General features: G+C 38.7%; 1 long non-coding RNA gene across 2 annotated transcripts; it reads right to left on the reverse strand.

The window, feature by feature from the left end:
• Positions 1 to 25,558: 25,558 nt before the first annotated feature.
• Positions 25,559 to 56,665, reverse strand: LOC117072611. Of its 2 annotated transcripts, XR_004432881.1 has the most exons (6): positions 56,549 to 56,665; positions 47,125 to 47,201; positions 45,917 to 46,003; positions 33,487 to 33,660; positions 32,318 to 32,389; positions 25,559 to 26,243 (listed from the first exon to the last, which is right to left on the reverse strand). It is a non-coding gene; the product is annotated as an uncharacterized LOC117072611 (long non-coding RNA). The 2 variants fall into 2 exon arrangements; XR_004432880.1 differs by lacking the exon at positions 45,917 to 46,003.
• Positions 56,666 to 72,089: the final 15,424 nt, after the last annotated feature.

Genomic DNA, 72,089 nt, shown 5'->3' on the forward strand with positions numbered 1-72,089 from the left:
TTACAATCCCACCAACAGTGTAAAAGTGTTCCTATTTCTCCACATCCTCTCCAACACCTGTTGTTTCCTGACTTCTTAATGATTGCCATTCTAACTGGTGTGAGATGGTATCTCATTGTGGTTTTGATTTGCATTTCTCTGATGGCGAGTGATGATGAGCATTTTCTCATGTGTCTGTTGGCTGTATGGATGTCTTCTTTTGAGAAATGTCTGTTCATATCCTTTCCCCACTTTTTGATGGGGTTGTTTGTTTTTTTCTTGTATATTTGTTTGAGTTCTTTGTAGATTCTGGATATTAGCCCTTTGTCAGATGAGTAGGTTGCAAAAATTTTCTCCCATTCTGTAGGTTGCCTGTTTACTCTGATGGTAGTTTCTTTTGCTGTGCAAAAGCTCTTTAGTTTAATTAGATCCCATGTGTCAATTTTGGCTTTTGCTGCCGTTGCTTTTGGTGTTTTAGACATGAAGTCCTTGCCCATGCCTATGTCCTGAATGGTACTACCTAGATTTTCTTCTAGGGTTTTTATGGTATTAGGTCTAACATTTAAGTCTCTGATCCATCTTGAATTAATTTTCGTATAAGGGTAAGGAAAGGATCCAGTTTCAGCTTTCTACTTATGGCTAGCCAATTTTCCCAGCACCATTTATTAAATAGGGAATCCTTTCCCCATTTCTTGTTTCTCTCAGGTTTGTCAAAGATCAGATGGCTGTAGTTGTGTGGTATTATTTCTGAGGACTCTGTTCTGTTCCATTGGTCTATATCTCTGTTGTGGTACCAGTACCATGCTGTTTTGGTTACTGTAGCCTTGTAGTATAGTTTGAAGTCAGGTAGCGTGACGCCTCCAGCTTTGTCCTTTTGACTTAGGATTGTCTTGGCAATGCGGGCTCTTTTTTGGTTCCATATGAACTTTAAAGCCGTTTTTTCCAATTCTGTGAAGAAAGTCATTGGTAGCTTGATGGGGATGGCATTGAATCTATAAATAACCTTGGGCAGTATGGCCATTTTCACGATATTGATTCTTCCTATCCATGAGCATGGTATGTTCTTCCATTTGTTTGTGTCCTCTTTGATTTCACTGAGCAGTGGTTTGTAGTTCTCCTTGAAGAGGTCCTTTACATCCCTTGTAAGCTGGATTCCTAGGTATTTTATTCTCTTTGAAGCAATTGTGAATGGAAGTTCATTCCTGATTTGGCTCTCTGCTTGTCTGTTACTGGTGTATAAGAATGCTTGTGATTTTTGCACATTAATTTTGTATCCTGAGACTTTGCTGAAGTTGCTTATCAGCTTAAGGAGATTTTGGGCTGAGACAATGGGGTTTTCTAAATATACAATCATGTCATCTGCAAACAGGGACAATTTGACTTCTTTTCCTAACTGGATACCCTTGATTTCTTTCTCTTGCCTGATTGCCCTAGCCAGAACTTCCAACACTATGTTGAATAGGAGTGGTGAGAGAGGGCATCCCTGTCTTGTGCCAGTTTTCAAAGGGAATTTTTCCAGTTTTTGCCCATTCAGTATGATATTAGCTGTGGTTTGTCATAAATAGCTCTTATTATTTTGAGGTACGTTCCATCAATACCGAATTTATTGAGCGTTTTTAGCATAAAGGGCTGTTGAATTTTGTCAAAAGCCTTTTCTGCATCTATTGAGATAATCATGTGGTTCTTGTCTTTGGTTCTGTTTATATGCTGGATTACGTTTATTGATTTGCGAATGTTGAACCAGCCTTGCATCCCAGGGATGAAGCCCACTTGATCATGGTGGATAAGCTTTTTGATGTGCTGCTGAATCCGGTTTGCCAGTATTTTATTGAGGATTTTTGCATCGATGTTCATCAGGGATATTGTTCTAAAATTCTCTTTTTTTGTTGTGTCTCTGCCGGGCTTTGGTATCAGGATGATGTTGGCCTCATAAAAAGAGTTAGGGAGGATTCCCTCTTTTTCTATTGATTGGAATAGTTTCAGAAGGAATGGTACCAGCTCCTCCTTGTACCTCTGGTAGAATTCAGCTGTGAATCCATCTGGTCCTGGACTTTTTTTGGTGGGTAGGCTATTAATTGTTGCCTCAATTTCAGAGCCTGCTATTGGTCTATTCAGGGATTCAACTTCTTCCTGGTTTAGTCTTGGGAGAGTGGAAGTGTCCAGGAAATTATCCATTTCTTCTAGATTTTCTAGTTGATTTGCGTAGAGGCATTATAGTATTCTCTGATGGTTGTTTGTATTTCTGTGGGGTCGGTGGTGATATCCCCTTTATCATTTTTTATTGCGACTATTTGATTCCTCTCTCTTTTCTTCTTTATTAGTCTTGCTAGCGGTCTGTCAATTTTGTTGATCTTTTCAAAAACCAACTCCTGGATTCACTGATTTTTTGGAGGGTTTTTTGTGTCTCTATCTCCTTCAGTTCTGCTCTGATCTTAGTTATTTCTTGCCTTCTGCTAGCTTTTGAATGTGTTTGCTCTTGCCTCTCTAGTTCTTTTAATTGTGATGTTAGAGTGTCAATTTTAGATCTCTCCTGCTTTCTCTTGTGGGCATTTAGTGCTATAAATTTCCCTCTACACACTGCTTTAAATGTGTCCCAGAGATTCTGGTATGTTGTATCTTTGTTCTCATTGGTTTCAAAGAACATCTTTATTTCTGCTTTCATTTCGTTATGTACCCAGTAGTCATTCAGGAGCAGGTTGTTCAGTTTCCATGTAGTTGAGCGGTTTTGATTGAGTTTCTTAGTCCTGAGTTCTAGTTTGATTGCACTGTGGTCTGAGAGACAGTTTGTTATAATTTCTGTTCTTGTACATTTGCTGAGGAGTGCTTTACTTCCAATTATGTGGTCAATTTTGGAATAAGTGCGATGTGGTGCTGAGAAGAATGTATATTCTGTTGATTTGGGGTGGAGAGTTCTATAGATGTCTATTAGGTCCGCTTGGTGCAGAGATGAGTTCAATTCCTGGATATCCTTGTTAACTTTCTGTCTCGTTGATCTGTCTAATGTTGACAGTGGAGTGTTGAAGTCTCCCATTATTATTGTATGGGAGTCTAAGTCTCTTTGGAAGTCTCTAAGGACTTGCTTTATGAATCTGGGTGCTCCTGTATTGGGTGCATATATATTTAGGAGAGTTAGCTCTTCCTGTTGAATTGATCCCTTTACCATTATGTAATGGCCTTCTTTGTCTCTTTTGATCTTTGATGGTTTAAAGTCTGTTTTATCAGAGACTAGGATTGCAACCCCTGCTTTTTTTTGTTCTCCATTTGCTTGGTAGATCTTCCTCCATCCCTTTATTTGGAGCCTATGTATGTCTCTGCATGTGAGATGGGTCTCCTGAATACAGCAGACTGATGGGTCTTGACTCTTTATCCAGTTTGCCAGTCTGTGTCTTTTAATTGGAGCATTTAGTCCATTTACATTTAAGGTTAATATTGTTATGTGTGAACTTGATCCTGTCATTATGATATTAACTGGTTATTTTGCTCGTTAGTTGATGCAATTTCTTCCTAGCCTCGATGTTCTTTACATTTTGGCATGTTTTTGCAATGGCTGGTACCGTTGTTCCTTTCCATGTTTAGGGCTTCCTTCAGGGTCTCTTGTAAGGCAGGCCTGGTGGTGACAAAATCTCTAAGCATTTGCTTATCTGTAAAGGATTTTATTTCTCCTTCACTGATGAAGCTTAGTTTGGCTGGATATGAAATTCTGGGTTGAAAATTCTTTTCTTTAAGAACGTTGAATATTGGCCCCCACTCTCTTCTGGCTTGTAGAGTTTCTGCCGAGAGGTCTGCTGTTAGTCTGATGGGCTTCCCTTTGTGGGTAACCCGACCTTTTTCTCTGGCTGCCCTTAAGATTTTTTCCTTCATTTCAACTTTGGTGAATCTGGCAATTATGTGTCTTGGAGTTGCTCTTCTGGAGGAGTATCTTTGTGGCGTTCTCTGTATTTCCTGAATTTGAATGTTGGCCTGCCCTACTAGGTTGGGGAAGTTCTCCTGGATGATATCCTGGAGAGTGTTTTCCAAGTTGGTTCCATTTTCCCCCTCACTTTCAGGCACCCCAATCAGACGTAGATTTGGTCTTTTTACATAATCCCATACTTCTTGCAGGCTTTGTTCATTTCTTTTTCTTCTTTTTTCTTTTGGTTTCTCTTCTCGCTTCATTTCATTCATTTGATCCTCAATCGCTGATACTCTTTCTTCCAGTTGATGGAGTCGGTTACTGAAGCTTGTGCATTTGTCACGTATTTCTCGTGTCATGGTTTTCATCTCTGTCATTTCGTTTATGATCTTCTCTCCATTAATTAGTCTAGCTGTCAATTCTTCCACTTTTTTTTCAAGATTTTTAGTTTCTTTGCGCTGGGTACGTAATTCCTCCTTTAGCTCTGAGAGGTTTGATGGACTGAAGCCTTCTTCTCTCATCTCGTCAAAGTCATTCTCTGACCAGCTTTGATCTGTTGCTGGCGATGGGCTGCGCTCCTTTTCAGGGGGAGATGTGCTCTTATTTTTTGAATTTCCAGCTTTTCTGCCCTGCTTCTTCCCCATCTTTGTGGTTTTATCTGTCTCTGGTCTTTGATGATGGTGACGTACTGATGGGGTTTTGGTATAGGTGTCCTTCCTGTTTGATAGTTTTCCGTCTGACAGTCAGAAGGACTGTCTGTTGGTCTGTTGGAGATTGCTTGAGGTCCACTCCAGACCCTGTTTTCCTGGGTGTCAGCAGCAGAGGTTGCCGAAGATAGAATATTGCTGAACAGCGAGTGTACCTGTCTGATTCCTTCTTTGGAAGTTTCCTCTCAGGGGTGACTCCACCCTGTGAGGTGTGGGGTGTCAGACTGCCCCTAGTGGGGGATGTCTCCCAGCTAGGCTACTCAGGGGTCAGGGACCCACCTGAGCAGGCAGTCTGTCCGTTCTCAGATCTCAACCTCCGCGTTAGGAGATCCACGGCTCTCCCCAAAGCTGTCAGACAGAGTCATTCGCGTCTGCAACGGCCCCGCTCTTTCCCCTATTGCACTGCAGCTGTGCGCTGTCTGCAGAGGTAGAGTCTACAGAGACAGGCAGGCTTCCTTGAGCTGCTGTGAGCTCCACCCAGTTCGAGCTTCCCAGCGGCTTTGTTTACCTACTTAAGCCTCAGCAATGGCGGGCGCCCCTCCCCCAGCCTCGCTGCTGCCTTGTGTATAGATCGCGGCAGATGGCTGTGTTTGCAGTGAGGGAGGCTCCGTGGGCGTGGGACCCTCCCGGCCAGGTATGGGATATATTCTCCTGGTGTGCCTGTTTCCTTAAAGCGCAGTATTGGGGTGGGAGTTACCCGATTTTCCAGGTGTTGTGTGTCTCAGTTCCCCTGGCTAGGAAAAGGGATTCCCTCCCCCTTGCGCTTCCAGGTGAGGCGATGCCTCGCCCTGCTTCAGCTCACGCTGGTCAGGCTGCAGCAGCTGACCAGCACCGATTGTCCGGCACTCCCTAGAGAGATGACCCCAGTACCTCAGTTGAAAATGCAGAAATCACTGGTCTTCTGTGTCGCTCGCGCTGGGAGTTGGAGACTGGAGCTGTTCCTATTCGGCCATCTTGCTCCGCCCCCTCTCTGATTTCTTTGAGCAGTGTTTTGTAATTCTCATTGTAGAGATCTTTCACCTGCCTGGTTAGCTGTAATCCTAGGTATTTTATTCTTTTTGTGGCAATTGTGATTAGGATTGTGTTCCTGATTTGGCTCTCAGCTTGGGTGTTGTTGGTGTATAGGAGTGCAAGTGATTGTTGTACATTGATTTTTGTGTCCTGAAACTTTGCCGAAGTTGTTTATCAGCTGAAGGAGCATTTGGGCCACCACTACGGGGTTTTCTAGATATAGAATCATGTCATCTGCAAACACGGATAGTTTGACTTCTTATCTTCCTATTTGGATTCACTTTATTTCTTTCTCCTGCCTGATTGCTCTGGCCAGGACTTCCAATACTAGAGCATTATTCTTAGTGAATAATAGAACATTATTCTTGGTTAAATTTTAAAAGCATTCTTTGAAGACCAGGAAAAGGTAAAAACGTCCACCATTGTCAGTTTTCATCAACATTTTATTGGATTTTCAGTAAGGCAAGAAATAAATGAGTCACAAAATGGTCATTGCAGATAACATGACTGTCTACCAAGAAAGTTCAAAGAATCTATAGGCTTCTTATGGAATTAATGAGAGGATGGTTGGATATCATATTGTTGTATAAACTTTTTTGCCATCAACAAATAGAAAGTGCAACAGAAGAAAGAAAATCTCATTTACAATAGCAACAAAAATATGGTACTTAGGAATAAATCTACCAGAAATTGTATATGACCCCTTTGAAATAAATTATAAAACTTTGTAGAAAGACATTAAAGAAGTTCTAAATGAGTGGAGAGATATACTATGTTGATGTATTAGAAGACTCACTATCATGAGACCTTGATTCCTTCCACAGTGATTTATAAGTTCGCTGGAATTTTAGTAAAAATTTTCAACACGGGTTTTTTTTTTTTTGTTTCATTTCTGGTGGAACTTAAAAAACTGATCATAGACTGGGCACAGTGGCTCACACTTGTAATTCCAGCACTCTGAGAGGCCAAGGCGGGAGGATTACTTGAGTCCAGGAGTTAGAGACCAGCCTGGGCAACATGGTGAAACCCTATTTCTACAAAATTAAAAAAATAGCTGGGCTTGGTGGCATGCATGGTGGTGTATGGTGGTGGCACACACTTGTGGCTTCAGCTACTTGGGAGGCTGAAGCAGGAGGATTACTTGAAATCAGGAGGTTGAGGCTGCAGTGAGCCATGTCCATGCCATTACACTCCAGTCTAAGCAACAGAGTGAGATTCTGTCTAAAAAAAAGAGAGAAAAAGAAAAAGGAAAACTGAATGCAAAGTTTATATGAAAGAGCCACAAACCAAAAGCAGCCATGATACTACTGAAGAACAGCAAGATGAGGGACTTGTCCTATCAGATATCAGGACCATTTATAATGGTATAGTACAATTACAATTATTTAGAACAGCAGCTGATCCAGATTCAGTGCTCAATAAATGTTAGTTATTATTATTATGTTGTTCACATATTTTCAATATTTATTTCCTTTGCAACATTCTAAGGATTGCTTATTTTCCCAGTGCTAGAATTTCAAAACGCATCCCCTAGAAATTTTTAGATTATTTATAAGGCCTGGAGTATATATAGCTACTGTCCAAATTACATGGCTCCTATCAGTTATGGAACTAAGTTTCCTATTTCCTTTGCCTTTCCTGCCTGCTTCTTCCTCTTTTTTGAGTCTGAATGAAGAGGGAGTGTATTGGGATGATGTCTATCTGCAAAGGAATAAGGAGGTAAGAAGTAGTATCCAGAGAACTGTTATCAAAAAGGGAAGGAATAAACTTGGATTCCTTGGGTGGTGGAAGAGGCATACATAGTGGACCAAACAAGACTGGTCAAAAGTGATAAACTGCTGAAAAAAGTCACACCATTTATTCAACAAAACTCTACTTATCTCCAATGTTTCAAACACTGGCTGGCACAAGAGATACAGATGTAAGAGATGCATCAGACAGATTCCTAACTATGAGACACTCATAAACTAGAGAGCAGGACATACCTGAAAATTATTAAGATATAGTATGTCAACTACTAGAATACAGTAGGTACCAAGCCTAGCGTGGCTAGAACAAGAAGAGCTGAAGCACACACTCTGTAAGAGGAAGTGGAGGTCGTTTTTTCAAAGGAGGCATCATTTATGCTTGGTCTTGGTCATCTGTGGTGTTGATGGAGGAGATGGCAGAGGTATATGCCATAGAGATGGAGACACAATTTTCCAAGTGTGCTTTAGTAATTAGACTCAACCTCCATCCTCTAAGCACGGTTAAAAGTTTATAATGATTGTTTACACCAAAAAGTACACTGATTATGAGTTTTTAAATCCTGACTTTCTTTCCTCCTACTTGTTTCAATAATTTGTAGCCAAATGACTAAAACTTGGGCCATAATGGTGAAGAGGGGGAGGACCAGGGCCCCTGGTGATAGGCTGGCTCCTGGATGTGGAGTAAAGAAGAATTCAGTATTACAGCTTCATTGATTTGTACCATGTAAATGTTTAGGGAATGACATAATTTTGTAATTCTGTGATTCTGTGACTTAGGGTGAGTTTATTTATTTATTTATTTATTTTTATTGTTGTTGTTAAACTATATACATCAGAGTATAGCAGCCTGAAAATTAGTACAAATTTTATAAGTGACCTTTTGTGAATTCTACTCTGGTTGGCATAGTTTTTCCTCGTCTGATCATACACTCAACAGAGTGGAACTGAGACAGAGCAAGTGAATTATGTGGATGCAAATAGCACTGCTATGAAAGAAACTTAATGATGAAAGGTAGAATCCTGAGATTTGAGTAAGCTCCATTTCTGGAAGGGGCTGCTTTTACAGGGAGTGTTCTAGGACATCGTAAGTGTGGGAAATAGGCTTTGGGGCAGGAAAAATTGGGGGAAGGAGAGTCTAGGGGCACATGTACAAAGTAAGCATAGTGCTTAAAGCCAAATGTTGAGAACTTAATGAAAGAGATTTCTCTCTTAGCTGTCTAATTCCATAAAGTCAAGAGTATCTCTCTAAGACAAACACCTTCCACCTGGAATTTAGGATGCTCATACATTTTGATGATATGGACAGAGTGCTAAAACTTTAGATGCTCAGGGGTTCACCTGAGTTTCCCCACAGGTATGTTCGACAAAGTGCACTTATTCTCTCTATAGCTCGAGTTCCTGCCTGGAGAATACAACATGTGTGATGTTTCATTGTATTTGAGATCTCTAGACTTTGGAAGCAGTTGGCTTGGTGAGCTATGGCTCAGTTCAGGTTGTGATGTTTGCTTCAAAACTTGTGATAGCTTTTAATGATAACTGAGTCTCCTAGAGTTAAATGAAGAAACAGAAACCATATGGGAATAAGTAGAAAAATTTAACAGAAAGAGCTGTAAGTATGCAAATACATTTTTATGAAAGTTGTTGAAGTATTTTAAAATTTCCTCTTATATCCCTCTATGAAATCCTTCAGTCTCACTCCCACATTATTGATCTACAAGCCCCCCAATGTGTGTGATAGTGGTCACATGAATCACTGTTGGTTTACGATCACCTTCACTGTCTTGGGGAATTCATCCACTCATTGGTTTATGTACTAGCTTACATAAATAAATTGTATTTCTACATCTCTTGCCCCAATATCTCATATTCTCTGCCGACCAAGGATTCTGGATCTCTAAAGGACATTTCTACATGATTAAAATTCTGTTAAGTAAAATAAAAAAGTTATGTTGCCTTTTCCTATCAAAGAAATTGTACCAACAGGTCCCCAGTGCTGTAGAACCATCCCACTGTGGAATTTTTAATTGACTTTATGTCTTCCTGATAATTCTTCATCTAGAACTGTACTGCCTACTATTATAGCCACTAAATAGCCACATGTGACTATTTCAATTTAAATTGAAATCAATGCAATTAAAATTTAAGTTTCTCTGTCATACTAGCCACATTTCAAATGTTCAATAGCCTCATGTGTCTAGTGGCTACTGAATTGGATAGGGCAGATATAGAACACTTTCATCATTGGAGGGAGTTCACTTGGATAGTGCTGATTTAAAACATTTCTCATATTTATCTTGAGCTTTTAATTTTCTCCACCAACTAACCTAGGCAATACTCACATTACATCTAGACTTTGCAACAAACACTTTATGGTTTCTCTCTGATTCCTCAGTCCTTGCATCTACTTCCATGAATCATCCAGAATCTGTGCCTCTCATACCTGAGCTTGTCATCATCCAGAATCACTGCCTCTGACACTTTAAATCTAAGAACTAGTTCTCAGCTCTTTTTTTCCTTCTAATACCTGCTACACCTATTCTTCAGTTACACTGAGACCTGCAGTTCCTGGGCCTCTCCCTTTGTTCTCATTTGACTTCTTTCTTATTCAGCCAGTGTCCATCTTTGTACATTTCTTTTGCCATTATCCTAGAATATATAAACCTTTGTCCTTCTAATACATCCTTCTTTAGATCTCTGGTCCCATGTCAGGTAAGTGGATCAGGAAAACTGAGAAAATTATATGCAACTGAAATTAGGTGCTCTATACTAGTGTTTTTTGAACGTTGGATCGCAGCCCATTGATGGATCATGAACTAAATTTAGTGAATTTTCAAGAATTAACATTATTTTGAATTGACAAATCATACTTGTATACATTTATGGGGTACAATATAATGCTTTGATATATGTGTATAATATGAAATAATTAAGTCAAACTAATTAACATATCCATCACCTTGCATACCTATTCTTTTTTATGGTGAGGCATTTGAAATTTACTCTCTTTGTTATTTTGAAATATACAATGCACTATTATTGACTGTAGTCATCCTGCTGTGCAATAGATCTAAAAAATTATTCCTTGTATCTTTCTGAAACTTTATATCCTTTGATAAAAATTCCCCATGCCTTCCCTCTCCAATCCCTTAGCCTCTGGTAACCATTTTTCTACTCTCTACTTCTGTGAGTTCAGCTTTTTTAGATTTCATATAAAAGTGGCATTTGTCTTTCCATGCCTGGCTTATTTCATTTAGAATAATGTCCTCCAGGTTCATCTATGTTGTCACAAATGACAGAATTTCTTTTGTTTTTAAAGTGGAATAGCATTCCATTGTGTATATATACCACATTTTCTTTTTTTTTTTTTTTTTTTTTTTTGAGACGGAGTCTCGCTCTGCCGCCCAGCTGGAGTGCAGTGGCCGGATCTCGGCTCACTGCAAGCTCCGCCTCCCGGGTTCACGCCATTCTCCTGCCTCAGCCTCCCGAGTAGCTGGGACTACAGGCGCCCGCCACGTCGCCCGGCTAGTTTTTTGTATTTTTAGTAGAGACGGGGTTTCACCATGTTCGCCAGGATGGTCTCGATCTCCTGACCTCGTGATCCGCCCGTCTCGGCCTCCCAAAGTGCTGGGATTATATACCACATTTTCTTTATCCATTCATCCACTAATGGACACTTAGGTTGATACCATATCTTGGCTATTGTAAACAGTGCTGCAGTAAATATGGGAGGGCAGATATCCGTTTGAGATACAGATTTCAATTCCTTGGGATATATATGCAGAAGTAGGATTAGTGGATCATATGGTAGATCTATTTTTAGTTGTCTGAGAAACCTTTATACCGTTTTTCATAATGGCTGTGCTAATTCACATTCCCACCGATAATGTACAAGAGTTCCCTTTTCTTCACATCCTTGCCAATACTTGTTATCTTTCATCATTTTGATGAAAGCTACTCTCACAGGTGAGAGGTGATATCTCATTGTGGTCTTAGTTTGCATTTCCCTAATGATTAGTGATACTGAACAATTGGCTCTTTGCATGTATTCTTTTGTTTTCTTTTTTTTAGTAGGAGTTTCACTCTTGTTGCCCAGGCTGGAGAGCAATGGTGCGATTTCGGCTCACTGCAACCTCTGCCTCCTGGGTTCAAGCGATTCTGCTGCCTCGGCTTCCCAAGTAGCTGGGATTACAGGAGTGTATCACCACACCTAGCTAATTTTATTTTATTTTATTTTTGTATTTTTAGTAGAGGTGGAGTTTCACCATATTGGTCAGGCTGGTCTCAAATTCCTGACCTCAAGTGATCCACCTGCCTTGGCCTCTTAAAGTGTTGGGATTACAGGTGTGAGCCACCGTGCCTGGCCTATATGTATTCTTTTGAGAAATATCTATTCAGGCCTTTTGCCCATTTTTAATTGGGCTTTTTGTTTTCTTGCTAATGAGTTGTTTTAGTTCTTTATATGTTTTGGATATTAACCCCTTACTAGATATATGATTTACACATATTTTCTCTCATTATGTTGGTTGTCTCTTCACTCTGTTAATAGTTTCTCTTGTTGTGCAGAAGCTTTTTAGTTTGATTCCATCCCATTTGGCTACTTTTGGTTTTGTTTCCTGTGCTTTTAGGGTCATATACAAAAAATCATTGCCCAGGCCAATGTTATGGAACGTTTTTGCCTATGTTGTCTTCTGCTAGTTTTACAGCTCAGGTCTTATATTTAAGTATAATTCATTTTGAGTTGATTTTTATATATGGTGTGAAATATAATCTAATTTTATTCTTTTGCATGTGGATAGCCAGTTTTCCCAACACCATTTATTGACGAGAGTGTCCTTTCCTCATTGTGTGTTCTTGGCACCTTTGTTGAAACTCAATTGATCATAACTATGTGGATTTATTTCTGGACTTTCTTTCCTGTTCCATTGGTCGATGTGTCTGTTTTTATGCCAGTACCATGCTGTTTTGATTACAATTGCTTTATAGTAGGTTTTGATATCAGAGAGTGTGATGCCTCAATCTTAGTTCTTTATGCTCAAGATTATTTGGATATTAGGAGTCTTTTGTACAAATTTAAGGACTGTTTTTTCCTACTTCTATAAATTTCCTACTTCTATTGAAATTTTGATAGAGATTGCATTGAATCTGTAGAAAGCTTTGGTAGTATGTATATTTTCACAATGTTAATTCTTTCAATCCATAAACATGGGATATTTTTCTATTTAGTTGTGTTTTACAAATTTTCTTTCATTAGTGTCTTATAGTTTTCAATATACAAGACTTTTACCTCCTTGATTAAATTTATACTTAACTATTTTTGTTGTTGTTTTTGATATTGTAAATTGTTGCTATTGTAAATTGTTTTCTTAATTTCATTTTTAGATAGTTTATTATTAGTATATAGAAATGCTACTGATTTTTGTGTACAGATTTTGTATTGTGCAACTTTACTGAATTCATTTTTCCATTCTAATGGTTTTTGTGGTGGAGTCTTAGGGTTTTGTACATATAACATCATATCATCAGCAAATAGAGACGATTTCACTTTTTTCCTTTCCTATTAGGATGCCTTTGTTTCCTTCTCTTGACTAATTGATCTGGCTAAAACTTCTAGTACTATGTTGAAAGGAAGTGGCAAGAGTGGGCTTCCTTATCTTTTTGCTGATCTTACAGGAAAAACTTCCAACGTTTGACTTTTGAAAATGTTAGCTATGGTTTTGTCATATGTGATCTTTATTGTGTTGAGATACATTCCCTCTATCCCTAATCTGTTGAGGGTTTTTATCCTGAATAGTGAATTTTTAAAAAAGTAAATAGAATAGAGTAGAAAATATTCATTTCAGAAATTAAGTGTAAGTATTGTTTCATAATTTAAAAAATTAGTTATATACATACATATGTATGTATGTGCTGGGCCATAACATAAAATGTATTTCTTAATGCAGAATAAAAATGTTTGACAACTAATGCTCTATATTGTCTAGCAGTTCTTCAGTGTGCCCAATGCCTTCCACAGCTATTTAAAAATTTCCCTTCAGTCTTCGACTCTGTTCTCTATTGCCTCCTTCATGACTTTTGGAGGGTTTGCCTTCATCTTGCATTGCAAATAGAGGCTATCAGGTGAAAACTCCCTGGAAAAATTCTTCGCCTTCACCAAGAAATACACATCAATCTGCCCTTGTTTTTTCTTCTCTTCTGTCTTAATGGGAGAGATGGTACCATTCTCCTATTGACTTGGAGCTCACCTTTTCCTTTTCCTTGGTGATTACTATGGTTTCAATATTTATGTCCCCTTGAAATTGATGTGTTGAAATCCTAACCCTAAAGGTGATGGTGTTAGGAGGCGCGGCCTTTGGGGAGTGATTAGATGACAATGGTGGAGACCTCATACATGGCATTAGTGCCTTTATAAAAGAAGCTTGAGAGAGAGACCCCTTGCTCTTTCCACCATGTAAGGACACAGCCAGAAGATGGCCATCTGTGAACCACAGAGTGGGTCATCATCAGATACTGAGTATCCTGATACTTTGATCTTGGACTTCCCAGCCTGCAGAACCGTGAGCAATACATGCATGTTGTTTATAAGCTACCTATTTTATTATAGCAGCCATGACAAACTAAGGCAGGAATCCTGTTGTTGCCCTCTTCACAGCCATCCCCTTGAAAGCCTCTGTGGTCTGGTGTCAGCTCCTCCCTTTCACTGAAGCTGATCCTGTCCCTTACTAGGGACTTCTACGTTTTCTGGTTCTTGCTCTTCCTCTTGGTGATTAAGTCCTGTTGACCATTTCTCCCTTGTTCAAATTCTCCCCTCAATTAACTTCTGTGACACTATTTTTCCTCAATTTTTCTTCATCCTCCACGGTCATGCCATCTCAGTGTTCCTCATGATTTCCTCTTCCTTTGGTTACCCCTTAAAGGTTAGTGTTTTCTCGGGCATTCTGCTTGGATTTCTTCTCATTCTGTGAAGTTTGTGGGACATGTCATTTAGACCCGTAGCTTCAGGCACCATTTGCACACTAATTATTTGTGTCTATACCTCCAACCTAATGTTTGAGAAGCATCTCCACTTGAGTTCTCCACAGCATCCCAAAATATGACTAAAACTGAACTCATTATATTTTTCTCTAAACCTGCTTCTCTTCCAAGGCTTTCCTTTTCAGTATATGGTACCCTCCACCAATTAAGTCACTTACATATCTTTTAGCATTCCTCCCTCTTCATGCCCACACCTGAATAGTCACCATTTCCACTTTCTTGTCTCTCTTGAATCCATGTCCTCTTTATCCCAGTGCCACTCCCACCCTGGGCTCCCATCTTTTCCTGTTTGCATAATGACAGCATCCTTCTCATTGGTCTCCCTGTTTTTAATCTTGCTCCTCTTTAGTTTTTCCTACTCTGCCATTGGAATAATTTTTATTCTTTGAAATTTATAATAGGATCATACAAATAGACACTAGCATATTTTTGTGTAAAAATGTTAAACAAAACAGTTGAGTAAGAAATTAAAGTCTCTTTTCCCCAATCCTGCTCTTCTCCAGAGGCAATCAGCATGAACAATTTGGTGTGCATCTTTCCAGCCCTTTTTGTATGCATTTACATACACTTATTTCATAAACAAAAATACAGGATTAGATTTTACATAAATGGGATTATACTGTTCACTCAAGTTCACTTTTTCTCTTAATATATCATAGTACACTTTCCATATCAGTATAAACATATCCACATAATTCTTTCAAATGGCTGCATTTTACATAGCATAGGCTTAATTTTCTTTCTCCTATGAATGGACATTTATTTTCTTTTTTTGGACATTACAGACAGTGCTGATATAAAAATATTTGTACATATATTGTATCAAAATTGAGAATGTATTTCTGTTGGGTAGATACTTAGAAATGGAATTGCTAGGTCAAAGAGCATATGCATTTAAAATTTCAGTAGATACTGCCAAATTGACTGCCAAAAAGCTGTAGTCATTTTGTATTTCCATAAAGACTATTTTGTGAAATTTTATACCAACACCAGATATTTAACATTTGCAAATCCAATTGTAAAAATATTAAATTGTTGCTTTTATTTGCATTCTTTTGATCAACAGTAATATTAAACATCTTTTCACATGTGTAGTGTGAAACATTTTGGTAAAATTCTTGTTTTATCCTTTGCCTATTTTAAAATTGGTTTGTCTTTTTCTTACTGATTTTTAGGAACTCTTACAGATACTTTCTGACAGTCTGTTGCCCCTTTCCCCGCTTTTTAAAAGTGCCTTTTATTATATAAAAGCTTAAAATTTTAATATAGTCAGATGGTCAATATATGGCCTCTGGGTTTGATAAAAACTTTCCACTTCAAGATTATATTAAAATTATCTTGTATAGTTTTTATTTTACATTTAGCTCTTTAATCTATGTATATTTATTTTCCTGGAACATAGGTTCTAGGGATCTAATTTTGTTTCCAAATGGTCAGCCAATTTTACCAACGCCATTTGATTCACAATGGAAATTATGAATATGTGACTATTTCTAGAATCTCTCTTGTCCTCTGTTGTCTATACTACATATTTTAAATATTAAAGCTTTAGCTTTGAAGCCTGGTATGGAAAATGCTGCATGAATGTTCTTTTTCAAATGTATTCTTGTGTGTTTTCTCTTCCAGATGAACTTTGTAAAAAGCTTATAAGTTTCATAAAATAATTATGCTTGCATCTTCATTGAGATTTATTGGATTTATAGATTTATAGGGTAGCTTTACAGTGTTGAGTTTTCCCATTCAGAAACATGGTATATTTCATTTACTTAGGCCTTCTTCAGAGTGTCCTTCAGCAAATTTTAATATTTTCATTTAGATGAGTTGTATGCATTTCTTGTTAAGATTGTTTCTGAGGGGCGTGCCCAAGATGGCCGAATAAGAACAGCTCCAGCCTCCAGCTCCCAGCTTGAGTGACACAGAAGGCAGGTGATTTCTGCATTTTCAACTGAGCCTCTGCTGCTGATACCCAGGCAAACAGGGTCTGGAGTGGACCTCAAGCAAACTCCAACAGACCTGCAGCTGAAGGTCCTGACTGTTAGAAGGAAAACTAACAAACAGAAAGGACACCCACACCAAAACCCCATCAGTACATCACCATCATCAAAGACCAAAGGCAGATAAAACCACAAAGATGGGGAAAAAGCAGTGCAGAAAAGCTGGAAATTCAAAAAATCAGAGCACAACTCTCCCTTCAAAGGAACGCAACTCATTGCCATCAACGGAACAAAGCTGGACGGAGAATGACTTTGACAACTCGAGAGAAGAAGGCTTCAGTTGATTAAACTTCTCAGAGCTAAAGGAGGAACTATGTAACCAGCGCAAAGAAACTAAAAACCTTGAAAAAAGATTTAACGAATGGCTAACTAGAATAACCAATGTAGAGAAGTCCTTAAAAGAACTGATAGAGATGAAAACCATAACACGAGAACTACGTGACAAATGCACAAGCTTCAGTAATCAACTCATCTGGAGGAAAGAGTATCAGCGATTGAAGATCAAATGAATGAACTGAAGTGAGAAGAGAAGTGTAGAGAAGAAAGAGTAAAAAGAAATGAACAAGCCTCCAAGAAATATGGGATTATGTGAAAAGACCAAATCTATGTCTGATTGGTGTGCCTGAAAGTGATGGGGAAAATGGAACCAAGTTGGAAAACACTCTGCAATATATCATCCAGGAGAACTTCCCCAACCTAGTAAGGCAGGCCAACATTCAAATTCAGGAAATACAGAGAATGCCACAAAGATACTCCTCGAGAAGAGCAACTCCAAGACACATAATTGTCAGATTCACCAAAGTTGAAATGAAGGAAAAAATGTTAAGGGCAGCCAGAGAGAAAGGTCGGGTTGCACACAAAGGGAAGCCCATCAGACTAACAGCCGATCTCTTGGCAGAAACTCTCCAAGCCAGAAGAGAGTGGGAACCAATATTCAACATTCTTAAAGAAAAGATTTTCAACCCAGAATTTCATATCTAGCCAAACTAAGTTTCATCAGTGAAGGAGAAATAAAATCCTTTACAGATAAGCAAATGCTTAGAGATTTTGTCACCACCAGGCCTGCCCTGCAAGAGATCCTGAAGGAAGCAGTAAACATGGAAAGGAACAACAGGTACCAGCCATTGCAAAAACATATCAAAATGTAAAGTCTATCGATGCTAGAAAGAAACTGCATCAACTAGCGAGCGAAATAACCAGCTAATATCATAATGACAGGATCAAATTCACACATAACAATATTAACCTTAAATGTAAATGGACTAAATGGTCCAATTAAAAGACACAGACTGGCAAATTGGATAAAGAGTCAAGACCCATCAGTTTGCTGTATTCAGGAGACCCATCTCACATGCAGAGACACACATAGGCTCAAAATAAAGGGATGGAGGAAGATCTACCAAGCAAATGGAAAACAAAAAAAAAAAGCAGGGATTGCAATCCTAGTCTCTGATAAAACAGATTTTAAACCATCAAAGGTCAAAAGAGACACAGAAGGCCATTACATAATGATAAAGGGATCAATTCATCAGGAAGAGCTAACTATCCTAAATATATATGCACCCAATACAGGAGCACCCAGATTCATGAAGCAAGTCCTTAAGAGACTTACAAAGAGACTTAGACTCTCATACAATAATAATGGGAGACTTCAACACCCCACTGTCAACATTAGACAGATCAATGAGAGAGAAAGTCAGCAAGGATATCCAGGAATTGAACTCATCTCTGCACCAAGTGGACCTAATAGGCATCTACAGAGCTTTCCACCCCAAATCAACAGAATATACATTCTTCTCAGCACCACGTCACACTTATTCCAAAATTGACCACATAGTTGGAAGTAAAGCACTCCTCAGCAAATGTCAAAGAACAGAAATTATAACAAACTGTCTCTCAGACCCCAGTGTAATCAAACTAGAACTCAGGATTAAGAAACTCAATCAAAACCGCTCAACTACATGGAAACTGAACAATCTGCCCCTGAATGACTACTGGGTACATAATGAAATGAAGGCAGAAATAAAGATGTTCTTTGAAATCAGTGAGAACAAAGATACAATATACCAGAATCTCTGGGACACATTTAAAGCAGTGTGTAGAGGGAAATTTATAGCACTAAATGCCACACTCTAACATCACAATTAAAAGAACTAGAGAGGCAAGAGCAAACACATTCAAAAGCTAGCAGAAGGCAAGAAATAACTAAGATCAGAGCAGAACTGAAGGAGATAGAGACACAAAAAACCCTTCAAAAAATCCGTGAATCCAGGAGCTGGTATTTTGAAAAGATCAACAAAATTGATAGACCGCTGGCAAGACTAATAAAGAAGAAAAGAGAGAAGAATCAAATAGATGCAATAAAAAATGATAAAGGGGATATCACCACCAACCCCACAGAAATACAACCTACCATCAGAGAATACTATAAACACCTCTATGCAAATCAACTAGAAAATCTAGAAGAAATGGATAATTTCCTGGACACTTCCACTCTCCCAAGACTAAACCAGGAAGAAGTTGAATCCCTGAATAGACCAATAGCAGGCTCTGAAATTGAGGCAATAATTAATAGCCTACCAACCCAAAAAGTTCAGGACCAGATGGATTCATAGCCGAATTCTACCAGAGGTACAAGGAGGAGTTGGTACCATTCCTTCTGACACTATTCCAATCAATAGAAATAGAGGGAATCCTCCCTAACTCATTTTACGAGGCCAACATCATCCTGATACCAAAGCCTGACAGGGATGCAACAAAAAAAGAGAATTTTAGACCAATATCCCTGATGAACATCGATGCAAAAATCCTCAATAAAATACTGGCAAACCAAATCCAGCAGCACATCAAAAAGCTTATCCACCATGATCAAGTGGGCTTCATCCCTGGGATGCAAGGCTGGTTCAACATATGCAAATCAATAAATGTAATCCAGCATATAAACATAACCAAAGACAAAAGTCACATGATTATCTCAATAGACGCAGAAAAGGCCTTTGACAAAATTCAGCAGCTCTTCATGCTAAAAACTCTCAATAAATTCAGTATTGATGGAACATATCTCAAAATAATAAGAGCTATTTATGACAAACCCATAGCCTATATCATACTGAATGAGCAAAACCTGGAAGCATTCCCTTTGAAAACTGGCACAAGACAGGGATGCCCTCTCTCACCACTCCTATTCAACATAGTGTTGGAAGTTCTAGCTAGGCAATCAGGCAAGAGAAAGAAATCAAGGGTATTCAGTTAGGAAAAGAAGAAGTCAAATTGTCCCTGTTTGCAGATGACATGATTGTGTATTTAGAAAACCCCATTGTCTCAGCCCAAAATCTCCTTAAGCTGATAAGCAACTTCAGCAAAGTCTCAGGATACAAAATTAATGTGCAAAAATCACAAGCATTCTTATACACCAGTAACAGACAAACAGAGAGCCAACTCATGAATGAACTCCCATTCACAATAGCTTCAAAGAGAATCAAATACCTAGGAATCCAACTTACAAGGGATGTAAAGGACCTCTTCAAGGAGAACTACAAAACACTGCTGAGTGAAATAAAAGAGGACACAAACAAATGGAAGAACATACCATGCTCATGGATAGGAAGAATCAATATTGTGAAAATGGCGACACTGCCCAAGGTAATTTATAGATTCAATGCCATCCCCATCAAGCTACCAATGAGTTTCTTCACAGAATTGGAAAAAACTGCTTTAAAGTTCATATGGAACCAAAAAAGACCCTGCATTGCCAAGACAATCCTAAGCCAAAAGGACAAAGCTGGAGGCATCACGCTACCTGACTTCAAACTATACTACAAGGCTACAGTAACCAAAACAGCATGGTACTGGTACCAAAACAGAGATATAGACCAATGGAATGGAACAGAGCCCTCAGAAATAATACCACACATCTACAGCCATCTGATCTTTGACAAACCTGACAAAAACAAGAAATGGGGAAGGGATTCCCTATTTAATAAATGGTGCTGGGAAAATTGGCTAGCCATAAGTAGAAAGCTGAAACTGGATCCTTTCCTTACTCCTTATACGAAAATTAATTCAAGATGGATTAGAGACTTAAATGTTAGACCTAAAACTATAAAACCCTAGAAGAAAACCTAGGTAATACCATTCAGGACATAGGCACGGGCAAGGACTTCGTGTCTAAAACACCAAAAGCAATGGCAACAAAAGCCAAAATTGACAAATGGGATCTAATTAAACTAAAGAGCTTCTGCACAGCAAAAGAAACTACCATCAAAGTGAACTGGCAACCTACAGAATGGGAGAAAATGTTTGCAATCTACCTCATCTGACAAAGGGCTAATATCCAGAACCTATAAAGAACTCAATCAAATTTACAAGAAAAAAACAACCCCATCAAAAAGTGGGCAAAGGATATGTCTTCTCAAAAGAAGATATTCATACAGCCAACAGACACATGAAAAAATGCTTATCATCACTCGGCACCAGAGAAATGCAAATCAAAACCACAATGAGATACCATCTCACACCAGTTAGAATGGCAATCATTAAAAAATCAGGAAACAACCAGTGCTGGAGAGGAGTTGGAGAAATGGGAAGACTTTTACACTGTTGGTGGGACTGTAAACTAGTTCAACCATTGTGGAAAACAGTGTGGCGATTCCTCAAGGATCTAGAACTAGAAATACCATTTGACCCAGCCATCCTATTACTGAGGATATATCCAAAGGATTATAAGTCATGCTGCTGTAAAGACACATGCACACATATGTTTATTGCAGCACTATTCACAATAGCAAAGACTTGGAATCAACTCAAATGTCCATCAGTAACAGAGTGGATTAAGAAAATGTGGCACATATACACCATGGAATACTATGCAGCCATAAAAAAGGATGAGTTCATGTCCTTTGTAGGGACATGGATGCAGCTGGAAACCATCATTCTCAGCAAACTATCACAAGAACAGAAAACCAAACACCGCATGTTCTCACTCATAGGTGGGAATTGAACAATGAGATCACCTGGACACAGGAAGGGGAACATCACACACTGGGTCCTATTGTGGGGAGGGCGGAGGGGGAAGGGATAGCATTAGGAAATATACCTAATGTAAATGACGTGTTAATGGGTGCAGCACACCAACATGGCAGATGTATACATTTGTAACAAATCTGCACGTTGTGCACATGTACCCTAGAACTTAAAGTATAATAAAAAAAAAAAAGAAAGAAAAAAGATTGTTTCTGAGTATTGCCTAGGTTTTGCTGTTTCTGTAAATGGGTTTTTTTCCCATTACATTTTCTACTTGGTAATTGCTGGTATATAAGAAATTTATTGATTTTTTTGGTTTGATTTTGGATTCAGCCACTTTAGTGTGCTTGTGTTAATTATGAATATGTTAATAATTTTCAGTGTATTCTATTAGAATTTCCAACTTGACTATTATCTTCAAATAATGAATGTTTAATTTATTCTGTTGAGATATTTGCCACTTATTTCCTTTTTCTTTCTCTCTCTCCCCTTCCCCACCCCCCCTTTTTTTTGCCTTATGAGACAGGCTAGGAAGTTGTGCAAGAATTTTTGTTTGTTTGTTTGTATCCCAGCATCCTACAGTGCCTCGACCAATTGATTGATTATTTTTTTGAAATTATCTCTCCTCTATTGTAGGCAGTCATTGAAGAAAGGTAGATCCAGGGGACCCTGTTTTCCTATCATGGAAGGAAGGGATCTTGGACTTTTCTTTCATAAAACCTTTTCCATCAGTGGTTCTGCACATCCAAAGGGAAGGCCCATGATCTAAGCTTAGTCAGTTGGAGTTACTGTCCTAGGACTTTGAGTTTTGAAGAAAGTAACTCATGTGTAAGCAAGCAAGAAAAACTAGAATTTATTATTTCCAGAAACCAAGTAATTCCGTGTCTGTTTTTGAACCTTTTCTCCAGCCTTCTGGTTGATTTTGTGAGCTTTCTAAAAGCTTTCCAATAAGTCCTCCTTTTTGGGGGATTAAATTAGAATTGATTTCTGTTGCTTGCAACCCAAGAACTCTTATTTGATATGTTTTCTTTGTCCTGTTCAATTAGAATGCCTCCAATATTTCACCATCTGAAGTGATTTGTGTGTTTCTGATAGTTATTTAGCTTCTATCCAGAAACAAAATTTTCTTTCCATTCCTACCTTATAAAAAGTTTTTTTAAATGTAGAATGTGATTTTTAGGTCAAAAAGGTTGCTATATTCACAATGCATTTTGAATGTTAATTATTATTAAAATGGGGAAATCCTGATATTTTCTCCTTTGTTAATGAGATTTCTTAATGTCGAATCATCTTTGCATTCCTGCAATAAGCCTTTTTTGGTTATGATATATTTTCCCTCCTTCCCTCCCTCCCATCTTCCTTTCTCTCTCTCTCTCTCTGGATTGCACTCTGTTGCCCAGGCTGGAATGCAGTGGTGTGATCCTGGCTTATTGCAGCCTGACCTCCAGGGCTCAAGTGATACTCCCACCTCAGCTTCTGGAGTAGGTGGGACAACAGGCATGTGCTACCATGCCCAGCTAATTTTTTGTATTTTTTGTAGAGATGGAGTTTCACCATGTTTCCCAGGCTGATCTCAAACACCTGGTCTGAAGCAGTCCACCCACCTTAGCCCCCCAAAGTGCTGGGATTGTAGATATCTTTATTTTCTTAATCACTATCTTTAAAATTTTTTTATTTTTTATTTTTATTTTATTTTTATTTTTTATTTTTTATTTTTTTGAGACGGAGTCTCGCTCTGTCGCCCAGGCTGGAGTGCAGTGGCCGGATCTTAGCTCACTGCAAGCTCCGCCTCCCGGGTTCACGCCATTCTCCTGCCTCAGCCTCCCGAGCAGCTGGGACTACAGGCGCCCACCACCATGCCCGGCTAGTTTTTTGTATTTTTTAGTAGAGACGGGGTCTCACTGTGTTAGCCAGGATGGTCTCGATCTCCTGACCTCGTGATCCGCCCATCTCATCTTTAAAATTTTTATCCCATATATTTAAACAAAAATTGCCTTCAACCTGCCTCTAGAGGAGCAACATTGTCCAATAGAAATTTCTGCAATGATGAAAATGTTCTATATCTCTGACATTGTCTTATACGGTAACCACTAGCTACATGTGGCTATTAAGTACTTGATGTGTGGCTAATATGAGGGAGAAACTGAAGTTTTACCTTTATTTAATTTTAATTAATGTAAATTAAATAGCCACATGTAGCCACTGACTACTATTGTATTAATTTTCTTGGGCTGCCATAACAAAATACTATAGACTGGATGGCTTAAACACCAGAAATTAGTTTTCTCACGGTTCTGGAGACTGGAAGTCCAAGATCAAGGTGTCAGCAGGTCTGGTTTCTTCTGAAGCCTCTCTACCTGCCTTGCAGATGCCTCCTTCTCGCACGTCCTCACATGGTCTTTCCTCTGTGTGCTTGCATCCCTGATATCTCCTTGTGAGTCTTAATCTCTTCTTCTGAGGACATCAGTCAGATTAGATCAGGGCTTATCCTAAGGGCCTCGTTTTAACATAATCAGCCTTTTAAAGGTCCTGTCTCCAAATCGCTCACATTCTGAGATGTAGAGAGTTAGGACTTCAACATAGGAATTTTGTGGGGACACAGTTCATGCCATAACAACCATATTGGACAGCACCACAACATATTAGTCCAGAATTAATCTGTATTTATTGCTTTCTCACCAGATACACTGCTACTAATGTTAGGACACTTTGATTTTTCTCTTTCCCGTCTTTGACCACCATCTGCCATATTGTAATCATCTGGGATTTTAGTTCCCCAATTTTTCTTGCATTCTGCATTCTGCATTATTGGACTTCACTAGAAATTTTTCACATTTCTTTTTCATCATTTTTTCTTTTACGCCATACAGTCCTCTTTCTCACATTCATGTATCTTGTTGCCACAGTAGTGTCCTCCAGTAGTTCTTTCAGAGATGGGCTTGAGGGCTAGGTATAGGATTCTGAGTTCAAAGTAACCTGTCTTAATAATTTGAAGACATTTTATACACTGCTGGTGCCCCAGTCAGATCCCCTTTACCACCCTAGGTCATCCATCCTTCAACTGTTGTGAGCATTGACTCACTCTTGCCCCTCTAAAGAATCGCAGTGAGAGCTAACTCATTTGGTAAATTAGTCACCTATTTCCCCTAGGGGCAGGCTCCAGCCAGTTGCTGGCTGATAGAAGAGTTCAAAAGGCTTTTCCCTTTGCTTCAACGTGGGAACTAACTGGGAGAATGTTCATGCTCTAGGGCTCTCTGTGGGATACAGTGAAGCCAGACACCTGCAGATACCACTTACTTACTTCCCCTGCCGTATTCCATTTTCCTTATTCTCTCTCTCTTAGAGTACTGCCTTAATAGCCATGTATACCCAAATTCCTGTCTCAGGCTCTGCTTCTAGGGAAGATGACTCAAGACAACATTATTTCATTGTCAATTCTATTATTTCATTATTTGATTGACAGTTTCTATTGTCCCATGCCCTCATGCTTAGCCCAGGACACAAAGCCTACTGTGCCTTCAGAAAATGTTCACCAAATGAACAAATGAAGTCATCTTTCTTGGGCAGCATGCTGATCATGTTACACTTTCTATCCAATCCTAACTTCTAGTTATGAAATTAAAATTCCTGATTTTGGCTTTAAATCTTATTCCAGTGGTTGTTCATATCAAGCCCATCTGTTTTTGTTTGTATACTTTGATTTTTTTTTTACTGCTTTTATGATCTCAAACACAAATTTTTACACCCAAATTACATATGAACAGTAACATACTGCTTGTACATTGTGTCATGTGTCTTATTTCCTTAGCTAAAATACAATTTCATAGTCTTTATCTTCTCTGTTTTGATTAGGACCTAGCACCTTTCTAGTTGCACTGTGCTCAACCAATAATTGTATAATTTTATATGACAGCTTAACTAAAAGGGATTATATTTGGAAACAAATTTTCTCTTAGAGAATACCTTTTTTCTTTCTTTATTATGCCTGGATCATTAATCCCTATTTCCATAGCAACAGATTATAAAAGAAAGAGGATGATATAGTCTTTACTTTTAACAATGGGAAAGAGAAGGATTCTGAGAAGAAAACTTGTAATTGCAAAATTATAAATAAAATGAATGAATCAAGCAGAGGGTAACAGCACAGAGAAAAATAAATCATTTCTAACAATGTTAATAGTATTATCTTACTTCAAGATGATTAAACTAGCCAGCTGGATTAGAGACTCAAACATTAGTAATGTGATAAGCTTCAGAAGCTGAAGGCAAAAAGCATTAGGTCAGTCCCATGGGTCCTTGCTGGCTTCAAAGCAGTGGCCTCTATTTGATCAGTGAGGGCAGGGGTACAGAACCTAAGTTCTTTAATGATTTGCAGTATCATCAAGTCCCCAATAAGCCTCTATTTGAAAGTTGCCTGAGGTGACTTTCTCTTTAATTTGCAAGAAGTGTTCAATATCCAAGTAGTGACAAATTGAATCTGGCCCATAAAAAGGGGAGATTTTTGTGACATAAAACAAGCTTGTCTTTGGAGACCATAAGGAAAGGGCAGGACAACCTTTAGCAGTTGGAATTCAGTGGGTGTTCCTTTAAGCTTTATGTGGTAAGGTTTATGCTTTATCTGGCAAATTTACAGATTACCATCAAACAGACTTTCTCATCATTGAACATGCTCATCTTCTTTTTGAAGCTGAGAACTTTTGGTTGGAATAAAGAAGGGCCAAAGGGATGAGACCACGCCTGAAACTCAAAACTGAACCAGACTTGGGGGTGCAGAGATTCAGAAGAGGAAGCAGTGCGGTTGGGGCACAGGGCATGCTGTGCAGTCTGCTCTGGGCTCCTTGGGTCTTGGCGTGCTCAGCTGTGAAATAAAGAGATTGGGTAGTTAGCATGATGATCTCTAAAGAGCACTGAGTTCAGCAATTCCACAGTTCTAATAAAATCAAAAGCTATTATTCTTCATATTGCTAGTTGGAATTTTGCTTAATTTCATTATTCTTCCTGTCAACTATAGTGCTTTGTATATTCTGGATACTAGTCCTTCGCTGATGATGCAAATATCTTTTCCTGCTCTGTGGCTGCTTTTCTTTTTTATGGTGTCTTTCATGAACAGGAGTTCTTATTTAATGTAGTATGATTTATTAGTCTCTATTGTTACAGTTTCTGCTTTTTATGTCTTGTTTAAGAAATACTTCTTTATCCTGAGATCATAAATATATTCTCCTTTGTTACTTGTATGATGTTATGGGTTTTTTCCTTACCACATTCAGATCTTTAATCCATCTGGAATTGATTCTTATATATCATGTGATATAGAGGTGCAATTTAATATTTTTCATTTGAATAACTTACTGTCCCATTTATTGAAGACCTACTTGTCTTTTCCTAATTAAACTGCCATACTACCTCTCTTCATTATAAATTGTCTATATATTAGTGTATCTTTTTCTAGACTCTCTCATTTTTTCTATTTGGCTATTTCTGTGCAAATACTACATCATTTTTGTATTAGTCCATTTTTACACTGCTGATAAAGACGTACCTGAGACTGGATCATTTATAAAGAAAAAGAGGTTTAATGGACTCACAGTTGCATGTGACTGGGGAGGCCTTACACTCACGACGGAAGGCACATCTTATGTAGTGGCAGACAAGAGAGAATGAGAATCAACAGAAAGTGGTTTCCTCTTATAAAACCATCAGATCTTGTGAGACTTATTCATTACCACCAGAACAGTATGGGGAAAACCGCCCCCATGATTCAATTATCTCCCACCAGATCCCTCCCACAACACGTGGGAATTATGGGAGCTACAATTCAAGATGAAATTTGGCTGTGTGGGAACACAGCCAAACCATATCAATCTGATTTGCTATAGTTTCATAATAGGTACACATCTGTTGGAGCAAGCTCTGCTAGTCCTAATTTTTTTAACCATCACAAATGAATGTTAAATGTTATCAAATGATATTTTTTGGTACCTACTGAGATGTTCACATTGTTTCTTTTACTCTAATCATATAGTAAATTATACCAATAGATTTTTTTTTTTTGGTGGAGTCTTGCTATGTCACCCAGGCTGGAGTGCAGTGGTGCAATCTTGGCTCACTGCAACCTCCAGGTTCAAGTAATTCTTGTGCCTTGGCCTCCTGAGTAACTGGGACTACAGGTGTGTGCCACCATGCCTGGCTAATTTTTCATTGTTGTTTTTTTTTAAGTAGAGACAGGGTTTTGCCATGTTGCCCAGGCTGGTCTCGAACTCCTGAGCTCAGGCAATCTGCCCGCCTCTGCCTCCCAAAGTGCTAGGATTACAGGCCTGAGCCACCACAATCGGACCAATTGATTTTTCTAAGGTTAAAATAAATTTTCTTCCTGCAATAATCTAACTTTGTCATTGTATCAGTTACTTATTGCAGCAAAATAGACAACCCCGAATCTCAATGTCATGTGCATCTGTATTTATTCACAGGAATCTTGAGTCATCTAGGTGCTGACTGATCTAAGCTAGGTGGTTTTGTTTCAGGCTGTGGCAGCAGGGGCAGCTCAGCCTCTCACTGTATATATGTGGCTGTACTGGGGCCACTGTACTCTGCATGTCCCTCACCCTTCTTGGATCAGGAGACTAGAAAGGGTACATGCTTCTCATGGCATGGTGAGGCACTATCAGGAAATAAACACTGATCTAGTACTATTACCTAATATTCAAACTTTGTCTAAATATCACCACTGGCTCTCTAGTAGCCTGTATTTCAAAGGAAAAATATTTTTCTGGTCTAGGATCCAATTTAGGACTCGGTATTACATTTACTTGTCATATTTCTTTAGTCTCTTTGACCAGGAACATTTGCTCAGTCTTTCTTTCATGTTCTTAATATTTATGAAGGGTACATGCTATTCCTTTTGTGGATATCTTGTAGATATCCATTTATTTTGTAAATATGTAAAGAAATCCTTTAAATTTTTTTTTTTTTTTTTTTTTTGAGACGGAGTCTTGCTCTGTCGCCCAGGCTGGAGTGCAGTGGCCGGATCTCAGCTCACTGCAAGCTCCGCCTCCCGGGTTTTACGCCATTCTCCTGCCTCAGCCTCCAGAGTAGCTGGGACTACAGGTGCCCGCCACCTCACCCGGCTAGTTTTTTGTATTTTTTAGTAGAGGTGGGGTTTCACCGTGTTAGCCAGGATGGTCTCGATCTCCTGACCTCGTGATCCGCCCGTCTCGGCCTCCCAAAGTGCTGGGATTACAGGCTTGAGCCACCGTGCCCGGCTAAAAAATCCTTTAAATTTTTTAAACAATCTAGGCAGGTTTTTAAAATACAGTTGAAAAAATATGTTTCTTCCACTTACATATCTCATCCATTTACATTTGTTTTTGTAGTTATAAATATGTTTGGATTTATTTCTACCATTTTATCATGGGCTTTTTATTTGTCTACCTTTTCTGTTTCTTTTTCATTTTTTTCCTTGGATTCTCTTGGATTGAGTATTTGTTTTTCTCATTCTATGTTCCTCTTTTACTAATTTAGGAGTTATATACTTTGTTTCTATTCTTTTAATTGTCATGCTAGACATTTTAGCATATATATTTGGCTTCTCAAGTGCTAAAGTCAGTCATATTGTCACCCTCTTTTCTAGCAATACAATTATCTTAAAATGCGTGAACTCTATTCCATTCCTGAAATGTATATTTTTGTCATGCATTTTAGGTTTATTTTATCTTTATTTTAATCCCACCAGATAATAATATTGTTATTTTATCTCTATATTTATTTTAGCTATATATTTATCTCAATGTTTATTTAGTTTTATCTATATACTTACTGTTTTCTTTATTGATCATTTCTTTTTGCATCTTAGTTCTTTCATCTGGGATCAATTTCCTTCTGCATAAAATATATTCGTTAGAATTTCCCTTACTGAGTATCTATTTATAGCAGTCTATTAGGATATTTTTGTTTAAATATAGCTTTCCTTGTCCTACTTTTTAAAAGGTGTTTAAAATAATTTTAAAATTATTTTTTTTCCCTCAGCCCTTTGAATATACTGCTTTGCTTTCTTCTGGCTTTCATTGTGTCTGTCTTTGTCCTTCAGCTGAAGTTTAGTTGTCTTTTCTCTCTGGCTGTTTTTCAGATATTTCTTTTGTCTTTTTTATTTACAGATTCCCTGTGATGTGTTTAGCCATGAGTTTCTTTTTATTATTAAACTTAGAATTCATTGGGCTTCTTCAATCTGTGGAGAAGTGTTCTATTATTTCTGAAAAATTTGCAGTAACCATCAATCCAAATATTATTTCACTTATCCTTTTTCTCTGTTGTCCTTTTAGAGCTCTGGTTTGACGTTTCTTTCGATCTCTGTTTTATCATTTCTATCATGATCATTCTATGCTGCATTCTGGATAATTTATTTGGATCTATCTTTCGAATTCACATGTCAGCTTTTCTAATCTGTCTATTGAGTTTTAAGCTTTCTTTATTGTATTTTTAAATTTTTAGAATTATATTTGTTTTTTTTAAATCTGCTTCATTTCTATGGTGTCTTTCCCTTTCCTTATATTTTAAATCACTTTTAAATTTATTTAGACATAAAGCCTTTTAGAAATTTTAAAAAGATCTGTTCTATTGGCTTTTGCTCTTCACATTGTTCTCTCTCTCTCTCTCTCTCTCTCTCTCTGTGTGTGTGTGTACAGATATGGTTTGGCTGTGTCCCCACCCAAATCTGATCTTGAATTGTAGCTCTCACAATTCCCAGGTATTGTGGGAGGGACCTGAGGGGAGGTAGTTAAATCATGGGAGTGGGTCTTTGCCATGCTGCTCATGATAGTGAATAAGTCTCATGAGATCTGATGGTTTTATAAAGAGGAGTTCCCCTGCACATGCTCTCATCTTGCCTGCTGCCATGTAGACATCCTTGCTCTTCTGCCATGATTGTGAGGCTTCCCCAGCAATATGGAACTATGAGTCCATTAAGCCTCTTTTCTTTATAAATTACCCAGTATCAGGTATGTCTTTATTAGCAGCATAAGAACAAATACAGTGTTTACTGTGGCCTCATATTTTTGTGAACTTATTTTTGCATGAATTCTTTCAGACTGTGATAAAACTAATACTCCAAAGAGGATTGAATTTGTTTCTGCCAGGAACCTGGAAAACTACCAGCCCAGGACAACTTTAACTGACTTCTTGGCTTGAGATTTCTTGGCCAAGAAGTGTGAATTTGGCATGCAAAACTGCATGAAGACTGACTTACAGTTAGTATTTTTAGGGATGAGTCCTGCTCTTTCCAGTGCTAAATTTTTAATTAGGCAATCTTGCTTTTGGTGTGTTGGGTGGCAGAATGTTTTTCTACTTCACTGTTATGATGGAAGTGTGACCGTTTGCAGTCTTAGTTTTATAAAGGGGGACCTTGAGTGAATGTTGGGTTTTGTTTTCTCCATTCTATAGCTTTATAGAGATGGAAAACACAAAGGTGAAGTACAGTCAGTTTGAAAAATGGTCCACAAGGCACAAGATGGCTTTATTTCTCTGATTACCTCTTCGGGTCTACTTTCATCAAGTTCCCTTTACTAATTAGCCAGGTAACTAATGTATTAAAGTCTTTTTATTGTATTGTACCCAGTATTTTGATTTGTTTTCTGCAGGAGGACCAAGCAGGTACTTAATTCATCACACTGATGGAAATAGAAGTCCAGGCACCAATTTGAAATTATACTGGGGAAAACTTTACTAATTACTAGTTAGCAATTGACAACCAGAATGTGAAATGTCTGATAATACTTTTGATGGGGTTAGGGCTAGGGTTAGTAATAACTGTAGGATTAATAATAACTATAGCAAACATAAATATTATAAATATGTAAGAAAAAGAGCAAAGCAGTACCCAGTCATTTTTTTTTTTTGAAATGGAGTCTCACTCTGTTGCCCAGGCTGGAGTACAGTGGCGTGATCTCAGCTCACTGCAACCTCCGCCTCCCAGGTTCAAGCAATTCTCTGCCTCAGCCTCCCAAGTAGCTGGGAAAAATGTGTGGCTTATATGTAAACAGGATTTAGAAGCTTTGTACTATGCAGAAGAAAGAGAGTCATTATTCAGAAAGTGGATGAAAAAAATCATTGATTCGTTATTGTTAACCTTGTGCCTAAGTCTTTGTAAATGGAGTTAAATTAAATTTTGCAAGATTATTGTCATGAAAGAGAGTTCAAGGAATTCTTCTAGGACAGAGTTACTCATGGGCTACGTGCAAATTTCATAGTTTGAAGTCACCCAAGAGCAGCTTAAATTTAACATGGCAATTTCTCAAAATATTATTTTCTTATGTGAAGACCCCAGACTAAACACAATCATTTTTGCAAACAGCATGTCTTTTCATTTCTGCTCTCTGTTAAGTCTTTGTGTTTTAAAATGCCTTTGCTTTCATGTGAGACATCACCAGCAGCCTTGTGGCTGGGTGGTAGAATTGCTGCTGCTACATCACAGATTCTGCCTTTTTATACTCCTCTTCAAGTATAAAGTACCTTGTATTTACACAGCTGTTTTAACTTTTTCAAAGTCTGTTTACATCTTTTATGCTTACACCTCTGTGAAGTAGGAAGCACGGGTTTTTCTACCCACCTTGTAGAGATAAGAACAGTGAGCCACACAGAGGTCAAGTGATGGGTTAAAGGCTGCAGCATCCTCCCACTATCCCATGCTGTTTTCCTTCCTAGCGTGAAATTACGTGGGCACACAAGTTCTCCTGAAACAAACACTGAGCAAGGCTATGCATGGCTGCTTGATTCACTTATGTGATTGCTCTCTTTGGCATGGATGGAGGGCTGCAGGAAAGCCAATTAATTTGTTCAGAGAAAGCTTGTGTATGAGTTCATGTGTTTTATCTATTCTGTCATTCAAACTCTGTGGACAAGTCAGTTTTCATAATGACTTTAGATCACTGCACTAAGACTTACTTGTTTTCTAAATGATTTGGTGATCTGTTCACTTAATTTATGCCAGATGCTTTCTTACTGTTTAACTGCCACCTGCAAAATAACATTTAATATGAAGATTTTAGTTTTAAAATTGTTTTGGGCTCTCAAATCAAAAACTTGCAAGACTGGTTAAGTTGCTTTTTGTTCATAGCAAACATACCTCTAGCTGAGAAGCAGGGACTTTCACAAGTCATTTGCTTCATTTAGAATAAACTCTGTGAATTATCTCAATGGTTATGATGATGTGATTAAAAAATTGGGGGAAGAAATAAAGGATAACCTGTTCGCATCTTCTTTCTCTTTTGATAATTCCTATACAAATATCTTAAAAGATGAGATTTTTCATTGTACATTTGGCAGAGCCTTATTCCTTCTATTTTATCTGAGATTTCCATTTAAATTTTTTATCCAGTTTTCTAGCATGTGTTCACAATTTTGTCATTTGAATCAATTTCATTCCTCAGGAATTAACATAAACCATAACATTTTCTATGACTAAGAACTTCAATTCTAAAATCTATTTTTGACTAATGATTAACTTCTCTTAATCCTTTGATAATTCTTATTGTTTTCCTCCAGACCATGTAAGTTTGTTCCCATTTTTCTCCATTATGATGTTCTAAATCAAGATGCAAACCAGAATATTAATTTTTCATATAAAATAGGTCTTTTTATGTTTCTACTAGCTGTATTCAATTGATTCACTGAAAATGATTCCTGGCTTTAGTTTTTGCAGAAAGAAAGTAACAAGGTGAACTCACTAGCAGGCCAGGAAGGAGCTGGCAGGAGACTCTTTCTCAATAAAGGGGTGCTGGAGGTCGGTAACTAGGTCAGCAAATAGGATCTGGGAGGACTAGGATTATCAGTGACCTTTTACTAGTTGAGTGGAGGTTGTGTAAATGCAGCCTAGTGTAGTGCAGAAGTGCTGAACCTGGGGACAGATCTGAAGTTCTGGGCCTCTTTTTGCTGCTTTCTATTTCTAGAACCTTGGATAAATTTCCTAATATCTCTGAACTTCACATTCCTAACTCATGAATAGGAATAATAATACTGTGTCTCAGAGTCATTTTGTATATCAGTTATCTGGTGCTAAGTAATAAACAATCTCAAAACTTGGTGGCTTAACACACAATAATTTATTTGCTTACATTTGGGCTGGATTCAGCTGGGTAGTTCTTTTGTTGGTCCTTCCTGGGGCCCCTTATATAGACACAGTGATCTGGGGGTTTGACTGGAATTGGATGATCCAAGCTGGCCTTACTCTCATATGGCAGTCAACTGGGACTGTCAGCAGAATACATCAGTTCTTTGTGTGGCTGCTTCTGCAGTGGAGACAAAATTTCTTACATGACAATGACAGTGATTTCAAGAAGACAAATCCCAATGTGCAAGTGTTTACCTATCCTCTCCTTGTGTCATATTTGCTGATATCTTGTTAGCCAAAGTAAGTCACGTGGCCAAGCCCAGGGTCAATGAAAGAAGGAACGATGCTGAGGGTAGGGGCTTCGTTTATGTGGGACCATTAGTGTAATAATCTATATACTCTGTCAGTCAAACGTGACAATACATGGGAAATTATTTTTGAAGTGTTACATCAGTGTAAATGTTGTATGGTGTGTGTCTGTGTGTGTATGGGTGGTGGCAGTTGGGGAATGGTGATGGGGAGGCATGTACCTGAAAACCTTAATAGACATTGAATTTACGGTCATGGAAATAATTGTTTAGTTTTACCTCTGGCTTTCATAATTACATTAAACATATTTATCTAAGGTGCACTCAGGAGTATAGCATGCTGGGACCTGGGTAACGGGATCAGTTGGGAGGGGAAGAGATGTGAAGCTTGGAGAAATGGACTCAGCTACAGAGAACTGGGAATCCAACGCTCAGTATTTCAAAAATTTACCAAATTGATGGATAAATTGGTCACTCTTCTAGGTGAGTTAATTTGAAAGTCAGAAGGGTAGAGGTCATGAGAGCTTTTCACACATCCTGACCATGGAGGGAGATTATGGAGATGAGGATCCATCTGAGGCAGAGGAATGGGGACTAGCCCTAGAACTGAGGGGATTAAGGTGAGGACAGGAGGCTTAAGAAGGCAGACACCAAGGCAAATGCCTATTTCTTTGGACTAGACAAAAATACAGGAAGAGGAGGACAAACAGCATATGAATTTGGGAGTACTGTGCTCAGGGCAGTGTTAGTCAGGTGTGTAGACTTTACCTGTCACAAGTGTCCTTAAAGTTGGTCTTCAAGGAATCTTGAAATGCAGGCGGAAGGGGTGGGGGTGGGTTGTGGAAGCTTTGCAACCATCCTGAGCCACTGGGTCTCAGGTTTGAAGGCAAGGCCGACAGTAAGGCTGAGGCTATTAAACATGCTAAGTTGGGATGAACCTGAGGACGAGGTGAAAGTATCAGGCATTAGTGGGCACAGGTAGGGACTTTTAGAAGGCTGACACAAATGCCTGGTAGGATATTGGTTCTCAAATATCAATAAGCACAGGAACTTCCTGGTTAAAAATGCCCATAGCTGAGCTTGCCTCAGAGATTCTGATTTTAGTGTATCTTACATGGTACCCAAGAATTTGTGTTTTCAGTAAACAGCTGAGTATTGATGATCTAACCTGTGCTGTCTAATATGGTTCACGTGTAGTTTTTTCAATATAAATTAGCTAAAGTTAAATAAACTTAAACAATTAGTTGTCTACTGGTCAAATTTCAATAACTTAATGCCACATGTAGCTAGTAGCTACTGTATTAGACAGTACAGAATTAGAATACTGCCATCATTGCAGAAAGTTCTACTGGGCAGTGCTGTTTAAGCCATCAACTCTGTGCTTCAGTTTCCTTTGATCACATCTGGTTCTGCTAGGTCTGGTGTCCCTATTCCAGGTCCATAGCCACATCTACTTCCTAGAGAAGCAATCCATAATGTGCATGCTGTTTCAGGACCATGGACAATAGCACACATGGCTATCCCTCCCCTCAAATAGTTTTGCTCACACTGTACTCAAGTCTAAGCAAGTAAGAAGCCAAGAATGGGTGGCTAAAGAAGGAATCCAAGCCAGCAAGCAAAGTAGACACGAGAGACTTTGACCTATACTGAAAACTTCACTCCACAATCCCATAACCCAGTTGCACTGACTTTGGTCTCTACCCACATCAGCTCTTCTCCTTAAAGAGAAGTAGGGGGAAGGGAAGTTTGAGCTGCTATTTAAAATATATCACTAAGAAACAGCATACATGTGTAGGACAGTGAGGTAGGAGATAAACATAGGAAGAATCAAGCAGGATTAGATTCTGAGCTACCATTTACTTGGGTGCAACCATGGGAATGTTACTTAATCTCTCCAAGTCACAGTTTTCCAATCTGTAAATGGCTATAATAATATTATGATAATATGGAATGAGCCAGGCACAGAAAAGCAAATATTGCATATTCTCACTCTTATGTGGGAGTTAAAAAATTTGATCTCATGGAGGTAGAGTAGAATGATGATTATCAAAGGTTGGGAAGGGTAGGGGGAGGGCATGATGAAGAGAGGTTAGTTAATGGCTACAAAAATACAGTTAGATAGAAGGAATAAATTCTAGTCCTTAATAGTATAATGGGGTAACTATAATTATCAATAACTTATTGTATATGACAAGATCACTACAAATAGAGAAGATGTGTAAGGTTCTCAGCACAAAGAAATGATAAATGTTTGAGGTGATGAGTGTACTATAACCATGATTTGCTTAACAAGAGATGCATACAACATATGCATGCATTGAAATATCCCAAGTACCTTATAACTATGTAAAATTATGTACCAATAAAATAAAAGTAATATTATGATAATAATGTAATAATAATACAAGTGACAAAATATATGTAAAGCACTGAACATAAGACTAGAAACCTAGTAGGCATTCAACAAATATTAGTTCTATTTCCACTCTTGGTAAATTGAACTTCATACTCCTAATGAGGCCAGCCCAAACTTATTGTACATAGTCTGCTCTCTGGTGGCAGTGTCTATATTTAGTGACAGAGATGACTTAGTAATTATTATTATTATTATTATTTGGTCTGGCCTCAAGTAGGGTCTAGTAAAGTGATATAAATCAAGTACTCAGAAAAATGTGGAGGTGTTCCAAAGATCTGCGAACAGAATTCCAAATGGTTATCTGGAGTTAGGCTATCATAGCAGATTCTCATTCTCCTCCCTCTTTTCTTCTTCTTTCTTCTCCTTTTCCTCTTCTTCCATCATTCCTTTTCTTCTTCTGTTACCTCTTCCTCTTCTTCTTTATTTTCCTTTTCCTCATTCTTCAATTTTTTTCTTTCCACATCCTTCCCCTCCCTCTGCCTTAGTTTTATTCTCTTCTTTTTTTTTCCCTTCTGCTCCTGCTATGAGAACTGCAGTATGTACAGAATTAGAATCTTGTTTGTTACTGGTACACAGGGAGTTTTTTCACTGCAGTGTTTTTCAAAATCTCAAACAGTAATGTGCAAATCTATTTGAAAATACAGTTGGTTATATTATTTTCCAAAGATGTCTCTTTTATATAGGATTCTGTGTTTAAACTCATCAAGTAAAGATCAGTTTAAAATTGTGCTTTGAGTTTTAGTGGATATATAATATCTTTATTGAATATTGTGTTTCTAGTTAACTGTCAGCAAGAATATTTACAACTGACTGCTAGTCTAGAACATTCACCTCCATCAACCTTTGTGTTATTGTAAGGGTAGTAGCTATATGGATGAATCCATGTTCTAATCAAGTTTCAAATAGCAGAACACACTCCTTGAGAGTCAAAACTTTTAAAATGATGGTCTTTTGGAAACATTACAAATGTTCTCATCTGTGGCAGGCATTGTTGTGTTAAAGTTGTTATAATCAAATATATATATATACACACACACACGCACACATACATATATATTTTATTTTTTGAGATGGAGTCTCGTTCTGTCACCCAGGCTGGAGTGCAGTGGTGTGATGTCGGCTCACTGCAACCTCTGTCTCCCGGATTCTAGCAATTCTCCTGCCTCAGCCTTCCAAGTAGCTGGGATTACAGGTGCCCACCACCACGTCCAGCTAAGTTTTTTGTACTTTTAGTAGAGACACTGTTTCACCATGATGGCCAGGCTGGTTTCAAACTCCTGACCTCAAGTGATCTGCCTGCCTCGGCCTCCAAAAGTGTTAGGATTATAGGCGTGAGCCACCGCGCCTGGCCCGAAAGCTATATTTTAACTGACGTAAGTATAAATAACGCTCTTGGATTATAACAACTCGAACACATTCCATAATAATATGGGAGCAACGGAAAATCTGAACTCAAATCCCTATCAGGTCATTTGCCAGCAATGCAATGTTGAGCAAGTTGTTCAACTTCTCTAAGCCTCAATGTCCTCATGTGTAAAGTAGGAATAGTTCAACCTTGCATGGATGTTCTAAGGATTAGAGATAATATACAAGGCTTAGCACAAAATGGTAGCATTGATTTTATATTACTTAAGTTCTCTATGGTCTAGGAAAGATTTAGGAAATCTAGTATTATATTAGTAATGATAATGAGTGTCACTAGGGAATCCTATTTAATACTACTAAAGGCAAGCATAAACCCTCATCATATATCTTGATTTTGTTCTTTACTTCGAAAATAGTTATCTTAAGCATATGTAATAGAAAATCACATGATTTGGGAATGTATTTTTTATAAAATTAAAAAGAAATGGAATATGTCAAGAATATGTCAAACCACCAATTTTTTAAATTTTATTTTTGAGATGGAGTCTTGCTGTGTCACAAGGCTGAAGTGCAGTGATGCAATCTCAGCTCACTGCAACCTCCGCCTCCTGGGTTCGAGAGATTCTCCTGGGAGGCTGAGGCAGGAGAATGGCGTAAACCCGGGAGGCGGAGCTTGCAGTGAGCTGAGATCCGGCCACTGCACTCCAGCCTGGGCGACAAAGCGAGACTCCGTCTCAAAAAAAAAAAAAAAAAAGAGATTCTCCTGCCTCAGCCTCCCGCATAGCTGGGACTATAAGCATGTACCACCACTCCCAGCCAATTTTTGTATTTTTAGTAGGGACGGGGGTTTCACCGTTTAGCCAGGGTGTTCGCCCACCTTGGACTCCCAAAGTGCTGAGATTACAGGCTTGAGCCACCGAACCCAGCCAAACTACCAATTTTTTTGTTCTTTGTTTATCTATTTTCGTAGAAAAAACAGCATGATTAGATCTGAGTTCTAAAACATAACTTTGAGGAAAGTGTTTAAAAAAACAAAAAAGCACAGTTTGGGAGAGAGTTCCTAGAGATTCAAAGGTCATTTATTTAGAAGGTTGTCTCAGAATTAACAGAGATTGTGAGCTCTGGACATAAGACACATTTTAAAAAATAGTATTTCAGAAGTATCATCAATAAGACTTAGTGAATCATTGCACATTGGGACGAGGTAAAGAAAAGTTGATGCCACTAATCTAAAAGGAGGAATTCAAAAGGAGGCTCACAAAGAAGGTGAGGTTTTCATTTGGGAATGTATTGATTTTAGGACATTCAGGTGACTGTTCAGTGAACTGTAAGCTCTGGGCCAATAGGTTCTTGGTAAATATAAGACACAGGGTTCCTGTGGGGATAAATGAAAGCTCCCAAGAATGTACAGAGAAGAGAAGAGGGCACAGGACCAAACCCTGAGAAGATTCATCCTTTGTGACCTGTAGAAGAGGAGCTCACAAGGGAAACCAGAGGAGGAAGAGCAGAGAGGGAAGCTGGAGAAGGTGAGGACAGATTTTACCCACTTCCAGCTCTGTAGAGGCTGATAGTAGTCTCATGTGGCTTCTAAGATTTACTTTTTCCCTTTTTTTTTCACTTTCTCCATTGCTTGTTTTTTTTTTTTTTTTTTTTGAGACGGAGTCTCGCTCTGTCGCCCAGGCTGGAGTGCAGTGGCCGGATCTCAGCTCACTGCAAGCTCTGCCTCCCGGGTTTATGCCATTCTCCTGCCTCAGCCTCCCGAGTAGCTGGGACTACAGGTGCCCGCCACGTCGCCCGGCTAGTTTTTTGTATTTTTTTAGTAGAGACGGGGTTTCACTGTGTTAGCCAGGATGGTCTCGATCTCCTGACCTCATGATCCGCCCGTCTCGGCCTCCCAAAGTGCTGGGATTACAGGCTTGAGCCACCGCGCCCGGCCTGTTTTTGTTTTTAATTTACACATTTTATTTTTATAAATTGGCAAAAACTAATTGTATGTATTCATGGGTGCACAGTGATGTTTTGAGGTATATAATGTGTAGCGGTCAGATCAGAGTGATGAGCACATCCATCATCTCAAACATTTATCATTTGTTTGTGTTAGGAACATTCAATATCCTCCTTTCAGTTATTTGAAGCTATATAATGTATTCTTGTTAGCTGTAGTCATCTTACAGCACTAGAGAAGCCTAGAGCTTCTTCTTCCTATCTAGCCGTAGTTTTGTACACTTTAAGAAATCTCTCCCTATCCCTTCCTTCCCTTACCCTTCCCAGTCTCTAGTATCCTCTCCTCTACTTTTTACTTCTATGAAATCCACTTTTTAAAGCTCCCACGTGATTGAGAACATGCTGTGTTTAACTTTCTGTTCCTGGCTTATTTAACTTAACACAATATCCTCCATTCATGTTGCTGCAAATGACAAGATTTCGTTCTTTTTTTATGGCTGAATAGTATTTCATTGTGTTTGTGTATATACACCACATTTTCTTTATGCATTCATCTATTGTTGGACACCTAGGTTGATTCCATATAATGGCTAGTGTAAATGCTGCTACAATAATCATGGGGGTTTAGATATTTCTTCAATATAATGATTTCCTTTTCTTTGGATAAATCCCCAGTAGTGGGATTGCTGAATCATATAGTAGATCTATTTGTGTTTTTTTGAGGAACTGCCTCACTGTTCTTCATAGTGGCTGTGCTAGTTTACCAACAGTGAAAACTGCCAATTTTTAAAAGTTTCACAAGTGGAGAAAAATACTTTCTTATTAAATTGCTGTAGAAGCATAATTTTTCTTACCTGATGCATAACCACTGTCTCATTTTGATCTGGTAAAAGTGTGACCCCCAGGGAATAGATTTTAATTCGCTTTGTTTTGACTTAATAGTTACCTGTTGAACTAAGAACTATTAGGGCCTTGATATGAGGGAGAGAGAGTTGTAATGTTAAATTCTTCAGTTATTTTGACATTAACTTATTGTTAAGGGGGGAAAAACCCCCAAGAAGTTTTTCTGCTTTGCTTTTATGCCAACAAGCAGAAATAAAATATATCTCACTTGGATTTTTCTAGTTACCATATTTATTTCCTTTGTGAATGCAGAAAACTGATAATTTTAGAAATCTTTATTTGCTCTAGCATATCTATTAGCAAAATAGAATGCATTATTTACATGCATTGTTTGCTTTTCTGATGATTTTGTTTTTCTACTCAGGGGCAGTGAAATTTCCCATCCTCTTTCATTACATCTATCTGCAATATCAAGCTATAAACGTGTTTTTCCTGTTCTTTGTACATGACAAATACAGACACATTTACTTACAATGGAGACCATGGTTACTTTTTCTATATAGATATGATGAATCTTTTGCTTCTAAAGTAACATATCTCACAGTGGCATGTGGTGGTGGTTTAAAAAGTGAGATGCAAAGGAAAACTTGAGAATAATATATTTTAGCAAAATTAGTTAAAAAATAAAAATGTTCTTTCATGGAGATTTAATAGAAAAACAATAACCTATCTTTTTGTGTGACAGATCTTCAAACACATATTAAAGCACATTGCCCTGGTGTATTAATGGACCTTCAGTAGGAGCTGGCCAGTGTAGGAGCAGGGACATCAATCACGGTAGTTCATCCTGCCCAGTCATGCTGGGATGAATGACGGGAAAGCAATCGACAGATAGCTGCAGTGTGGCTAAGTAGCTGTGAGTATTGAAACGTGGTAGGAGAACAACTGAGATAGTTAGCTGTGTAAAGAATGAACTTTTAGTCAGAAGAAAAACAGTGAAATAACTCCCACCTAAGTCAAGAGATAAAATGCTGTCGTATTCTGGATGCCCCTGTGTGTTCCTGTCACATCACACCCCTCTTCTTCCTGGCTGAATTCCATGTTTGATCACGTTACTTCTTCATAGTTTTATCCTCTATGTTGCACTTAAACTACTATATTATTATTTTTTTCCTATTTTTATGCTTTATGCAAATGGAATCCTAGCTTGGGATTCATCTTTGGCTTACTCCAGTGTCTCGGTATTAGATTTCATTTTTTTTCTTTTCAGATTTTTTCATGTTGCTATTTATTTATTTTTTCTAGATTCAGGGGTACATGTTCAGGTTTGTTACATGGATATGTAACAGATAAATACCTATGATTCCATCTGTATAAAGCTTAAAAACATAAAAAAATGAACAATATGTTAGTTAAAATACAACATTGAGGATACAACTATGAAGAAGTAAGGTGATAAAACATAAAACACAAAATTCAGCCGATATACAGGATATATTGCATGACGGTGACGTTTGGGCTTCTAGTGTACCCATCACCTAAATAGTGAACATTGTGCCCAATAGGTACTTTAGCCCTCTCCTCTCTCTTTCCCCTTTGGAGTCCCCAGTGTCTATTATTATTATTGGATTTTCAAGATTCATCCTTGTGGATGCATGCTGTTCCACGTGTTTCATTTTCACCTCTGCATATCCTAGTGTATGAACACATTACCACTTAACTATCTGTTCGACTATTGATTGACATTTCTGTTGTTTCCTGTTTCTTTGGTGTTACTAACAATGAAGTTACAAATACATGTACACGTGCATGAATGTCCCCAGGAAATTTATCTGGTATTGGAAATACTGGGTCACCCAAGATATGCTTTTGAATAAGTGTGTTCCAAACTGGTTGTAATGACTGCAATGTATGCTTTCCTCAGCTGTGTAGGAGAGTTCCTATTGCTTCAAATTCTTGCCAGTACTTATTTCTCTACTATGTTGTAATATGACTGTAGGCTTTAGAGTCATAATGAACCTGGCTTCAAATTCAGGTCATGGTTTGTGTTGCTTGGCTAATAATCTCTGCTTGCCAAGTTCTTGTAATGGTTATGTAATGCAAGGTATTAAGAGATGCCTCTGTTAGTCTATTTGGGCTGCTATACCAAAATGCCATAAACTAGGTAGCTTATAAAAAACACAAATTTATTTTGCACGGTTCTAGAGGCTGAGAAGTCCAAGATTAAGTCACCAGCAGATTTGGTGTCTCATGAAGGCCTATGTTCTGGCTCACAGATGACACCTTCTTGTGTCCTCACATAGCAGAAGGGGTGAGGGGTCTCTCAGGCTTCTTTTATAAGGCACCAGTCCTATTCATGAAGGCCTTCATGACTCAATCACCTCATGAAAGTCTCACTACTACTACTTCTTCTTCCTCTTCTTCTCCTTCTCCTCCTCCTCCTCCTCCTCCTCCTTCTTCTTCTCCTCCTCCTCCTGTTCCTCCTCCTCCCCCTCCTCCCCCTCCCCCCCTCCTCCTCCTCCTTCCTCCTCCTCCTCCTCCTCCTCCTCCTCTCCTCCTCCTCCTCCTTCTTCTTCTTCTTCTTCTTCTTCTTCTTCTTCTTCTCTTCTTCTTCTTCTTCTTCTTCTTTTTATTGAGATGGAGTCTTGCTCTGTCACCCAGGCTGGAGTGCAGTGACATGATCTTGGCTCACTGCAACCTCCCGCTCCTGGGTTCAAGTGATTCTCCTGCTTCAGCCTCCCAAGTAGCTGGGACCACAGGTGCCTGCCACCACGCCTGGCTAAATTTGTATTTTTAGTGGAGATGGAGTTTTGCCGTGTTGACCAGGCTGGTCACCATCACCTTAGGGGTGAGAATTTCAGCACGTGAATATGATGAATGCATATTCCATATGATACATATACATGCGTACATATGGGTGAACTGAGGAACAGAACACTTCAATATGTACCTGGGAATATTCTTTTTGTTGGGTTAAGAACAGGAATATTAAGGTATGTAAAATTAGTTATCCTTTTTTTTTTTTGTATTTTTAGTAGAAACAGGGTTTCACCATGTTGGCCAGACTGGTCTCGAATTCCTGACCTCAGGCAATCTGCCCATCTCAGCCTCCCAAAGTGCTGGGATTACAGGCGTGAGCCACTACTCCCAGCCACAAGTTTTTTTTTTTTTAAACACATGGTAAGGTCTTGTCTATGAAGCATAAGTTAGTGTGGCTCAAACCTGTCCCATTTCACTTCTGAACAGCCTGGAAACTTCTGAGTCTTTTTAAATTTTTTTTCTGAGACAGAGTTTCACTCTGTTGCCTAGGCTGGAGTGCAGTGGCATGATCTCAGCTCATGGCAACCTCTGCCTCCAAGGTTCAGGTGATTCTCCTGCCTCAGCCTCCTGAGTAGCTGGGAATACAGGCGTGCACCACCATGCTTGACTAATTTTTTGTATTTTTATTAGAGATGGATTTTCACCATGTTGGCCAGGCTGGTCTCGAACTCCTGACCTCAAGTGATCTGCCGGTCTTGGCTTCCCAAAGTGCTGGGATTACAGGCGTGAGCCACCACGCCCAGCCTAGTTATCTTTTTTGATTGAAAAAGAATTTAGTCCAGAAAAATTTCGTTCTGGCTTTCCTTAAATGCAGATGGGGGATATCTTTCAGTTCCTGACAGTTTTTTTTTAAGGGCATCTGTGGTGAATTAGAGATGGCCTCAAGTTATTTAAAATTCTGCCATTGAGAGACCCATTTCTTCTCCCTTTGAATCTAAGCTGGCCTGGATTACTTTGATCAGCAGAGTACAACAGAAGTGACATGATGCCAGTAGTGAGCCTGAATTTTAAGAGGTCTGATAGCTTCCTCTGTTCTTGGCACCTGATCTTTAGTCAGCCATCAGATAAGAAGTCTAACTACTCTGCTGAAGTAAACATGTGGAGAGACCCTGATATTACATAGTGAGGGAGAGGGGCTCAGCAGAACCCAGCCTTTTGCAGTCTCTGCAGAGACATCAGGTGCATGAAAGAAGCATCATGGACACTCCGGCCTAGCCCAGCCACCAGCTGAATAGCACGAGTGACCCCAGTTGAGACATGGAGCAGAAGAATCACCTAGTTGAGCCCTTCTCAAATTTGTGACTTGTAAAATTATGAAACAAAGTGGATGCTGTTTTAAGACTCTACATTTTTTAGTAGCTATTACATAGTTACATAGCTAGAAGGGCAGGTTTTCAGGCGATGGTGGCTGGGATGGCACAATGCCCCATAATTCTGCTCCTGGCTAAAGTGTATTCTCATGTCTAACTCTAGAAATGGAGACCCCTTGTATATACAAGGACCAATAGCCATTCTAGCAGTGACTTGTGGGTTTTATTCACATCTTGAAAACTTAAGAACTGCAGTATTTGGCGGACACAGATGATCTTTCCAACTTAGCCTGGGAAGCAGTGCCAATGGATACATAGTAAAAAGCTTAGACGACTTCCATGATGTCAGCCTCAAAATGTTTAGGATTTTTTTTCTCAAACACCCTATCTTACTTTAATTATATTTTATTATTTGGTAGTTAAACCCTGCATGGGCATTTTCCTTTTTTTAGCTAAAATGTTCTTATAGAGTAATATTTCCTTTCACTGAGATAAAACTACATCTTTTAAGCTTTGAGTTGCATCCTCTAGGTCTGGGATATTAGGATGTAGTGAAAAAGTCTATATTACCATGTTTACATTTCTATGAATTTACAGCCTTCAAATCTCCAAAATTGCCATATTTTGGTCTCTTGTTGTCATAGATTTTCATTGGCTTTCTAATACTTTCTAGTAAAATAATTAGTTTTACTTCTCTAAGTTTTCTTTAATTTTTAATATGTATTTTTTTGAGGCTTGGCAGTTAATGTATGGGATGGAGTAATTTTGTGTTCCATGTTCTGTCTGATCCTAGCATTCTGTTGGGTTTATGATTCACAGCAGCCTGTTGGACCGATGTGGTGACCCTCTCCCTTCCCATTGATTATGGATATTCCCAAAATATTTCTCATTGGCAGGGATCGTACAAGTCTACATAACCTTTTCCTTTCCCCAGGGGTTTGAATACTGTCTTTTAAAGTCTCAGTTTTTGCACTGGGACCCAGTTCAAATAGCACAGAACCAGATTAGTTCAGAACCATAAACCTGTATCCATCAGACTTTGAGTGTCACCTCTGATAGCTGCTGAACTTGCCACCCAATCAAATTAAATCCTCTGGAGAGACCCTCAGCATAGAATAGATGAGTACCCCTGGTGATTCTGCTGTCTAACCCATTCCCTTGATCTAAAAACACACTTTTAGAGAGCCTAGTTTCAACTTATTTTTACTTCCTTATGGACCATGTAGTTGAGTCCAGGGTGATTCCAAAGCTCATCTAAGTGAAGACAGATTTTTTTTTTTTCCCCCAGAAAACTAAAAAGCAAACAGTCAACCCATTGTTATGGAAATGTTCAAACATACACTGTTTTAGTCTTAGTCCGTTTTCTGCTGCTTATAACAGAATACCTGAAAGTGAGTAATTGATATAAAAAAGGAATTTATTTCTTACAGTTATGGAGGCTGAGAAGTCCAAGTTCAGGGGAGCCACATCTGGTGAGGGTCTTCTTGTTGACTGGGACTTTCTAGAGTCTGGAGGCTGCACAGGTTATCACATGGCAAGGAGGTTGAGCATGCTGACATGCTAGCTCAGGTCTCTCCTCTTCTTATAAAGCCACCAGTTCCTCTCCCATGATAACCCATTGATCCATTAACCCGTTAATCCATCAATTCCATTACCTTTCAATAGCCCCACTTCTCAATACTGCCACATTGGGGATTGTTTCAACATGAGTTTTGGAGGGGACAAATATTCAAACCATAGCATACACAGAATAAAGAGAATAGAAAAGTAAATGTCATGTACCCATCACTCAGCTTTAACAATTATCAGTATATATCTAATCTTATTTCATCCATGTTCCTAACCACTCCCACCCCTAACTTCTCCCCACAACCCCACTGAATTATTTAAAGCAAACCAAGATATCCTATAACTCCATTTATAAATACTTCAGTATTTACCTCTAAAAGATAACAGATTCTTTTTTAACCAGAATACTGTATCATGTCTACAATAGTTATTAATATTTTCAGGAAACAGTTTAAAGTATTCCAATAAAATAACTTGAGCTCCTATAATAGTATTAATGTAGGCTTAAATGACTTTTCCTAAAATGCATTACCTATCTTTATGCACTCGGTATGAAATCATCCAGCAATTCATCTTCATCCACTTGACATACACTATTTTTTTTTTTCTTTTTTTTTTTTGAGACAGAGTCTTGCTCTGTTGCCCAGGCTGGAGTGCAATGGCGCACTCTCGGCTCACTGCAAGTGCCACCTCCCGGGTTCACGCCATTCTCCTGCCTCAGCCTCCCGAGCAGCTGGGACTACAGGCACCCGCCACCACACCCGGCTAATTTTTTTGTCTTTTTTAGTAGAGATGGGGTTTCACCGGGTTAGCCAGGATGGTCTCGATCTCCTGACCTTGTGATCCACCCACCTCGGCCTCCCAAAGTGCTGGGATTACAGGCGTGAGCCACCACGCCTGGCCAACATACACTATTGAAGAAAGTTTAAAACTTATCTACAAACTCTGCTTTCTACACAGTCACCTTTCTTTATATTAGCATTAAATAAGATCAATTTGAGCACTAATCTCTAGGAGAAATGTTCTCGACACATCTCCGCCCAGGGAAAGTTGTACTCAGTATTTACCTTGTCATCTCCCATCCTTATAAAGCCAATTCCCCATCCGCATCAAAACATTCACGTCAGAATATTTCTTTCATCCCCTATTTAAAAAAAAAAAAGAGAAACTATTGTTATTTAGAGGATTTTCAATCAGCTTTATTGAGGTATAATTTACATACAATAAAATCCACCTATTTGATGTGGACAATTCAATGAGCTTTGAAAAATATGTGCAATCATGTAACAGCCACTACTATCAAGATATAGAATAATTATATCATTCCAAAGAGTTCTCACATGTGTCCACTAATACTCTACAGCGTGGCCTATGGTAATGTCCAATCTGCTTTGTATCACTATAGTTTTGCTATTTCTAGGATTTCATAGAAATGAAATATTTTGTGTCTGGCTTCTTTCACTTAGCCTAATATTTTTTAAGTTCATTCCTGTATCAGTAGTTTGTTCCTTTTTATTGCAGAGTAGTATTGCATTCGATGAATATATCACAATTTGTCTATCCATTCATCAGTTGATGAATACCTATGTTTGGCTTGTTTCCAATTTTGGGCTACTATGACTATATCTCCTATGAACATTTGAATATAAGTCTTTGTGTAGATCTATGTTTTCATTTTTCTTGGGTAAATACCTAGGAGTGGAAGTACTGAGTCATATTGTAAGGATATATTTAACTTTATAAGAATCTGCCAAATTGTTTTGCATAGTAGCTGAACCAATTTGCATTCCCACCAGAAAAGTATGAAAGTTCCAGTCTCTCCATATCCTTGACAATTGTCAATATTTAATTTTAGCCATTCTAAGGATTTTGTATTAGTATCTCACGATTTTCCAATTAGTAATTATGTTGAACATCTTTTCAGATACTTATTTATGTATCTTTTATAAACTTTTTATTGTATCTTTTGCTCATTTAAAAAATCGGATTGTTCATCATCTTATTGTTGAGCTATAAATTATTTTTCTTCTGGACACAGTCCTTTATAAAATATAAATATTATGAATATTTCCCTAAGTTTGTGGCTTATCTTTTCATTTACCAAACAGTTATTTTTGAAAAGCAAAAGTTTTAAATTTTGATGGAGTTCATCAGCTTTTTCTTTTAGAATTTATATTTTTATGTTGTATTAAAAAAACTTTGCCTAACCCAAGATCAGTAAGATTTTGTTTTTTATTTTTTAAATTTTTGTGGGTACATGGTAGATATATATATATTTACAGAATACGTGAGGGGGTTTTGGACTTTTTTTTTTCTTTTGGTGGAGAACAGCGTTTTGCTATATCTTCCAGGCAGGTTTAGAACTCCTAGATTCAAGCTGTCCTCCTGCCTCTGCCTCCCTAAGTGCTGAGATTAAAGACGTGAGCCATTATGCCTGACTACATGAGATATTTTGAAGCAGGCATACAATGAGTAATAATTGCATCAGGGTAAATGGTATATCCATCATCTCAAGCATTTATCATTTACTTGTGTTACAAACAATTCAGTTATACTCTTTTAGTTGTTTTTAAATGTACAATAAATTATTGTTGATGGGTCATTCTGTTGTGCTATCAAATACTAGATCTTCTTCATTTTATGTATATTTTTGTACCTGTTAATAATCCCTCTCTCACTATCCTTCCTAGCCTCTAGTAACTATCATTCTGCTCTCTGTCTCCATGAGTTCAATTGTTTTAAATTTTAGCTCCTGCAAATAAGTGAGAGCATGAGAAGTTTGTCTTTCTGTGCATGGCTTATTACACTTAACATAATGACCTGTAGCTCCATCCATGTTGTTGCAAATGACAGGATCTTATCATTTTTATGGCTGACTAGTACTCCATTGTGTATATGCACCACATTTTCTTTGTCCATTTGTCTGTTAATGGATACTTAGGTTGCTTCAAAATCTTGGCTATTGTGAATAGTGCTGGAATAAACACTATCTCTTTGATATACTGATTTCCTTTCTTTTGGGTATATACCCAGAAGTGGGATTCCTGGATCATTTGATAGCTCAAATTTTAGTTTTTATGAGGAGCCTCCAAACTGTTCTTCATAGTTGTACTAATTTACATTCCCACCAAAAGGGTTCCCTTTTCTCCACATCTTCTCTAGTATTTGTTATTGCCTGTCTTTCGGATAAAAGCCATTTAACTGGGGTGAGATGAGATCTCACTGAAGTTTTGATTTACATTTCTCTGATGATCAATCATGTTGAGCACCTTTTCATATACTTTTTGCCATTTGTATGTCTTCTTTTGAGAAATGTCTATTCAAATCTTTTGCCCATTTTTTGATTGGATAATTAGATATTTTTCTGAAGAGCTGTTTAAAGTCCTTGTGTATTGTGGTTATTAATCCCTTGTCAGATGGGTAGTTTGCAAATATTTTCTCCCAGTCTCTGAGTTGTCTCTTCCCTTTGTTGATTGTATCCTTTGCTGTGCAGAAGCATTTTAACTTGATGTGATCCCATTTGCCCATTTTTGCTTTGGTTGCCTATCCTTATGGGGTACTGCTCAGGAAATTTCTGCCAGACCAATTTCTTAGAGATTTTTCCCAATGTTTTATTGTAGTAGTTTCATAGTTTGAGGTCTTAGATTTAAGTCTTTAATCCATTTCAATTTGATTTTTGTGTATGGTAAGAGATAGGGGTCTAGTTTCATTCTTCTGCATATGGATAGCCAGTTTTCCCAGCACTATTTATTGAAGAGATTGTCTTTTCCTCAGCGTATGTTCTTGGGATCTTTGTCAAAAATGAGTTCACTCTAGGTAGGTGGGTTTGTTTCCAGGCTCTGTATTCTGTTCCCCTGGTCTATGTGTCTATTTTTGTGCTAGTACCATGCTGTTTTGGTTGCTATCGCTCTGTAGTATAATTTGAAGTCAGGTAATGTGATTCCTCCAGTTTGGTTATTTTTGCTTAGGAAAACTTTGGCTATTTTGGGTCTTTTGTTATTCTATATGAATTTTAGGTTTGTTTTTTCTATTTATGTGAAGAATGTCATTGGTATTTTGATAGGGATTGCACTGCATCTGTAGATTGCTTTGGGTGGTAATCACATTTTAACAATATTGATTCTTCCAATCCATGATCATGGAATATTTTTCCATTTTTGGTGTCCTCTTCAATGTCTTTCATCAGTGTTTTATAGTTTTTGTTATGAGATCTTTCACTTCTTTGGATTAAGCTAATTCCTAGGTATTTATTTTTTTGTGTGGCTATTGTAAATATGATTACTTTTAAAATTTCTTTTTCACATTTTTCATTGTTGGTATGTATAAACACTATTGATTTTTGTATGTTGATTTTGTATCCTAAAACTTTGTTGAATTTATCAGTTCTAATAGTTTTCTTGTGGAAAACTTAGGTTTTTCCAAACATAGTATCATATCATGTGCAAACAAAGATAATTTGACTTCTTCCTTTCCAATTTGGAAGGAAAGGAAGTGTGTCTTTATAGCTTTCTCTTGTCTGACTGCTCTAGTGAAGACTTCCAGTACTATGTTGAATAACAATGGTGAAAGAGGGCCTGCTTGTCTTGTCCAGATCTTAGAGGAAAGTCTTTTAGTTTTTTCCCAGTCAGTATGATACTAGCTGTGGGTCTGTCATATATCCCTTTTATTTTGGTGAGATGTGTTCCTTCTATACACAGTTTTTTATCATATACTGAATTTTGTTAAATGCTTTTTCAGCATCAGTTGAAATGACTGTGTGATTTTGTCCTTCATTCTGTTGATATGATGTATCAAAATTGATTTACATACGTTGAACCATCCATGTATTCCTGAAATTAATCCCATTTGGTCATGATGAATGATGCTTTTAATGAGTTGTTGAATTTGGTGTGCTAGTTTTTTGTTGAGAATTTTTGCATCAATGTTCCTCAAAGATATTGGCCTGTAGTTTTCTTTCTTTGGTGTGTCTTTGCCTGGTTTTGGTATTAGAGTAATACCCATAGAATGAGTTTGGAAACATTCCTTCCTCCTCTGTTTTTCTGAAATAGTTTGAGTAGAGTTAATATTAGTTCTTCTTTAAATGTTTGGTAGAGTTCAGCAGTGAAGCCATTGGGTCCCACGCTTTTCTTTGCTGGGAGACATTTTATTACAGTTTCAATTTTATTACTTGTTATTGATGTCTGTTCAGGTTTTTGATTTCTTCTTGGCTCAATCTTGGTAGATTGTATGTGTCTAGGAATTTGTCCATTGCTTATCAGTTTTTCAGTTTATCAGTAGATGGTGGCTTTTAGTAGCCTAGAAATTCAGAGGATCCTCTGAATTTCTGTGGTATTTGTTGTAATGTCTCCTTTTTCATCTCTGGTGTTATTTATTTGAGTCTTCTCTTTTTTTTCTTTGTTAGTCTGGCTAAAGGTTTGTTGATTTTGTTTATCTTTTCAAAAAACCAAGTTTTTGCTTCATTGATCCTTTGTATTTTCTTCATTTCAGTTTCACTTATTCCTGCTCTGATCATTATTTCTTTTCTTCTACTAATTATGAGTTTGGCTTGCTCTTGCTTTTCTAGTTTTTAAAGATGTATTGATAGGTTGTTTGCTTGAGGTTTTTCTACCTTTTCAACATAGGTGTTTATAGCTATAAACATTCCTGTTAGTACTGCTTTTGCTCTATCCCATAGATTTTGGTATGTTTTATTTCCATTATCATTCGTTTCAAGAAAGTTTTCAATTTCCATCTTAATTTCTTCATTGACTCACTGGCCACTCAGGAGCATATTGTTTAATTTCTCTGCATTCATATGGTTTCTAAAATTCCTCCTGTTATTGAGGGTTTTGTTTTTTTTTTCTTTTTTTCTATTTTGTGTTACTGATTTTTAATTTTATTCCATTGTAATCCAAAAATATACTTGATATAATTTTATTTATTTGAATGTTTTATGACTTATTCTGTGGTCTAACATGTGGTCTATCCTTGAGAATGATCTACGTGCTAAGGAGAAGAGTGTATATTCTGCAGCCAGTGAATGAAAAGTTCTGTAAATATATATTAGATCCATATATAGTGCAGATTAAGTCCAGTGTTTGTTGATTTTCTTTCTGGATGATCTGTCTAATACTGAAAGTGGAGTATTGAAATATCCAGCTATTATTATATTGGGGTCTTTGTCTTTCTTTAGCTCTGGTAACATTTGCTTTATATATCTGAGTGCTCCAGTGCTGGGTACATGCATATTTAAAATTGTTATATCCTCTTGCTCAATTGACCCATTTATCATTATATGATGACCTTCTTTGTCTTTTCTTACAGTTTTTGTCTTGAAATATGCTTTGATAAAAGTATGGCTACTCTGCTTTTTTTTTGGTTTCCATTTGCATGGAATGTTTTTCCATCCCTTTATTTTCAATCAATGTGTGTCTTTATAGGTAAAGTGTGTTTTTTTGTGGGAAACAGATTGTTGGGTCCTGTTTTTTTTTTTTTTTTTTTTAATCTATTCAGCCATTCTTTCTTTTGATTGGAGAGGTAGTCTGTTTACATTCAATGTTATTATTGATAAGTAAGGACTTACTCCTGCCATTTAGTTATTTGTTTTCTGGTTGTGTTGTGGTCTTCTCTTCCTTCTTTCCTTCCTTCTGGTCTTCCTTTCAGTGAAGATGATTTTCTTCGGTAGTATTAATATGGATTGGCTGTAGCCCCACCCGAATATCATCTTGAATTGTAGCTCCCATAATTCCCACATGTAGTGGGAGGGACCTGGTGGGAGATAATTGAATCATGTCAGCAGTTTCCCTCATACTGTTCTCATGGTAGTGAATAAGTCTCATGAGATCTAATGATTTTATAAGGAGTTTCCCCTTTTGTTTGGTTCTCATTCTTTCTTGCCCGCCACCATGTAAAATGTCCTTTGCTCTTTCATCATGACTGTGAGTCCTCCCCAGCCATGTGAAACTGTGAGTCAATTAAACTTTTCCTTTATAAATTACCCAGTCTCGGGTATGTCTTTATTAACAGTGTGAGAACAGACTGATACAAGTATGTTTTAATTTCTTGCCTTTTATTTTGTGTGTGTCTGTCATATGTTTTTTGATTTGAGGTTACCATGAGGCTTGCAAATAATATCTTAAAATCCATTATTTTAAACTGATGACAACACTGATTGTATAAATAATCAAAGGGAAAACTAACAAAAACTCTACACTTTAGCTTCATCTCCACTCTTTTTTGGTTGTTTCTATTTATAGATTATTGTACTATTACTTGAAAAGTTGTTGTAGTCATTATTATTATTATTTTGAGACAGGGTTTTGGTCTGTTGCCCAGGCTGGAGTGTAGTGGTGTGATATGGCTCACTGCAGACTTGACCTACCAGGCTCGAACAATCTTCCCACCTCAGCCTCCTGAGTAGCTGGGACTACAGGCACTTGCCACCACACCTAGCTAATTAAAAAAATTTTTTTGTTAGGAATAGGGTCTCACTGTATTGCCTAAGCTGGTCTCAAACTTCTGGGTTCAAGGGATCAGCCCGCCTCAGCCTCCCAAAATGCTGGGATTATAAGAGTGAGCCGCCAAGCCTGGCCTGTAGTTATTATTTTTGATAGATTCATCTTTAGTCTTTCTACTCAAGATATGAGTAGTTTACATGCCACAGTTACAGTGTTATAATATACTATGTTTTTCTGTGTATTTATTATTGCCAGTGAGTTTTGTTCCTTTAGATGATTTCTTATTGGTCATTAATATCCTTTTCTTTCAGATTGAAGAACTCCCATTAGAATTTTCTTGTAGGACAGGCCTGCTGTTGATGAAATCTCGCAACTTTTGTTTGTCTGGGAAATACTTTATTTCTCCTTAATTTTTTTTTTTTAAATAGAGATGGGATCTCTCTGTGTTGCCCAGGCTGGTCTTGAACTCCTGGGTTCAAGTGATCCACCCACCTCAGCATCCCAAAGTGCTAGGATTACAGGCGTGAGCCACCAGACTTGGCCTCCCCTTCACTTTTAAAGGATATTTTCACTGGATACACTTGTCTAGGAAACCTTCTCTTTAATGCCAGGAACTCTTAGTTGCCCTTTTGAGTTTATTTTTTAGATTTCCTAGGTATGTTTCATTCTTTTAAATACTTTTTCTTTTGTCTCTTGTGACTGTATATTTTCAAATAACATGTCTTCAAACTTACTAATTCTTCCTTCTTCTTCATCAATTCTGCTTTTAAGAGACTCTGGTGCATTTTTCAGTACGTTAATTGCATTTTCAACTCCAGAATTTCTGCTTGATTCTTTTTAATCATTTCTCTCTCTTTGTCAAATTTTTCTGAGAGGATTCTGAATTCCTTCTCCGTTTTATCTTAAATTTCATTGAGTTTTCTAAAAACAGCTACTTTGAATTCTCTGTCTGAAAGATTACATATCTCTGTCTGTCCAGGATTGGTCCCTGGTGCCTTATTGAGTTTGTTTGGTGAGATTGTATTTCCCTGGATAGTCTTGGTGCTTGTGGATGTTTGTTGGTGTCTGTGCATTGAAGAGTTAGGTATTTATTGTAGTCTTCATCATCTGGGCTTGTTTGTAATCATCCTTCCAGATATTGAAGGGTCTTGGGTATTGTGATATAAATTTTGTCATTGCAACCATATCTGCATTAGGGGGCACCCCAAGTCCAGTAATGCTGTGGCTTGTGCAGACTCGTAGAGGTACCACATTGATGGTATTGGATAAGATCCCAAAGAATTCCCTGGATTACTAGGGGAAGATTCTTGTTTTCATCACTAACTTTCTCCCAAACAAATGTAATCTCTCTGTGCTCAGCTGCCTAGAACTGGGGGAAGGGGTGACACAAATACCCTGTGGCCACACCACTAGGACTGCACTGGGTCAGACCTGAGACCAGCACAGCAGTTGATATTACATAAGGCCCATGGCTACTGCCTATGTTCCATCAAGGCCCTAGGGCTCGAAAATCAGCAGGTGGTGAAGCCAGTCAGGCTTGTGTTCTTCTTTTCAGGGTAGTGAGTTCTTCCTGGCCCTGGGTGGGTTCAGTGATTCTGTCCAGGAGCCAGAGCCTTGAGTCAGACATCTTAGGAATCTACCTGGTGCTCTATTCTACTGTGGCTGAGCTGGCACCAATGCAAAAAGACAAAGTTCTTCCCACTCTTTCCTCCTCTTTCCACAAGAAGAGGAGTTTATCCCTGTGGCCGCCACCATCCCAGGCCCATGGCATGTACTGTTTGGCTCCCACTGATGTTCACTCAAGGCCCAAGGGTTCTTCAGTCAGCATGTGGTTAATGCTACCAGGCCGGGGACTCTCCTTTCAGGCAGTGGGCTCCTCTCTGGCCCAGGGCAGGTCCAGAAATGTCTTCTAAGGACCAACACCTGGAATTGGGGATCCCAAGAGTCTGCTTGGTGCTCTGACCCCACTCCATTAAGCCATTTTTGCATTGCTATAAAGAAATACCTGAGACTGGGTAATTTGTAAAGAAAAGAGGTTTACTTAGCCCACAGTCCTTCAGGCTTTGCAGGAAGCATGGTACCCACATCTACACAGTTTCTAAGGAGGCCTTAGGAGGCTTCCAATCATGGCAGAAAGCAAAGGGGAAGCAGGCATGTCACATTGCAAAAGCAGGAACAAGTGAGACAGAAAGTGGGGAGGGGAGATGCCATATACTTTAAACCATCCAGATCTCATGTGAACTCAGAGTGAGAACTCACTTACCACCAAGGGGATGGCTGAAGCCATTCATGAAGGATCTACAACCATGATTCAAACACCTCCCACCAGGCCCCACCTCCAGCATTGGGGATTACATTTCAACATGCGATTTGGGCGGGGACAAATACCCAAACTACATCAACCACTGTGGCTGAGCTGGTACCTAGGCTGCAAGACAAAGTCCTCTTTACTTGTACCTCTCCTTTTCTCAAGCAGAAGGAGTCTCTCCCTGTAGTGATCACAGCTGGGAAGCCAGTATGTCTCTGAATCTCACCCAAGGCCAACGGTGAGCACTGCCTGGTGCTTATTCATCAGTGCTACCACTGATGATTATTCAGTGCCCAGGATGTCTTTAGTCAGCAGGTGATACATTTTGCCAGGACTAGGTCTTTCCCTTCAAGGGAGTGGGTACCCTTCTGGCCAACAATATGGCTAAAAATTTCATCCAGGAGCAAGGGCCTGGAATGGGGCCTCAAATCTCTGCCTGGTGCTCTATCCTACTGTAACTGAGCTGGTTGGTATCCATGTTGCAAGGAAAAGTCCTTTTTAGTCTTCCTGCTCTGCCTCTCAAGTAGAAGGAAGGAGTCTCCTGAAGCTGTGAGCTGTACTGCCTGGGGTAGGGAAAGGGGTGGCATATACACTCCCTTGGCTGCCCTGGCTAATGTCTCACTAGGTCACATTCCCCACAAGTCCATTGACTCTGAGCCCAGCACAGCACCAGGCCTTGCCCAGGCATTTCAGTCCTTATGGCATAGCCTGCCTTTCAAGCTTATTTAGAACAACAGAGCATTTTACCTCATGGTGGCAGGACTTGCTGGAATTCAGGTTTTGACTGCTGGGATGGGCTATTACTCTCTGGCTAGGGCTGGTCTAAATCCTCCCTCTGTGAGTGCTGGGTGAATTCTGCTTGGTGTTCCTTTCTGCTGTGACAACAGTGTTGCTAGGGCAACACTGAGTTCCAAAGTCCCACAATTACTATGTTCTCCCTCCCCTAAACACCCTGATTCTTTCTCGGTGCCACATGGTTGCAGCTGGGGGTGCAGGAGGGGTGGGGCTGACAATTAAAGACCATCTTTCCAAGCCTCTTTAGTGCCTCTTTTAGTGATAAGAAGTAAAAACCAGGTACTGTCACCACTCACCTGATTTTTTTTCTTATGAAGGTGCATTTTTTTTTTTTTTGTATGGATAGTTTTTCAGTTTGGTATTCTAGGGTGAACCATTGATAGAGGCTTCTATTGGGCCATTTTACTGCTAGATTTTCAGTTTTCTTCTAGATGTTTTATAGTTTTAGCTTTTACATTTAGGTGTATGATTCATTTTGAGTTACTTTTTGTAAAGGGTTGAAGTTCATTTTTAATTTTTATCTTTTATTTTTATTTTTTATTATACTTTAAGTTCTAGGGTACGTGTGTACAACATGCAGGTTTGTTACGTAGGTATACATGTGCCGTGTTGGTTTGCTGCACCCATTAACTCATCATTTATATTAGGTATTTCTCCTAATACTATCTCTCCCCCTGCCCCGCCATCCCACGACAGGCCCCTGTGTGTGATGTTCCCCGCCCTGTGTTCAAGTGATCTCATTGTTCATTTACCACCTATGAGTGAGAACATGTGGTGTTAGGTTTTCTGTCCTTGTGATAGTTTGCTCACAGTGATGGTTTCCAGCTTCACCCATGTCCCTGCAAAGGACATGAACTCATCCTTTTTAATGGCTGCATAGTATTCTATGGTGTATATGTGCCACATTTTCTTAATCCAGTCTGTCATTGATGAACATTTGGGTTGGTTCCAAGTCTTTGCTATTGTGAATAGTTCCGCAGTAAACATATGTGTGCGTGTGTCTTTATAGTAGCATGATTTATAATCCTTTGGGTATATACCCAGTAATGGGATTGCTGGGTCAAATGGTATTTCTAGTTCTAGATCCTTGAGGAAATGCCACACTGTCTTCACAATGATTGAACTAGTTTGCACTCCCACTAACAGTGTAAAAGTGTGCCTATTTCTCCACATCCTCTCCAGCATCTGTTGTTTCCTGACTTTTTAATGATCGCCATTCTAACTGGTGTGAGATGGTATCTCATTGCGGTTTTGATTTGCATTTCTCTAATGACCAGTGATGATGAGCATTTTTTCATGTGTCTGTTGGCTACATAAATGTCTTCTTTTGAGAAGTGTCTGTTCATATCCTTTGTCTACTTTTTGATGGGGTTGTTTTTTTCCTTGTAAATTTGTTTAAGTTCTTTGTAGATTCTGAATATTAGCCCTTTGTCAGATGGATAGATTGCAAAAATTTTCTCCCCTTCTCTATGTTGCCTGTTCACTCTGATGGTAGTTTATTTTGCCACGCAGAAGCCCTTTAGTTTAATTAGATCCCATTTGTCTATTTTGGCTTTTGTTGCCATTGCTTTTGGTGTTTTAGTCATGAAGTCCTTGTCCATGCCTATTTCCTGAATGGTATTGCCCAGGTTTTCTTCTTGGGTTTTTATGGTCTTAGGTCTAACATTTAAATCTTTAACCCATCTTGAATTAATTTTTGAATAAGGTGTAAGGAAGGGATACAGTTTCAGCTTTCTACATATGGCTAGCCAGTTTCCCCAGCACCATTTATTAAATAGGGAATCCCTTCCCCATTTCTTGTTTTTGTCAGGTTTGTCAAAGATCAGATGGTTGTAGATGTGTAGTGTTATTTCTGAGGCCTCTGTTCTGTTCCATTTGTCTATATATCTGTTTTGGTCCTGGTACCATGCTGTTTTGGTTACTGTAGCCGTGTAGTATAGTTTGGAGTCAGGTAGTGTGATGCCTCCAGTTTTGTTCTTTTTGCTTAGGATTGCCTTGGCAATGTGAGCTCTTTTTTGGTTCCATATGAACTTTAAAGTAGTTTTTTCCAATTCTGTGAAGAAAGTCATTGGTAGTTTGATGGGGATGGCATTAAATCTATAAATTTCCTTGGGCAGTATGGCCATTTTCACAATATTGATTCTTCCTATCCATGAGCATGGAATGTTCTTCCGTTTGTTTTCTGTCCTCTTTTATTTCACTGAGCAGTGGTTTGTGGTTCTCCTCGAAGAGGTCCTTCACATCTCTTGTGAGATGGATTACTAGGTATTTTATTCTCTTTGTAGCAATTGTGAATGGGAGTTCACTCATGATTTGGCTCTCTGTTTGACTGTTAATGGTGTATAGGAATGCTTGTGATTTTTGCACGTTGATTTTATATCTTGACATTTTGCTAAAGTTGCTTATCAGCTCAGATTTGAGCTGAGATGATAGGGTTTTCTAAATATACAATCATGTCATCTGCAAACAGGGACAATTTGCCTTCCTCATTTCCGAATTGGATACACTTTATTTCCTTTTCTTGCCTGATTGCTCTGGCCAGAACTTCCAACACTATGTTGAATAGGAGTGGTGAGAGAGAGCCATCCCTGTCTTGTGCCAGTTTTCAAGGGAATGCTTCCAGTTTTTGCCCATTCAGTATGATATTGGCTGTGGGTTTGTCATAAATAGCTCTGATTATTTTGAGATATGTTCCATCAGTACCTAGTTTATTGAGAGTTTTTAGCATGAAGAGCTGTTGAATTTTTTCGAAGGCCTTTTCTGCATCTATTGAGATAATCATGTAGTTTTTGTCATTGGTTCTGTTTATGTGATGGATTACGTTTATTGATTTGCATATGTTGAACCAGACTTGCATCCCAGGGCTGAAGCTGACTTGATTGTGGTAGATAAGCTTTTTGATGCACTGCTGGATTCAGTTTGCCAGTATTTTATTGAGGATTTTTGCATCGATGTTCATCAGGAATATTGGTCTAAAATTCTCTTTTTTTTTGTTGTGTCTCTGCCAGGCTTTGGTATCAGGATGATGTTGGCCTCATAAAATGAGTTAGGGAGGATTCCCTCTTTTTCTATTGATTGGAATAGTTTCAGAAAGAATGGTACTAGCTCCTCTTTGTACCTCTGGCAGAATTTGACTGTGAATCTGTCTGGTCCTGGACTTTTTTTGGTTGGTAGACTATTAATTATTGCTCAATTTCAGAGCCTGTTATTGAATCTCTATTCAGAGATTCAAATTCTTCCTGGTTTAGTCTTGGGAGGGTGTATGTGTCCAGGAATTTATCCATTTCTTCTAGATTTTCTAGTTTATTTGCATAGAGGTATTTATAGTATCCTCTGATGGTAGTTTGTATTTCTGTGGGATTGGTGGTGATATGCTCTTTATCATTTTTTATTGCATCTATTTGATTATTTTCTCTTTTCTTCTTTATTAGTCTTGCTAACAGTCTATCAATTTTGTCGACCTTTTCAAAAATCCAGCTCCTGGGGTTATTGATTTTTTAAGGGTTTTTTGTGTCTCTTATCTCCTTCAGTTCTGCTCTGATCTTAGTTGTTTCTTGCCTTCTGTTAGCTTTTGAATTTGTTTGCTCTAGTTCTTTTAATTGTGATGTTAGGGTGTCGATTTTAGATCTTTCCTGCTTTCTCTTGTGGGCATTTAGCGCTATAAATGTCTCTCTACACACGGCTTTAAATGTGTCCCACAGATTCTGGTACGTTATGTATTTGTTCTCATTGGTTTCAAAGAACTTATTTATTTCTGCCTTCATTTTGTTATTTACCCAGCAGTCATTCACGAGTTGTTCGGTTTCCATGCAGTTGTGCAGTTTTGAGTGAGTTTCTTAATCCTGAGTTCTAATTTGATTGCACTGTGGTCTGAGAGACAGTTTGTTGTGATTTCTGTTCTTTGACATTTGCTGAGGAGCGCTTTACTTCCCATTATGTGCTCAATTTTAGAATAAGTGTGATGTGGTGCTGAGAAGAATGTATATTCTGTTGATTTGGGGTGGCGAGGTCTGTAGATTTCTATTAGGTCTGCTTGGTGCAGAGCTGAGTTCAAGTCCTGGATACCCTTGTTAACCTTCTGTCTCGTTGATCTGTTTAGTATTGACAGTGGGGTGTTAAAGTCTCCCATTATTATTGTGTGGGAGTCTAAGTCTGTTTGTAGGTCTTTAAGGACTTGATGAATCTGGGTGCTCCTGTGTTGGGTGCATATATATTTTGGATAGTTAGCTCTTCTTGTTGAACTGATCCCTTTACCATTATGTAACAGCCTTCTTTGTCTCTTTTGGTTTTGTTAGTTTAAAGTCTGCTTTATCAGAGACTAGGATTGCAACCCCTGCTTGTCTTTGCTTTCCATTTGCTTGGTAGATCGTCCGTGCCTTTATTTTGAGCCTATGTGCATCTTTGCACGTGAGATGTGTCTCCTGAATCCAGCACACTGGTGGGTCTTCACTCTATGCAATTTGCCAGTCTGTGTCTTTTAATTGGAGCATTTAGCCCATTTACATTTAAGGTTAATATTGTTATGTTTGAATTTGATCCTGTCATTATGACATTAGCTGGTTAATTTGGCCATTAATTGATGCAGTTTCTTCCTAGCATTGATCGTCTTTACAGTTTGGCGTGTTTTTGCAGTGGCTTATTCCGATTGTTTCTTTCCATGTTTAGTGCTTCCCTCAGGAGCTCTTGTAAGATAGGCCTGGTGGTGACAAAATCTCTCAGCATTTGCCTGTCTGTAAAGGATTTTATTTCTCCTTCACTTATGAAGCTTAGTTTGGCTGGATATGAAATTCTGGGTTGAAAATTCTTTTCTTTAAGAATGTTGAATATTGGCTCCCACTCTCTTCTGGCTTATAGGGTTTCTGTGGAGATATCTGCTGTTAATCTGATGGGCTTTCCTTTGTGGGCAACCCGTCCTTTCTCTCTGGCTGCCCTTAACACTTTTTCCTTCATTTCAACGTTGGTGAATCTGACAATTATGTATGTTGGGGTTGCTCTTCTCGAGGAGTATCTTTGTGGTGCTCTCTGTATTTCCCGAATTTGAATGTTGGCCTGTCTTGCTAGGTTGGGGAAGTTCTCCTGGATAATATCCTGCAGAGTGTTTTCCAACTTGGTTCCATTCTCCCCATCACTTTCAGGTACACCGTCAAACATAGATTTGGTCTTTTCACATAGGCCCATATTTCTTGGAGGCTTTGTTCATTTTTTTCACTCTTTTTTCTCTAACCTTGTCTTCTCACTTTATTTCATTAATTTGATCTTCAATCACTGATACCCTTTCTTCCACTTTGTCAAATCAGCTACTGAAGCTTGTGCATACGTCACGAAGTTCTCGTGCAATGGTTTTCATCTCCATCAGATCATTTAAGGTCTTCTCTACACTATTTATTCTAGTTAGCCATTTGTCTAATCTCTTTTCAAAGTTTTTAACTTCTTTATGATGGGTTCAAACATCCTCCTTCAGCTCGGAGACATTTGTTATTACTGACCTTCTGAAGTCTACTTCTCTCAACTTGTCAAAGTCATTCTCAGTCCAGCTTTGTTCCGTTGCTGGTGAAGAGCTGCCATCCTTTGGAGGAGAAGAGGTGCTCTGGTTTTTAGAATTTTCAGCTTTTCTGCTCTGGTTTCTCCCCATCTTTGTGGTTTTATCTACCTTTGGCCTTTGATGCTGGTGATCCACAGATGGGGTTTTGGTGTTGAGTACCTTTTTGTTGATGTTGATGCTATTCCTTTCTGTTTGTTGGTTTTCCTTCAAACAGTCAGGTCCCTCAGCTGCAGGTCTGTTGGGGTTTGCTGGAGGTCCACTCCAGACAGACCTTGTTTGCCTGTGTATCACCAGTGGAGGCTGCAGAACAACAAATATTGCAGAACAGCAAATATTGCTGCCTGACCCTTCCTCTAGAAGCTTCGTCCCAGAAGCTGCCTATATGAGCTGTCTGTTGGCCCCTGCTGGGAGATGTCTCCTAGTTAGGCTACATGGGGGTCAGGGACCCACTTGAGGAGGCAGTCTGTCCATTCTCAGAGCTCAAATGCCATGCTGGGAGAACCACTGCTCTCTTCAGAGCTGTTAGACAGGGACGTTTAAGGACATTTAAGTCTGCAGAAGTTGCCTGCTGCCTTTTGTTCAGCTCTGCCCTGCCCACAGAGGTGGTAGGCCTCGTAGAGCTATGGTGGGCTCCGCCCAGTTTGAGCTTCCTGGCTGCTTTGTTTACCTACTCAAGCCTCAGCAATGGCAGACGCCCCTTCCTCAGCCAGGCTGCCACCTCACAGTTCCATCTCAGACTGCTGTGCTAGCAGTGTGCAAGTCTCTGTGGGTGTGGGACCCTCCGAGCGAGGCACAGGAGAGAATCTCCTTGTCTCTTTGCTAAGACCTTGGGAAAAGCACAGTATTTTGGTGGGAGTTTCCTGTTTTTCCAGGTAGTCTGTCACGGCTTCCCTTGGCTAGGAAAGGGAAATCCCCTGAACGCTTGCACTTCCTGGGTGAGGCGACGCCTTGTCCTGCTTCAGCTTGCCCTCCATGGGCTGCACCCACTGTCCAACCAGTCTCAGTGAGATGAGTCAGGTACCTCAGTTGGAATTGCAGAAATCACCCATCTTCTGTGTCGATCACACTGGGAGCTGCAGACTGGAGTTGTTCCTATTCAGTCATCTTCTGTACCTTATTTTCTTTATCCAGCCCACCATTGATGGGCACCTAGGTTGATTTCATGTCTTTTATATTGTGACTAATGCTGTGTTTAACGTGCAAGTGCATGTATCTTTTTGGTAAAGTTATTTATTTTCTTTTTTATATATAACCAGTAATAAAATTGCTGGGTTGAATGGTAGTTCTGGTTTAAGTTATTTGAGAAATCTCCAAACTGCTTTTCACAGTGGTTGAACTAATTTACATTCCCACCAACAGTGTATAAGTGTTCTCTTTTCTCTGCAGCCTCACTGACAACTTTTGTTTTTTGACTTTCTAATAGTACCCATTCTGACTGGTGTGAGATAGTATCTCCTTGTGGTTTTGATTTGCATGTCTCTGATGATTAGGGATGTTGAGCATTTTTTTTTCATATTTTTGGTGACTGCTTGTATGTCTTCTTTTAAGAAGTGTCTATTCATATCTCTTGCCCATTTTAAATGGGATTATTTGTTATTTGCTTTTTGAATTGTTTAAGTTCCTTATAGATTATGGATATTAGACCTTTGTTATATGCATAGTTTATTAACATTTTCTCCAATTTTTTTGGTTGTCTTTTTACTCTGTTCATAGTTTCTTATGTGGAGAAGAATCTCTTTAGTTTAATTAGGTCTCACTTGTGAATTTGTTTTTGTTGTAATTGCTTTTGAGGACTTAGCCATAAATTCTTTCCAAAAGCTGATGTCCAGAATGGTGTTTCCTAGGTTTTTTTCTAGGATTCTTATAGGTTGAAGTCTTATATTTAAATCTCCAATTTACCCTGAGGTAATTTTCATGTATGGTGAGAGGTAGGAGTCCAGTTTCATTCTTCTGCATAATGACTAATGAGCTATCCCAGCACCATTTGTTGAACAGGGAGTTGTTCCCCATTGCTTATTTTTGTTGACTTTGTTGAAGATCAGATGGCTGTAGGATATGGCTTTATTTCTTTGTTCTCTATTCTGTTCCACTGGTTTATGTGCCTGCTTTTGTACCATCCTGTTTTGGTTACTGTAGCCTTATAGTGTAGTTTGAAGATGGGTAATGTGATGCCTCCAGCTTTGTTGTTTTTGCTTAGAATAGCTTTGGTTATTTGAGCTCTTTTTTGGTCTATATGAAGTTTAGAATAGTTTTTTCTAGTTCTTTGAAAAACGACACTGATAGTTTGATAGGAATAGCTTTAACTCTGTAGATTGCTTTGGGAAGTGTGGACATTTTAATGATGTTGATTCTAATCCATGAGCATGGCATGTTTTTCCATTTGTTTGTGTCATCTGTGATTTCTTTCAGCAGTGTGTTGTAGTTCTCCTTTTAGAGATCTTTCATCTCCTTATTTAGTTTTTTTTTTTGAGATGGAGTCTTGCTCATCACCCAGGCTGGAGTGCAGTGGCCTGATCTCGGCTCACTGCAAGCTCCGCCTCCCGGGTTCACGCCATTCTCCTGTCTCAGCCTCCTGAGTAGCTGGGACTACAGGCGCCTGCCAACGCGCCCAGCTAATTTTTTGTATTTTTAGCAGAGACGGGGTTTCACCGTCTTAGCCAGGATGGTCTCGATCTCCTGACCTTGTGATTCACCCGCCTCGGCCTCCCAAAGTGTTGGGATTACAGGCGTGAGCCACCGCGCCCGGCCTCATCTCCTTATTTAGATATATTCCTAGGTATTTTATTGTTTTGTGGCTATTGTAAATGGGTTTGCATTCTTGATTTGGCTCTCAGTTTGAACATTATTGGTTTATAGAAATGCTACTGATTTTTTACATGAATTCTGTTTCTTGAAACTTTACTGAAGTTGTATATCAGTTCCAGAAACCTTTTGGTGGAGTGTTTAGGGTTTTTTAAATATAGAATGATATCATCCATGAAAAGAGATAGTTTTACTTCTTCTTTTCCTATCTGGATCACTTTTATTTCTTTCTCTTATCTGATTGCTCTGGCTAGCACTTTCAGTACTATGTTGAATAAGAATGGTGAGAGTGGGTTTTTAAAATTTTGAGGTATGTTCCTTCAATACCTAGTTTGTTGAGGGCTTTTGTCATGAAAGGATATTAGATTTTATTGTAAGCTTTTTCTGCGTCTATTGAGATCACCATATAGCTTTTTAAAAAATTCGGTTCATGTGATGAATCACATTTTTTGATGAGCTTGCATCCCAGGAAAGAAGCCTGCTTGATTGTGGTGAATTAACTTTTTGATGTCCTGTTGGATTTGGTTTGCTAGTATTTTGTGGAGGATTTTGGTATCTATTTTCATCAGGGATATTGGCATGTAGTTTTCTATTTTTATTGTGTCTTTGGCAGGTTTTGGTATCAAGGTGATGTTGGCTTTGTAGAACAAGATAGGGAGTAGTCCCTCCTCCTCGATTTTTTGGAACAGTTTTGGTAACTGGTATCAGCTCCTCTTTGTATGTCTGGTAGAATTCAGCTGTGAATCCATGTGGTTCAGGGGTTTTTTTGGTTGGTAGGTTTTTTATTACTGATTCAATTATGGAACTCAAGTATTTGTCGTTCAGCATTTCAGTTTCTTCCTGATTCAGTCTTGGGAGATTGTATGTTTTCAGGAATTTAGCCATTTCCCCTGGATTTTCTAGTTTGTGTTCATAGAGGTGTTCATAATAGCCTCTGAGGATCTTTTGTATTTCTATGGGATTGGTTGTAATACCACCTTTGTCATTTCTGATAATGTTTATTTGGATGTTCACTTTTTTTCTTTGTTAATCTAGTTAGTGATCTATTGATCTTGTTTATCCTTTCACAGAACCAACTTATGGTTTTGTTGATTTTTTGTATGGATCTTTGGGTCTCAACTTCATTCAGTTCTACTTTGATTTTAGTTATTTCTTTTTTTCTTTTTCTTTCTTTCTTTGTTTCCTTTTTTTTTTTTTTGAGACAGAATGCTTTGTCGCTCAGGCTGGAGTGCAGCGGCACCATCTCGGCTTACTGCAACCTCTGCCTCCTGGGTTCAAATGATTCTCATGCCTCAGCCTCTTGAGTAGCTGGGATTATAGGCACATGCAACCACGCCTCACTAATTTTTGTATTTTCAGTAGAGAGGGAGTTTTGCCATGTTGGCCAGGCTGATCTCGAACTCCTGACCTCAGGTGATCCATTGGCATCGGCCTCCCAAAGTGCTGGGATTACAGGTGTGAGCCACTGCTCCTAGCCTGATATTATTATTTCTTCTGCTAGCTTTGGGGTTAGCTTGTTCTTGTTTTTTCAGTTCCTCTGGGTGTGATGTTAGGTCATTAATTTGAGATCTTTCTAACTTTTCAAGATAAGCTTTTCGCATTATGAACTTTCTTAACACTGGTTTTGCTGCATTCCAGAGTTTTTGGTATGTTGTGTCTGTTTTCATTCATTTCAAAGAAATGAGAGACCTTCTTGGTATTGATGTCTATTTTTATTTCACTGTGGTCCAAGAATATGGTGGATGTGAATTTAACTTTTAAAAATGTATTGAGACCTCCTTTATGGCCAAACCTGTGGTTGTTCTTCAAATACGTTCTGTGGGCTGATGAGACAAATGTTTATTCTGTGGTGGATGGGTGGAGTATTCTAAAGATGTTATTAGACCCAACTGGTGAAGTGCTGAGTTTAAGTCCAGAATTTCTTTGTTAGTTTTCTGCCTCAGTGATCTGTCTAATGCTATCTGTGGAGTGTTGAAGTCTCCCAGTACTATTTTGTGGCTGTTTAAATCTTTTTGTAGGCCTAGAAATACTTGTTTTATTAATCTGGGTGCTCCAATGTTGGGTGTATATATATTTAGAGTAATTAAGTTTTCTTGTCGAATTGAACTCTTTACCATTATGTAATGCCCTTTTTTGTCCTTTTTTACTGTTGTTGATTTAAAGTCTATTTCATCTGATATAAGAATAGAGATCCCAGCTCTATTTTGTTTTCCATTTGCATGGTAGATCTTTCTCTAACCCTTTACTTTGAACCTGTAGGTGTCATTACATGAGATGGGTCTGTCAAAGACAGCAGATAGAGGGGTCTTGCTTTTTATAATTCAATTTGCCACTCTGTGCTTTTTAGGTGGGGTGCTTAGACCATTTTACATTCAAGGTTAATATTGATATGTGAAGTTTTGATCCTATCATGAAGTTGTTAGTTGAGTTCTTTGTAGTTTCTATTATGTGGTTGGTTTATGGGTTCTTTGGGCTATGTACTTCAGTGTGTTTTTGTGATAGCAGGTATTCTTTTTTCCCCATGTTTATGACTCCCTTAAGGATCTCTTTTAAGGTTGGTCTACTGGTAACAAATTCCCTTAGCACTTGCTTGTCTGGAAAAGTTTTCCTTTCTCTTTTGCTCATGAAGATTCATTTGGCAGAATATGACATTCTTACTTGGAATTTCTTTTAACAATGCTGAACATAGTCCCCCTCCACCCCACTCATCTCTGCTAGCTTGTAAAGTTTCTACTAAGAAGTCTACTATTAGCCTAATGAGGTTCCCTTTGTATGTGACCTGACCTTTTTCTATAGCTGACTTTAAGATTTTTTTATTTACCATTGACCTTGGACAGTCTGATGACTATATGCCTTGTTGATGTTCATTTTGTATGGTATCTTTCACGTGTTCTCTGGATTTCTTGTATTTGGATGTCTATCTCTCTTGCAAGATTAGTAAAGTTTTCTTGAATTATTTCCTTAAATATGTTTTCCAGGTTGTTTACTTTTTCTCCTTCTCTCTTAGGAATGCCAGTAGTTGATAGGCTTGGCTGCTTTACATAATCCCATATTTCTCAAAGACTTTGTTCATTTTTAAAAATTCTTTTCTATTTTTGTCTGCCTGGGTTCATTCAAAGGACCAATCTTCAAGCTCTGAAATTTTTTTCCCCTGCTTGGTGCAGTGTAATGATAAAGCTTTCCATGGTATTTTTAAATTCCTTAAGTGTGTATTTCAATTCCAGAAGCTCTGATTGATTTCTTTTTAAGATATTTATCTCTTTCTTCATTTTTTGGATTCCTGTAGAAGTTTCTTTGGGTTGATTTTCAACTGTGTCTTGGATCTCATTGAGCTTCCTTGTAATCCATGCTTTGATTTCTCTGTCATTTCTGAGTTTCCATTTTGATTAAAGACAATTGCTGGAGAGTTAGTGTGACCCTCTGGTGGTGTCACTACATTCAGATTTTTCATGGTGCCAGAATTCTTGTGCTGGTTCCTTCTCATCTGGAGATACTGTCATATCTAACTTTTGTAATTATTTCCATGTGGGTAGGGTTTTTTTCTTTTCTTTCTTCCCCTATAATAATAGTATTATTTTTTTCTTTCATTTCCTTTCCCTCCACCCCAGGGGTGTGACTGTAGAGAATGTTGGGTAGGGTCTTTTGGTTTTGCTTCTATAGCCCTACATGCTTCTTTGAGCAGGTTTTATATTGGGCAGTGCAGTTTGACCTACAGGCCAGTAGATGGCAGTTATAGGTAAGAGCTGCTATGGCTAGTGTGGCTGGGTATACACTTGATCCTTGTTTAGAGGCAGAAGCTCTCTGTTGCCCTCTGTTGCCTGGGATGAGCAGTGGTCTGAGCTACTTGCTCAGCCCTGGAGAGGCAGGGTCCATGAAGGGTGGGGCTGGACTCAGCAGGTCCACCTATAGATCTCCTGATGACAGGCCGAAGCACCAACACCATGGGAGAATCCAGTAGGCAGCCACCAAGCACCTAGAGGTGTGCCTAGGCACCGAGCAGGGAAACCTCTTCAGTCCTAAGTTCTCTGCATGGGGATGGGGGGAGTTTAAATTCCTAATCCGGGAGAGTGGGTGCTTCAGATGCCTGAAGATCTGCCTGGGTGTAGAGTAGAGAGGGCCCCTCCTTCACCAAAGTCTGCACAGGAAGGCTGGGGTGACTCAGGCTGCTGAACTAGGCAAGCAGGTGCTCTGAATGCCTGGAGACCTACTGGGGCGTGGAGTGGAGAGTCACTCAGTCTACCACTATCTATGTCCAGGAAGGGTATGTGTGTGGCTCAGGCTGCTGAACCAGATGAGCAGGTGCTCTGAATGCCTGTAGATCTGCCTTGGCATGAAGCAGAGAAAGTAGAGAGGGCCCCCCCAAACTAGGATCTCTGCATAGGAACAGTGGAGCAGGTCAGGCCGCTGATCCAGGTGAGCGGGATCCAAATGCCTAGAGATCTGTCTGGGTGTGGAGTGGAGAGAGCTCTGCTGCACCATGATCTATGCCTGAGAAGGGTGAGGCAACTCAGGCTGCTGAACCAGGTGAATGGGTGCTCTGAATGCTAGGAAATCTGCCTTGAGGTGGAGCAGAGAGGGCCCCACTGCACCACAATCTCAAGGGAGCAGTCTAGGGTACCCAGCAATGGCACATGCAGATCAGTTCCAGGTCATCAAGCTAGCCCTGGCTGCAAGACTGGTTGCTGAGGGGAAACTGCAGCTGTAGCTGCTCTCCTCTGGCTCCAGGCTTGCAATAGGGGAGAGCACAATTGTAGCACCTATTGCTGAGGTGGTTTTCACAGTTCTGGCTGTGGAGGCCCCTACCCTTTTCCAGAGCAGGCACTCCAATCTCTGGCTTGAGACTAAAATGCCTGCACAGTCATGCTGCTGAATTGCCTAAGAATGGCTGCCTTTGTATGCACCTGGATTAAAAATGGCATCCTGCTCTTGGTCCCAGGTCTGAGAAAATGTCTGCAGCTTTGCCCACTGTCTCTCCATCACACAGTCTCCAAGCCTCTCCCTAAGTTAGCTCCCAGGCTTGGGAGAAACAAAGCTTCTCCTCGACTGAGTTGCTTGGATTCCCAGTGGAAAGCTGAGTCACAGAGAGGGACTCTCTGTCTCCTCACATACTGGGGCTTCACTCACTTTTATCAGCCAGATGCTGTTATAGAGGCTGTTCCCACATTCTTCTCCCCAGAATCTAAGGTGTCCTTTATAATTCTGGTGGATTCCCATTTTCCTTCTTAAATTAAAGCTCACAGAGTTGCTCTTTATAGACTATCTTGCTATTTCCAAGTGGTGGAGGCACACTAAAAGCCTCCAATCCACCATCTTGGAAAAAAAATACTATCTCTTTTAAAACTCAAGGACAGAATGTCTGGATGAGTCTGTCCAAATTTCATATCTGCACATGGTATATTTTCACCAAGTGCTAATGAGCCTCCAGCCATTCTTAATCAGACAGGGTGAGATGTCTTCCCAGAAGTTTATAAGGGCAAGTGTCAACCTTTGTACATATATGACTATTGTTCAATCATTAACTCTACAAATATTTATTAAGGGCATACTATGTACCAAGTATTGTTCAGATGCTGTGGTTGCTGTTGTTAACAAACAGATGACAAAAATTCCAGCCCTAAGAGAGCCCATCTTCTCGCCTTGTGGAGAACTACCACTCTATAGGCTTGATTAAAAGCAGAACCTTAAAAATTATTCTTCTATTTCTGACCTTCTACAATCTCTTCTAAGAATTTAAACAAAGAAAATATCAGAAATTTATTTTAAATGTTCATTGCAGCATTTATGATGGCATTCTCTAGAAAAATTATAAATATTAAATGATAGGGGAATAATTAAATTATTATTTAATTATCTGATTATGCATCTGATGAAATATTAGGTAATCATTAAAAATTTAAATAAAAAATTGTAACACCACAGCATAGATAATTTAAAATGCCAATTGTTTTCTAGTAAGGTTGAACCAAGTTATATGTCTACCCATGGTGTTTGAGAGTATCCACCTAACCTTAACCTTGTTGCAGTGAGTACTTTTAAAAAACAGAACATGGTATAATCCTATGTGTGTGTGATATAATTAGGTAACAAAGCCAGTTTGGATGGCCGAAATGGTATTTCACTTTAATTTATAAATATTTGATTTTTGTCAACTGTTTCATAAGGGAATTTGGATGAAGTTAGGGTTTGATTTATTGAGAGCATACCTGGTTAGTGAGGTTTTGGTATTTTCTTAAGAAGTTTACTTATTGTGCCACAATGTGGTTTACAAAAGATACTATAATTTTTTTTTTTTTTTTTTTTTTTGAGACAGTCTCCCTCTGTTTCCCAGACTGGAGTGCAGTGGTACAATCTTGGCTCACTTGTTCAAGCAATTCTCTTGCCTCAGCCTCCTGAGTAGCTAGGATTACAAGCATGTGCCACCACCCCAGGCTAATTTTTGTATTTTTAGCAGAGACAGGGTTTCACCATGTTGGCCAGGCTGGTCTTGAACTCCTGACCTCATGACCCAACCGCCTCAGACTCCCAAAGTGTTGGGATTACAGGCGTGAGCCATTGCACCCAGCCTACTTTAAATTTTTAATTTAAAATTCTTGAAAGTTTTTACATATTCTTTAGGTTTACTGGGAAAATCACTAACTTACTTTAAATACTTTTAATTTGAGGAAGTTCACATCCAAACTAACTTGAACAGTAAGTATTCATTATTCTTTACCCATATTTCTTTGTTGTTTAAACGGCCTGTTATTAGGTAAGGCATTGGTTGTTGCATTGTTGATTTTGCTTATTATTTTAGATAGTTAAAAATACATATTTCTTGCATATTTGAGTACTATATATTTAACTGCTTAATTCTTCCTGTTCTTGGGAGCATCTGCTTCTATAACTTTTGACATTAAATTTTTGATTGGAGGAATAAAAAATAAAACTAGTAAGCTAGGGCCAAAAGAAAATTGTTAAGTGTATAGCTAAGAAATGGAAAGCATTCACCATCTGTTACTACATTGCTTTTCTAAAATATAATGACAGGATGTAGAAACATACTACATTATTGAGTTTAAGCACTGAGTTTGGGCATAGCTTCTTGATTTCCCAACTCAGTCATTTGCCAGGAGCTTGAGTTGCAACATAATTTGAAAAAGCAGAGGGCGG

Source organism: Trachypithecus francoisi, unplaced genomic scaffold, assembly GCF_009764315.1.
Source record: "Trachypithecus francoisi isolate TF-2019V2 unplaced genomic scaffold, Tfra_2.0 Lachesis_group4, whole genome shotgun sequence".
Lineage (NCBI taxonomy): Eukaryota > Metazoa > Chordata > Mammalia > Primates > Cercopithecidae > Trachypithecus > Trachypithecus francoisi.